The following is a 70,719-nucleotide window of genomic DNA, read 5'->3' as shown; positions in this document are numbered from 1 at the left end:
ATGGGCCCAGGGGCTGCTGTCGGTGATACAGGAACCAGGGGTCCCCGAGTCCCGAGGCCAGATCAGCAGGTTGCCACGTGGCGCCCTCCCGCGGGGATTATCTCCCCGAGGTGCTAAAGGACTAAGTCCCAAGAGAGGATGCTCGGAGCCATGAACAGTTGCCCCCGAGTACCCAAGTTTCCCCGATGACCCAAGAAGACCAAGTGCCAGGAAGAGAGTGCTCGGGGCTGCGAACTGTGGCCCCCGAGCACTCAAGTCCCTCGACGGCCAAAAAAGCTAAGTACCGGGAAAGGGGTGCTCGGGGCCGCGAACAGTGGCCCCCGAGCACCCAAGGACCAAAAGCAAAGTCAGTTTCGGGAGAGAGTGCTCGGGGCCATGAATAGTGGCCTCCGAGTACTCGGTTCCCCGAGGACCAAGAAAGGGCATATCCGGGAGAGAGTGCTCGGGGCTATGAACAGTGGCCCCGAGCACTCGGTTCCCCAAGGACTTAAGAATTCCTTCACCAGTGGCCCCCACAGAGGTCCAACGATGAGGTGTCAATCAGTGAAAGGCCCGATGCTGCATTTAAGAGGGCGCGTGGCCCGTCACTTCCAGCTGCTCCCCCACGCTTTCTGTCAGTCCCTGCCACGGCCTGGCAGGGAGGCGTGGGGGCATTTAATGCATGGGTCCCATCACGGAACATCCGGCGCACCTCGGGATAACATCGCAAAGCCCAAGACGCCCCACCTGCCGTCCTGCAGTGTCAGACTCGCTCTGACCGGGCGGGCACACCGGGCCGCTCGGTGGCTGCCCGGTGGGCCCTCCCCGTGGTGCCCGTTGAAAAAAGGCATGATGACCTACAATACCGGACGGGGGCACGTTTTCAACCCTCTCCGTCACCTCGCGCAGCAGCCCATGATGGTTGCTTTCCATTTATGGCGCCTTGGAACTCGCGCCCTCCCTTTCTGGGCACACTACTACCCCAGCGGGTATTTAAGCCAGGCGGGCACCCCAGAGAGAGGAGGAGATCATAGGATTCAGAAAGGGATCAGTTAACACGGAACAATAGACAAAAGCTCAGTACAAGTGCAGAAGCCCAGATCACCAAAGAATAAGGAGCCCGAAGCTCTAGACTAGACAAACATTCTTATAACCCAGCAACACCTGTAAGAGTAATGCTCAGAGCATTTATAGCAGACACACAGGAGTAGGGTGTTACGCTCAGTGTGGCCCGAACCTGTCTAAAAACCTCCTGAGCATTTACTGCTTTCTGCATCCGATCCTTCCATTCCACCTGCATCGCATTTACGCCCATTTATTTCACCCGCAAAACAGATTCAGAATCATCCCCCCGACCGAATCTCAAAGGGGGTCCCTCCGGATCCCTGCTAGAGGAGTTCACCCTCCGACAATCACCATTTTCTTCAAACGATGAGAACATACTCTTCTCTCCGGTCATATGATTTGTATATCCACTATCGATCACCCAACTTGATCTACTGGAGGAGTATGCCTACAAAACAAGTTTTAAGCCTTTGTTTTAGGTACCCAAATTTGTTTGGGTCCTTTCATGTTAGTCACAAGCATTTTTTGTACCCACACACTCTTTTTCAAAATTCTATCCTTTGTGCAGGCACCAACATATAGAGCAACCACTTTACCATGGTGGTTCCTCTTGAGCATGTAAGAAGCATAAAAGATGGATTGAGGCGCTTGAGCCTTTTGTTGCTACACTTGAGAATTGTGATCGGCTTCCTTACCTCCCTTGTGGAATTTTAGGCACTCCTTGCCCTTGATCACAACACGCTTATTTGTCTTGCTTGTATGCGTGTCAAATCTGATGCCTCTCTTTAGCTAGTTGACTTTGGCCTCAATGGTCTTGTATAGTGCATCCTTTGATTTATAAGTTTTAATGCACCCATACTTCCCCAAGGCATTTAGCCTCTCATTCTCTATTTGTAATGCTTGCAGGGATTCAATGTTAGTAGCACAAGCATTTATATCAATGTTATAGCAACGAGAACAACCATTGCTTATGGAAACACTAAAGAGCAAAGTTGCATCATTAGAGTGGGATGAGCTATTTTGAGGATATTAATTTGTGCTTCAAGAGTTTTATGGCTTTCATCTAAACTTGATAATTTCTCTTGAAGCGTAGAATTATTATTCTCAAGACTAGCAATTGAGCTATTGGCCAAATTTAGCTCTTTGGTCAATTTCTCAACCTTCTCCTTTTCTTTAGCAAGAAGTTTCTCGAGTTCAAGGTTTCTCTCCTTTTCAAGGATGAGCAAGTCTTCTTGCTTCTCGTGGATCTCCTCTTGACCCTCTATTATTTCCATAAGTTCTTTCAATTTAGACATGGTATGTTTGCGAAGACCTTTAAACATGCTTTCATTACAACTATCACTATCACTAACTAGAAGCTTGGGATGTGATTTTACCTTTCGCCCTTTTGCCATGAAGCATGTGGGGGTGTTGTCATCACTCATTTCGCCAAAGAGTGATTTTGTTGGTGTAGGGGCGCGAATGGTGATGGTGGTGACTCCTTCATCATCGGAGTCGGAGTTTGAATCCCACTACTCGCCAATATGAGCGTGACTGGAATACTTCTCCTTGTATGCCTTGTTCTTGTCTTTCTTGAATGGCTTGCTCTTCTTTTCATCTTTGTCTTTGCCCTTGTCCTTGTTAGGACAATCGGCTATGAAATGGCCAACTTCGCCACACTCATAGCACGCCCTCTTGGAAGTTCATCTTTTGGGCATGTCTCTTTATACTTGCTATATTCTCCTTTCCTCATGAATTTCTTAAATTTCCTCACAAATAAAGCTATCTCTTCATCATCAGAGCTTTCATCTTCACTTGAACAAGATTCTTCAACTTGTTTGCTCTTGCTTGCCTTGAAAGCTATTTTTTTGTTTTTGGAAGTGGAGCTTTGCTTGGATAAGTTCTTCACTTCATTTGCTTCCTCTTCCGTGAGCTCATGAGCAAGTATTCTCCCAAGAACATCACTTGGGGTAAGACTTTTGTAATCTCTTCTTTTCCGGATGAGGGTGACCAAAGTTGGTTTTCTTGGTGCGAAGGCTCTAAGCAACCTCCTCACCACCTTGTGATCATCAAGTTCTTCACTACCAAGTCATCTAATCTTGTTGACAAGCACCATTATCCGATCATATATGACTTGTGGAGTCTCATCATCCTCCATGACAAACCTTCCTAATTTGCCTTCAAGTAATTCTATCTTGGATTCCCTCACACAAGTTGTACCTACATGGGACACTTGAAGTGTATCCCAAATTGATTTGGCCTCCTCAAGCCCATCCACCTTGTTGAACTCTTCGGGGCTTAAGGCACTAAGTAGAACACTTGTTGCATGGGCACTTCTATGTATGGCTTGTTCTTGTTCGGGGGTAAGCTCCATGTCTTCGGCCGGAAAATCAAGACCTACACACATAATTTTTCAAATGCTCGGATGGAGCGATATTAAATGCATCTTCATCTTGTGCCTCCAAGCGACGTAGTGAGTACCATCAAAAAATGGTGCATGCTCGGAAGGCACAGAGATGAAGTTGTTAAAAGGGGAATTTAATTTGCTATAATCAAAATTAATTTCAACTCCCTTTCTATCTTTGGAGCCACCGGCTGTTGAAGCATCTCTCGTATCCATTTGTCTTCTCGAACCACCACCCGAAGTTTCACCTTTAGGACTTCTCAGGCTTTTCTCTCTCGATGCCGACATTTTTAATTCCTCCAAGCGGTTAAGCCTTGTAGGAGGTTAGGCACTGATACCAATTGAAATTTCTTGATGTTGACTAGAGGGGGGGTGAATAGTAATTTCTGAAATTTAAAACTCTGCAGCAGATCAGACAGTGTCCGGAGACTCTGGCTCAATCTGGATACTCTGGGTTCCGGAGTATCCGAGTTCACCCAGATTATCTAGACTATACAGGAACTAGAAATCAAAGTAAATTTAAGTAAGTCTAATGTACTCTACGAGTTACCACTGTCTCTATAAGATGGATAAGCTCCTTTCAACAATAACCTGCACTCAAATACTTGCAAGTAACAATATTGAGGCAAATCATCAAATAACAATTTGAATGAGTAAATTGTAAGAAATTAAATGGAGACAAGATTTGTTCCCAAAGTTTGGCCACCTCACAAAGAAGTGCCTACATCTCCGTTGAGGAGCTCATAAAGAGCCGGGTCTTTTTCAACCCTATCCTCACCCAAGCGACCACAAAGATCGAGCTAGGGTTCTTACTCAATTCGCAGGTAATACAAACTTTCCGTAGCACTCCACAATGATTGGGTACTCTACGCGTGACCTCTTGCCGTCTAGAAGCACAAAGCTTCAAGAGAAAAGAACTTAAATCGCAGCTTGGCAAGAACTCAAAATGCTCAAAGATTTTCTTGTTGCTCTCTTGCTCCAAATCTCACTCCCCAAACCTAACTCCCAAATCTTTGCAAAGATCAAGCACTAGAGGGGTTTGGGAGGGCTATTGAATGCTCTAGAGAGAATTTGTTCACTGGTAGTTCAGCAGCAATAAATGGAGGGGGTGAAGAGGTATTTATACTCTTCCCCCAAAAACTAGCTGTTACTGTGCTATTCAAACAGACTCGGAGTATCTGGGTTCACCCGGAATCTCCGGGTAGCACAGAAACTCACGCAACTTACCTGTTAGAACTAGCCGTTACAATGACTCAAAGTATCCAGGCTCACCCGGAGACTCCGGATAACACTTGAGAAAAAACCAGCTAGAACACTAGTTTGGAGGATGCCCGGAAGGTCCGGAAGCATCAGGACCCGAAGACTTCGGACCAACTCGGAGACTTAGGCTAAAGCGCCATGGCAAACTGAGACTCTTTCTCGGTGTCTTACGCGGAAACTCCGGAACACTAATAGCATCCAGAGTATTCGGGCTAACCAGGAGACTCCAAGCTCAGGCCTTAAAGCGAGACCGAGACTCTCTCACGGAGTCTCACTCGGAGACTCTGAAACACTTACACAGTCCAGAGTATCCGGGCTAACCCGGAGACTCCGGGCTCAGAATTAAAGCCAAACTGAGAGCTTTTCTTGGAGTCTCACTTGGAGACTCCGGGGCACCTAACCAAATCCGAAGTTTTCGGACCAACCCGTAGACTACAGGCTCAGACAACTCTGCCCTTTTCCCGGTGTCCGTGAGTGATGGTGTCTCTCAAATTTTGGTTTTCACAAGATACTTTGAGCACTGAAACACTAGCAAGACTACAAAAAGCATCCCTCTTTATAGTACAACATTCCTAAACTCAAATTCAAAATTAAAATGAATTGAACTCTATGAGTTTCTTCATGCCGCTTCTCTTTTCTTTCTGAGGGATATCGACTTCTTTTAACCTTTTTCTATGGGACTAAAACCTGTTCATAAACTCAATAAACCCATTAGTCCCTTAATCGTTTGTCATCAATTAGCCAAAACCCACAAGGGGCATAGATGCACTTTCAGTAATACGATGCTGGAGATTATTGGGACTTAGGAGCCTACTCATAGTTCAAAGTCCGTACTATTAGAACCACTGTCAGGACGATATTGTAATTTGTGTATAGTTTCATTAATGTTCACCGTTTTACATTCCTTAAGGCATGTTAGGCGAAACTCTGGTACACTACTAGGGTATCGTATATGCCATTGTACGTTAGGTTAATGTGTTTATTATGATTGCTATGGAATGCTCGTGGTACGACTCTATGGTCCAAATAGAATCACAAAATAAAAACACAGTACATGAAAGATATTATAACACTAACAATAATATGGTAGCATGAAGAAAGTACCATTACAATGACATTAACATGCTACCATAACACCGATAATAATATAACACCATGAAACTAACAATAACATAGTAGTCTATAGGTTACGTCCCCTCTTGTGGACGACCCACCTAGTCACATTCGCCCTCGAGACCCTGCTCCTCTACGTTCTCATGGTTAGCTAAGTACATCAGTAGGTCTGGTGGAACGATCGTCTGCGTAGGCCGTGCAGTGGGCGGTGGAGTGGCATAGTCGTCCTAGGAGGGTTGTGTCCCCGTAAGTAGTGCGCTAGGTAGCTACCACTGACCGAGCTCGTCACTCTGTCCGAAGATGTACAAGTACCTAGGGACCTGACTACCGTCCTTGGTGAGCAACTCCATGTAGCTACCATGTGCCTCTATGTCCCCGAGATCATCGATCTCTGCACATGGAACAACAAAGAAAACATATTAGGACCAATAATTCGTGACATACATAACAATTATGGTTATTCATGAAAAGAGTGTCGTACCTGAGTTGGGGACGCGAGAACACGAAGGACCCGGGTCCATGTAGAAGTGGTCACCAGCACCGATGAAGGCTGGCCTGGATGCTGTGACATTGTAGCGGGGATCACTGGCGCTGGAGAAAGAATGCCTAGCCAAGGCACCACTGTAGTGCGGGTCACTAGCCCTAGAGAAGGACTGCCTCACTAAGGCGCCATCGTAGTAGGGGTCAGAAGTTAGGGTGGAAGATGGCCTTGACGGCTTGGCGACAAAGGTCGGACATACCAGTGGGTGTGGCGGATCAGTGAATGTGGTCAACGGGTGTATCGGGAGAGGAGCCAACACTCGTGCTCCCATCGCAAAGTCAAGGACGACATGCAGCTGAGCGACCTGAAGACCTTATTCACCTACCGTATAATCTACCCTAATGTCATGCTCACCTCGGGCCTGGGGACCTCGTGGCCACTATCGATTCGCACCTTGGTCACCCATGCCTCGACATCAACCTGATGCAGAATGTCCCTCTGCAAAGAAAAGTTTCATTTCATTACACATTTTTTTGTACAATAAGTGTAATAAATCAGGAGTTGCGTACTACTATACATACCTCAAGAAAATGCGCTTAGTCCCTGTGCGTCGGGTATGTGTCATGAACGTTCAGATGTGTCGTGAAAGCTCGGTTGTTGTGTACGTGATCCGGATGTGTGTTCGAGCCATGAACCAAGACTAGGACTCCGCGTACACCTCCTCAGAGTGCGACCGATCCTCATTCACGATGTTCTCGACAACTTAGTCTCATTCGTCAACCCACGTGTGCATACGGGTCGCAAGCGTGCTCATTCTATGAGCCCCCTTGCGTGTCAACCTGCAAAAAAAATAAGCAAATGAAAAAACATGTAGCAGCGTCGACAAGAAAAAGCTAATTACAATGTTATGGATATATGTATGTTGCTAGGCACCATCTTCCATGCACGCTCCTGTGTTTGCTTCTTATATCAGCTCATCCAGTGTCTTCTAAAGAGTATCAAACTTCTATTGTTGCTACTAACCACACATCATTTTGAACATGTTTATGAGATTCTTGTTCTTGTATTAGTGGAAGAAGTTTGCACCTAAATGCCTAATGCACCACCTACTCTATAGATCTAGCCACATAGATTCCATCATGCATGTTCGTTCCATTCTACGGATCCTAAATAGCCTTGATCATCCCGATATGTCATTCATGTATAAGGTGCAAGCTCGGCCGAGCACCCACAATTTTCATCTTGACATGATACATGAACCAATACCAACTTCTGGTGTTCTCACTCTCCATAAACACAAAGGTCAACGGTAGCACTTGGTTGTTCCCATCAACCCCAATAGCAGTCAGGATCTATCCCTTGTACATGCCGGTAAGAAAAGTACCGTCGATGCAGAGAATAGGCCGATAATACTCGAAAGCTTTGATACATGGTCCAAATGCGAAGAAGCATCGCTTCAGGACATACTTGCCAGGTTTAGACAACAACGGGTACTTATCAATGTCGTTATACGTCCCCAAGTTCCTTCGAGCATTGGTCTACAGTAAGTATGGAAAATTATCATATGACGCTTTGAAGGTCCCGAACCTCATCTCAATTGCCATCATCTTCACCCTCTATGCCTTATTGTAGTTGATAGTATACTTATGCTCCTCCTTAATTGATCTAATTATGGACTTTGGTTCGTAGTTCTGGTTGTTCACAATCTGTGCATACATCACTTTAGCGACAAAAGCTGAGGTAATGTTCCTGTGGCTGGGCTCAAGTTCATCCATCGTGCAAGTGTGGTCCACCACAATTGATACCTCCCACTACTCAACTCACTTCTCCTTGAAGTTGTGCACCCGCAACGGGCAACCCTCCTTCGCGCACTTGATATTGTATTTCTTCTTGCTTGACTTGACAATATAAAACTATCATCGAAGCGATATCGTCTACTGAGTCACAGCATCCTTCATGGCCTGACTAGTAGGATACCTAACACTCTCGGTCACCTCATTCCGCATATACTACTAGGGCACCTGATTCCCCTCATTTACCACAAGGTTGTTATGTTAGGATTGTTCCAGTCCGCAGGAATAGGAGCATCGTCCTCATCATCTGACATGTCATAAATAGGAGATTCGTCAGCCTCTAGATCATCCTGCTCCATCTGTTCAATTAGAGAAGAGATTCATTCTCCATCGTCTGCTTCACTGGTTGATTCAATCGAATAATCCGATGAGTGTGCAATATTCAGATCGACATCCTCATTACCCTCATCCTCATCATACTCTTCCTCATCACCCTCCTCCTTCACGTACCCGCACCATGCATCTCCCCAAGTGCCTCCTTATTCTTCCATTGCACAAGCAATATATGAGACCAACCTCTTTGCACAATATCCTGTAGGTACATCCTCCAGACTTGATCTTCCCTGAGCGGTACACCTCCCAGTACACACCATCTCTCAGACAGTTGCTCATAATTCTAATGGTCATCTCTTGAACCTCAGGGTCTATATTGAAACCCCACATCAACCAGGTATACAAGTGTCCGACACTTTTGTTCATAGGTCTGGAGATACCCATATCTATTGACTAAAATACGGACAATACTACCCCTTTCGAATCATATAATATTTCACTCTCTCCATAAAAAATCCTAAACTACTACTGATCCGACATACCTAGCAACCATCGATAAAAAACCTAACATTATTGCGACAGAACATAAAAAATTACATAAAACTACATTTACAATAATGCAAACTTCATTAAAAATATGACCCAACATGTAATCTATATTGCAATAAAATATCACCGGGTCACTACATCAAACATCTCTAAATCCTACATCTACTACCTCAGTTATGCCTACACTATGTCTAAATCTTGCATCTAATACTACATTTATCTAAATATTACATCTAATTGCTAAAATATTCCTACAAACATGATCTAAAATCTAAACTATATCTAACTCTAATTCTAAACCTAGATCAATATTCTAACCTATATCTAGTGGCTATCATACTGGGTTTATAAAAAACTCCTAGATATAACCTCTTACCTATGTCAAAATCTAGCACTAGTGGTTATCCTAACGAATTTGTAAAAAAACAGATCAAAAAACATACCTCTTTCCTCTGACAGGGCTTCCCCTCCAATTTCTCCTCCCTCCCTCCCTCCCTCCCCCCCCCCCCCTCTCTCTCTCTCTCTCTCTCTCTCTCTCCCTCGGTTGGATTGGAATCAAATGGCGCGCCAACTTGGAGGGCCGGCACGGCTGATTTAAATACCCAAGAGGTCTCACCCGAATAGTTGGTGACACCTTTTAGGTGGGCCCGCCCGGCGTCCCAGTGAGGAAGATCTTGCCCATTCAACGGGCGAGACCCCACGTCACCGGATTATTTATGACCTAATAGGCAGGGCACACAAGGTGACGCCAATTCGTGTGGGCAAGACTTTGCTCTCGCCCAATGAACGGATGGTATAGCCTATTGTTTCAATTTTCTAAAACGATCATTTAATTTTGAATATATATATATATATATATATATATATATATTCTTTGTTTTTCTTTCTTTTATCTTTTTACCAAATCCGGAGCACGAACTAAAAGCCTCTCCCGCAAATCAAAAAAAAAAAGGAGGAAACTCAAAAATACCGAGTCGACGTCTAGGGCATTACATCCAGCGTTAGCCAGATCTCACCTCCCAAATCCACCACCTCGATGCCCTTCCTCCTCCACCCTCCCCTCCCTGACGTGACGCGACATTGCCTTGTCCGGCCATCCCCATGCGACACGAAGCCATGCATGTGACGTGGCATGACGCTGCTGTCGACGCCACGAGCTCGCGAAGCAACAGAGACAAACTTACCTATAAAACAGCTAGGGTTGAATATCACAATTTATCTTTTGTGGTTTGTTATTATCTGAAATCTTCGGATCCATTCTCTTCCATTGTCATATCCAAAGTTCTTGCAATCCTGAAAAAATTTAGTTACTGTAATGAAGCTCGAGGTTCGATGCTTTTGAGTTTGAATTATCGATTCTCGGTCGATACCAGCTTGTTTCTGTCATGACAACACCGTTTCCAGTTTTCTTGTATTATCGACGGGTAGGAAGGGAAACACACACTTGTTCAATTGAATAATAAAGAGGTTTTGACTTACAAGAACAATGTACACTTTCATAAATTATGGTTGTCTTGTAAAATATATGATACCTGAACCAATCAAAATATTTACCACAATAAGTCAAACAGTATATGATACCCCTCCAGCCACGACTAAATCTCGTTTTAGACACGGCTCCAAGAGACATCTTTGACCACTACTTTTAATATAATATATTTATAAAATATAGTAAAATTATACTATTATAAAAATATTTTTCCAGACAAATCTACTTATATTATTATCAAATATCTAAACTCAATACCTAAAGAGTAATTTATATCCAAAGTTTAAAAATGTTGATTGCACGAAAAAACCTGACACTTATTCGTGATTGAAGGGAGTAAAATATAATTTCATCTTCGGTTCTCTCATTAGGCCAACAGTTTGGAAACATCATTATCATCAACACGCATCATTATCTTCAACACATCATTATCTTTGAAACACAACATAGATGGTACAATCATAATATCATTTCTGCATCCACAGTACAGGCACAAACCTGAGTACTAGTTTGATTAACGTGCAGCTCTTGCGAACACCGGTGCCTCCAACCAGTTTAAATGGTCATACAGCTCTTCACTAAAAACATGAACAAAGGTGTAATATGATATGCTTCTTTCTATAATTGAAAAACAATGGCCTGCATCCTTAACTAAATTACGGAGATGATCCCCTTGGCATTAGAAGAAGATAGTGGATATTCCCATAGCGAAGCACCCGAATGATACCCAAGGGCTCAATCGCTCGCCTGACAAAAATATAACAGATATTGAATTTCAAATGCTTAAGAAACAAAGGGATGCATGAATAACTAACACCAAATAATTTCGCAGCATATGATACTAACAGACAATATCAGCTATGAATAATGAATACTCCTGAATCATTCCGCAAAACAACACCAATCCATCCAAGCACATAACTTTGGTAATTGCTTTTCCACATTTAAGCAAAACTTTTGAAAAACATAAAGAAATACAAGTGTATTAAAATATATGATTAGGAACTTTAAAAAATAATATTCATCGAATAAAACTAAAAACTTTTACATATATCAATGGTTAAAAAGTTTGAAAGGATCATAAGAGATCCAATCATCCAATCAACCAGTGACAAGAAAACAATCAAAAAAAAGAAATCAACTGCTAATTTCTGAATATTGAGTTTGTCATCTGAACCATTAAGGGTCCATGATGCACACAATGGGACTGCAACGATCACCTTGATCATGTGATTTTAGTTGTTTCAGATAAGATGCCTAGCCATCTATTTCCTATTTTTAATGTACACATCTTATCTATTTTATTGTACTAGAGATAACTTTATTTCAGATTCGAGATTGCAAGGTGTTCAGTCAAGTAAATAGCTACAAAATGGGTAGCATTAGATCTTGCCTCGAGTCTCTCAATTCCATGTCCTCTCTCCTTGGCCAATAAGTGATTCTATGTAAAATATGTGCTTTCTGACCTAACGGATATTTACACCACTAATATACTAGCCTACATGAAATCTGGAATCTACGACCAAAATATCAAATAAGTGAGCGTCAGCATCACCCACTAGCTGGCAATGCAGGCAAAGATATCAGCAACATTTGTCAAAATAGGCAACAGGCACCACATGCCAGTGCTGTAATCGTGGCAGTGCCGCAACTTGGATAAATGCCAATGCAATTGCTACCCTACATGTGGATTAGAGCCCTAGTTATCTATTTTGTATTATCATGTTTCCTAGTTGTCTATTTCCTTGTATTAAATACGTGTTTTCTTAAATTTAGAGGTTGTTGCTCAATCAACTATATAGAAGTCCTTGCAAAAAAAGGAAAGTCACTGTATTGAGTTCTAGCTATCTATTTTGTATTCATATTTATATGTTTACTTGCATTAGATATACAATTCCTTAAATTTAGAGATTGTTTATCAAGTCATCCATGCAAAGGTCCTAGCTGTTTTGATTATCTTTGTTTTTTACACAACCTCTGAGAAGCAGATACAAGTAAGAGTAGAGTAATTAAACTTGACACGTATAATAGTACAACAGAGACCATATCATGAGTCACCCATGACAATGAAATTAATAGGAAACGCAACATTGCAGTCTAAGGTGATAGACAACTACCATTGCACTGTAATTTCGTGTGTTCAGCAAGAACCTGACAATTTTACTAAAGAAATTCCATCTACCATCCAGTCAAAGCTTCTTATTTTCTGTTGAAATTTGCAGTGCCAGAAACAAATTTAATTTTCAGCAGGACAACAAATATGAAAAGAAAAAATCAGCTCACCACCATTTCTTTCTAAACATAAACAAAAACTAATGAGATAAAAATGCAAGGAATATAATAGCATTCCTCCATAGATAACAAAGATAGAATTGTCTAAGAATAAGAACTGCTACTGAGCAATAGAATCAAGCAGCAAAGCACCGAAGATGCACTATTAGCACCTTGAACATAAGTCAACCTTTCAAAATACAAGTTGATGGATTGAAGCATGTGTATACCCACTGACAAGAAAACAAACAGTACTGAGTGCTCCAAATGGAAAATGAACGGGGCTAATGAAAAGAAACTGTTTAGTTTACATCTGAGCCAGCAGGAAAAGAAGCATACCTATCCTGGCAGCTTTCCAAAAGAAACCACGGAATCTGTGATGAGACATTTGTAGAAAAGGAAGAATATCAGAAAATCTGATAATATTTTGCAATCAACATTGTAGGCATAGTATTGATCCCTTCAAAGTCCTTATCAAGGTTCATATGATTTTTAAATATAATGAACCACAAGAGCTAATAATGTATACGTACAGCACTAAAGGTTTCATAAAAAACAGGCAGACAGCATTCAGTACTTTTCTCCTTATCAAGGTATGCATAAAAATCTTGAAGTAAAAGCTTTCATCAACTTCATCAAAGCGAAGTGCAATTCAACTGATTGACACAATCGTTGCGCAGAACTTGGTTCCAAAATAAGAATCCTTGCGCAGAACAACTCCGTTTAACTCATGGTGAGTTACCAAAAGTTTGCCATTCCAAAGTGCAAAATAGTGGAATCAAGGGCTGCAGCTTTTGAAATCATGTGTGCTCAGCAGTTGCAAATACCACTGCATGTAAAATCTATGACCATGAATAAAGTTTTTGCATACTCCCTAGGACTATTATGAACCTCAGAACGCAATACATCGCTGGTATCATGGAGGTATCAAAACTAAATTAGTTTCACAATTCTTCTACGGGAAGCTTCATCCGTATGAGAGGTTAGAACATATTCTGAATCAGCGCGTGGTTGGGCATCGACAGCGTTAGCAGTTTGAAACTAAAATACATAGACCCAATTTCCACTGAAACGAAACAGCTACATTCTTCGCACTGATCTTGACCCTTCAATTGTTTGCCTTTACAACAACAAAAAAAACTACAAAATGGGCAGAACAGAGCGCGCATTAAGGAATCCCCCTCACCCCCCCCCCCCCCCCCCCAAAAAAAATACTTTGTGATCCGGTAAGCGAGCAAACAAAAACGAAAAGCAAAATTACCCGGTGCGGTCGTTGAGGATGGCTGGGAACTGCATCTTGACGTAGGTGCAGGTGCAGATCACCAGCAGCACCACGGTCAGGAAGGAGTTAAAATTGAACAGCGCCGACTTGCAAAATCACACAAGGGAACACGGATTAGATTGCGGGAGATCCATCGAACCATGTGGTTCACTGAGCGGGGAGGAAAGAAAGGTGGTTCGGAGGGAGAAGGGGATGGATCTTACCATGGCGGCTTGCCGTCTCCTTCCCTGTCGCGGGGTTTCTTGATTTGGTCCCTTCTACTGTCAGCGAAGCGAGAGTGCGAGACGAGAAGGTGGAGGAAGCACGAATCTGGATCTGTGGGCGAGAGGTGGAAACGGACGCCGTCGTCATCGTTTGGGCTTGTGCCTGCTCCCGGAGTTTTTTAATAATAATTATTCCCGAAATATGCTACGGCAATTGTGGGTCAATGATCAGCCGTCCAAGTCCATCCAAGAACGGCTGTGTATCTTCAGTTTGAAGCTATTTTCTGAACCAGTAACTGCACATGTATTTTAGAATATAGCAATTTAAAATATTCATGTATTTTTTAAGAAAACAATAGTAAATTAAATTTATTTTTTAAAATATATTGAAGATAAATATTGAACGTCTATATATGAAAGACAAATAATAAGATATCGAATATATTTTTGAAATATATGAAAGGTAAATATTAAAAGTTTACATATGAAAGATAAATAATATAAGATTAAATTTATTTTATGAAAGATAAATAATATGAGATTAAATTTATTTTTTGAAAGGAAGAACGGAATCCAATTTGTATGGTGACCATTTAATCAAATCAGATGGACAATAGATATCGATCGGATCTACCGTAACTCGTGTATTTTATAGGAGTATACATATAGATTATTATAGCTTCTTTATTAAACGCAATTAGTATGGCTCCGCAATAATAAATACTTATAATGAGTTGAAAATCTTAGGATATCAAATCTAAAATAAAATAATTAAATAATCACAATTTTAATTTAGATCTAAGCCTCAAGGTTTGTAATTATATATCAATTTAACACAATGTTGTTATGAAAATCAGATAGTCATGGATCAATCTATGATTTTTATTCTGTTTGGAAGGCTAGGGAACCGAATTGTTTTTTCTTCTCTTTGATTTGTACTAGGTAGACACAAGGGCCAAATGGGTATTTCATGTCCTATTTGGTGGTTGATTTGTCGTGGACACGCGGAGCTTCAAGTCATCCTAGGGATCAACTTAGACTGAAAAAGAGAGTTCAAGAACTTGAATGGCCAAATCAAAACTTCAGTACCACATTGAGCCTGTGGTGAAACTTCATGACCCAAAAAGCTATTCTTATATCTTTATTCCAAGTGGAAGGTAAAATAGGAAAACGTGAGAGAAAAAATAAAACCGCTAGATAGGTGTAAGCTGTAAAATACTTTTTTTTATTCAACGTCGGATCCTTTTCCGGAGTTCTCAGAGGCTTTTGACGGGTATAAAACTGGGGGCTCGAGCCCCCAACCAATCTCCTCTATCATGGAGGTTTACCACGAGGCTAAAATATATTTGACATATGACAAGTCAACTAGTTCACTCTACACTTGATTACGAGGAAATTTTTTACAGAACTCTCTAGTCAATTAAAGTGTCGAATCCAACCATTAATTTCTTGGGACAAATCCATGTATGCTATAAAAAATTACCAAAATCCTCAAACTGCCACAGAAAAGATTCTCATCAAAATCCTCGATCCATCAAAAAAAGTTCTCATTCCTCATATGAAACTATTTTAAATTTTGCTTCCCTCTGTGACACTACCGTCATAATGATGTGCGAAATCATGAATGTTGAAAAATAATTTAATTGTGAAATTTGCAGAAACGAAGATTTTAGTATATTGATTATTGTGATGATATTGTGTAAATTGATATGAGATAAGTTTAGAAAACTCGTGCTCAAATTTGGTTGTTGGTTTTGTTTATATACAGGTGTGTCCTGAGCGTGAACGTGCTCGGTGATACAGACCGGGACTAGGTTCAGGAAGGAATCAAAGTCAAGATGATCAAGAGGTCACACAAGATATTCAGGCTAGAAAATGGTGCACGTGAAGATGGATTGCACTATAAAATGTACACGATAATTGTATAGTCTATGGTGTGAAGCATTGCATCACGTGGTGTATGACGCGGAAGTATTATTTTATAGATATGCACATTCTATTCTACGATTCCACTTCGACAAAAGGAAAGAGCATACCCAAGTTCGATAGCTTTACGTCCGTTATTCCGATCATGATTTTCCTACCCTCAGGGAGAAAGTAAAGGCCCTTCCCCCTTTGGAAGGCTGTGGGTGAGGAGGGATTCGAACCCCCGACACCGTGGTTCATAGCCACGTGCTCTAATCCTCTGAGCTACAGGCCCACCCCGTCTCCACTGGATCTCTTCCCGGGGGTACCCCCAAAAGGAACCTTCTTCTCCTCAGCCATTTCATTTCGGGTTAAGAAGATGGGAAAGCGCCTTTCTCTCTATAAGAACAGTGTGTTCTGAGGTGTGAAGTGGGAGAGAGGGGATGTGATGATTGAGGTTTTCAATAAGACGACCTTTGCGTTTTGGATTTGGATCTTTTTCGTATTTCAAAATAGTGAAAAAGTCAAATAAGAGGTGTGTGTGCTATAAAATAAATGAATAAAAAAGAAAATTGGATGCGGCTACTATTGTGCACAAAAGCGCTTTAGTCTAGTGGCGAGCCTTTGGTTCGGTCGGAGCTTGGCTCGGGCGCGGGAGTTTCGGGCCATGGTTGGCGAACGGTTCAAGCGTGCCTAGCTGCCCTGGTGGCCTTGGCGTGCAGTGGCCCAAGTGGGCGCGAGGCAGGCGAACCGTGAGCTGGCCCAGCAGGGGCGCATCAGAGGCGGTGGCCCACTCAGGTTTCGTTTCGGAAGGCCGGGATCAGCCGAGATTGTAGCCTGATCTCGAGTTTTTTTATTTTTTTAATTAAAAATTTAAATAAATAGATTCCTCATCACAAAAATTAAAAAATAGACACCTACAGTCTCCTCAGGGCGGTTAGGCCTCCTTACCGCCTCCTAAGAGGGCAGGTGGCCTAACCAAACTCTCAGAGGGCGGGTACAGCCTTCCCACCTGTGCCTTACACCTTACCGCCCCTTGAGAGGGCGGTTAGGGCCCTTACCGCCCTCTTAGGGGACGGTAAGGAGGCTGCCCGCCCACCCCCCACCTCCTCCCTTCTCTATAAAAAGCTAAAAATTGAGGAGAAATCATCATTTTAATTCAAAAAAGAGAAAGCTCTGAAGAGGGAGGAGAGTAGAAGAGAGAAGAGGAGAAGAAGAGAGCGCAGCGAAGCCCTGCTGCATTTAATCCGCGGATTTGAAGAGCACTTTCCGGTAATTTCTTGTATATTTTTATTGTTGTTAATAAGTATAGTAGCACTGTATGACATAGGGTTTAGACATGTATGACTTAGAGTTTAGAAAATACGGTATTTAGTAGAATATTGTCAATATTAATTATGACATGGTAGGATAGCAATTAAATGTAGTATGGTAGTTTTGAATATGTAGATTGTACAGAGTAATAATTGTATGGTAGCATTGTGTGGTATAGGAATTAAGCAATGTATGATCTAGGGTTTAACGGTATGACCTAGGATTTAGGGTTTATGGTTTAGAAAATGCTAGTATACTGTCAATATTAATTCCGACATGGTAGGATAGCTATTAAATGTAGATTGTATAGAGTAATATTTGTAGGTTAGTTTGGTTAGGGGTATTATTGAAGAATCTATTGAAGAACCTATTATTAGACATGAATCGGTGTCGGTAAATATTTTTAGTTCCGATACTAAGAAATATAGTTCGTCGGTCTTAACATTGGTTATATTTGTGGATGTTTCCAAGGATGGTAGATAAATTAATTTTTCAGATACATTATGGTGAGAGTGAAATTAGGTATGGTCCTAACGGTGTAGATCTGTCTGGATTTCGTCATGTCATGAAGGGTCTTAGTAAAGCTAATGAGATGACCTCAACATGGACCATATGAGTATCCATCAGTATAACAACAAATATCAGCCACATCTTTGCCGATTTCACACCCTGTTTTACTAACCTCATCTTGTTCTATTTGTTTAGTCCCCTCCACCGATCTGTGATTTTATTCAATGGCTCAACATTAAGCAAAATGAGGACCAGAAGCAGTGGGTCAACATGACCATGAGGTGGAGAAGGGAAGCTTACGCACGTCGGGAGTATGAGCAACAGCAAGAGGAATTATGCCTGAAGCGGCAGGAAAAAGAGCACATGAGGAAAGAAATGCAGGACCATACCGCGGCTCAGGATCGGGAGGCTGAGAGGGCAAGGAAGCGGGAGAGGGCCCGTCGTGCTAAGACGGCAGGTCCCCATGCCTTGCGAAAGGGAAAATATCCTAGGTGCACTCAGTAGAGAGTATCTGATGTAACCTGACATGTTTCCACTCCCTAAGGCATGTTATGATTAGAAGCAACGCACTAATAAGTAGGTCTTAGTGTGAACCGTACATGCCACCTTTTTTCTCTCGTCCTATCGTCGTGGTTACAGTCTCATGTAATGTTTTCCACCATATGTTTAATCTTATGTTTGTCACCGTTCGCAACCTTATTCCCTTGTAATATGCTGCGAGTGCTTCACATATACAATTTGTTCACAAATATTGATTTTTTATCCTCCGAATAATACGTAAACTACTCCAAATTCTCGCTTCCCTAATATACCTTTATCAGTACTCTTCAACCATTTTAATTCCAAATTTTACAAAATACCTATTTCAAATTTTGAGCAACATTATACACTAAATTTTGCAACTTTTAAAAACTAAAATATCATAACCGCCCCCGGGAGGGCGGCAAGGCCACTAACCGCCCTCCCACTGGGCGACAAGCCCTACCCGCCCCCTCAGAGGGCGGTTAGCAGCCTTGCCGCCTTCTGAGAGGGTGGTTAGGCCACCTGCCCTCTCAGGGGCGGCAAGGCTTCCCAACCGCCCTCTCATAGGGCTGCAGCCCTCTCAAGGGGTTGCAGTCACCTATTTGTACCATTATTACGATGAGGAATCTATTTATTTAAATTTTTAATCGAAAATATATATAAAAAAACTCGCCAGATCCCTGCCACCCATGGATCAGATCCACACTAGGGACGAAATCCACGTAGTGGGTAGATATTGCATTTAACATGGACCGGGGTTGGAACATCCCAACCCAAACCCTGTCAAACCACGGGGAAAAAATTATCCCTCATCCAGCCCCGGGAATGAGAGCTGTGAAAGATGCTGCAAGTTAAGGTGCCCTAGAGAAGAAAGCAAAGTTGTAAGATTTGGTATTATTGATTTCAAGACCGACAAAGATGACTGCTATTTTTGTAAAAATGTGCTATTAGTTTTTTTCAAAATATTTCATGTATTGCCATGTGTAAGTATGTGCTTGAATGTTGCTTTTTTTTTTGCTTATTTTCCGTTATTTCTGTTTTTCTTTGATTTTTTCGTGATTTCTTTAATTTTCTATTATGGTACTTTAAGATTTTCGGAATATTCTTTAATACTATTGAAGGCACTTAACGGTATGCACATAGTGAATATGTGTTAAGTAGTGCTTTGATTTCAATTTGAGTGAGTTCATACACACATGTATCTATTCTGTAGTATAGAAGGAAATCCATGCCAATCGAAGTAAATTCAAGCACATTCAAAATGATGCTCAGGAGATAAGGGATTAAACCACCTGTGTGGAAGGGGATTGGGTGGTGGATGAGGATCAACCAAATCCCCCCTTGGTTCATTTCTTCAATAGTTTGTGTTCCCTTTTTGCCAAACAAGGCGTTAGGCGGGTGATGGGCCAGACTAGGCACGCCAGCCCAAGTGGAATCTAGAGATTTTTTTATATATTTTTTTTTCCAAATTTTTCAAGATTACATGCTCGTTTAAAAAAAAAAGAAGTCTACCGTACTGTCGCCCATTCAATAGGCGACACCAAGGTCTTGCCCATTGAACGGGCAACACCTTGTGGGCCCCAGCTGGCAGCACATTTAATAATCGGGGAGATGAAGGTCTCTTCCGTTCAGCGGGCAAGACCTTGTTCTCACTTGCGGAACTAGCGAGACCTTCGTGGCTGCGACGCCACGCAGGTCCACCCAAAAGGTCTCGCCCGCTCATCGGACAAGGCCTTTTGAGTATTTAGCCCGGCCGCACCGGCCCTGCTGACGTCAGTGCCTCATTTGACACATTCAGCCGAGAGAGGAGAGAGGAGGGAGGAGAGGGGAGGGAGATTTGTGCGGCGAAGCCCTGCTAGAAAAGGTGGTAATTTTTTTTTCTTTTTTAACATACCCGGTAGGATAGCAACTAGTACTAGGTTTTGATATAGGTTAGATGTTAGATCTAGATTTTGTTTTACATACCTGGTAGTATAGCCACTAGAAGTAGGATAAAATGTAGATCTAGATTTAGAATTAGGGTTAGATGTAGTTTAGCAATTAGATCATATTTATACGTATATTTTAGAAATTAGAAGTAGTATTTAGATATATTTTAGGTATTAGATGTAGGATTTAGACATAGTGTAGTCATAATTGATATGATAGATGTAGGATCTAGATGTGTTTGATGTAGCGAATCAGGTGATGATATCTGGTGATGTATCATCCTGCATTATCTCTATTTGCTTGAACTGATCATCCAGAAAACCCTAGATCATCAGCAAAATGAAAAATCGAACATCAGATAATTATTGGATTATAGCCAAGTGAACTTAGAAATTATGCAACGTACTCTAAATTCTTTCAACTAGAAAATGAATGGGAGATAGAAAAAAAAAAGAGATATACTGATGGCTTACCTCGGAAAACATTTCGGACATTAGACTATTGAGCTCACTCCTAAGCGCATCTGCCATGGTTGGACCTGAAAGCAGCATGATCAGGATCTACCTAAGAGACGAGCGCGGTGATGATGGATTGAGTTGTGATTAGGTGATTTGGTTGCCATGGATAGAATTCTATTGCAGGTCGTATCATTCTTATATATTTTATTATTAAGATAGATAATTCTGGACGGATCCCTTTCCATTGTTCGATCATAGGTAAGTAGGTTGTCTTGTATTCCTTAGTTGGGACCGGACAAAGAAAACTACCATAGAAGCACCCACATATGCAGACCAACGACTTTCTCCTTTTATTAATCTTCCTCTTGTCCATCTATTGACCCAAGGCAATTAAGAGATGCATGAAAAATTTTGTGACAAATCAATCAATGGATGCTTTAGCATTGTATATGTACAGATCTACCAAAATTTCAAAAAAAGCAACACATGTAACTGTCTGATCTACCAAAAACAAACACAAATCCACCTCCAATACAACATTACAAATCCACCTTGGTCAGGAAGAGAAGGAAGCCAAAGACGAAAAGAGGAAGGAAGAAGTTTGGGTCCCCTGTGCCGATGTCGTCCTACCACTCACCTGTTGCACCCATTGTTCTCCTTTGCCACTCCAATAGAGAAATATCAGATCTAGGGTTTCAGGTGCCATACTTTGCAAAGAAGGGATGGAGGCAATGGACTTACCTATTGTCTAGTTGTTGCCAGTGAAGAACCCCGACGAAGATCTGCCAAAGGTGGCGAGGCACCTTTAGAAATTCGCCTAGCCATCGCTTCTAGGAGAGATGGCTATAAGAGATAGGGAAAAAAAAAGGAAGTGGAAGGGCGCAATGAGTAACATGTTCTGTCTTGTGCACCGGATGGTTTAGCATCTTTAGATTATATTCTCATGTCTTTATCCCTCTTTCCAACTCAAGTTGGTTCCGTCCACCCAACCAAATATAATGATGGCGTCCATCCCATATATGTACCCCTTGAAAGACATTACCTAAGCTGCTAATACTAGTTGATTGTGTATTGCTGACATGAATAAATAGCAAGAAGTATTTAATGGTTTGGCCGATGACTCATAGATTCAAGTAGTGATCCAGTGATTGAGGCTTCAAACGGTTTGTTGGTGAAAGAAAATATATCTTCCATGAAATAAAGTGTGGCGAGAGTCCCTCCCCATAAGGGAGGCTCAGACTTGGAGAAGAACAGTGAGCCAAAAATAGAGAGAGAAACTGAGTCAGTGTAATGGGTGAAAAGTCGGCCTCCTCTCCCCTACCCCTTGAGGGCTTATTTTATAGAGAGAATGTGTAGGGGAAATTACTAGCCTGCTCTTAAGATATTATGTTACAATCATGTATCTAGGAGAGTATTTTGAGCGTTTCACCCCTTTACATATGATGTGGTAATTGCGATATTATGATCACTATAGTAATGCCACCATACATCATCGAAATATCTCAGAGCTAGGGCATTTTCCTAACAGCACCCCCTCATTCACCAGTTCCGAGATCCCAAGGGGTGAGCGGATGTACAGAGAACTAGCTCCAGCCTTTTTGAAGTTAGGCTTTCCGGGATCGTTCCCTAGCATGGACATCTTTGGAAAGGAGTGAAGGCCACAAAACTCACCAAGGTCGCACGCCGAGGGTCCTAGGGGTGGAGCTTGGAGCCAGTGGATGAAGTGATGATGATGAGGTACCGGCCCCCTCTCTAGGTAGCCACGGTGTGGCTTGACAGAGGCGGGGGTCGTTCGGAACATCACGGCGAGGGTCGGAGGCGAAGTCGATGGCGAGGCAGTTAGCCATCCCCTTAGTGGGTGCCGCAGTGAGGCGCAACGAAGGTAGGGCTATTCGGAGCACCTCGACAGGTAGCCACAGTGATGCTCGACAGAGGCGTGGCTGTCCGGAGTGCCGGGGCGGGGGCCAGAGGTGAAGTCGACAGTGAGGCTAAGGGAGGCAGTACGCAACCTCCTCATCGGGTAGCCACAATGATGCTTGACGGAGGCGGGACCATCCAGAGCACCGCAGCGAGGGCCAAAGGGGAAGTCGACAGAGAGGATGAGGGAGGCAGTCCGTAACCCCCTCAGCGGGTAGCCGTCGTGATGCTCGACGGAGGCAGGGCCATTTGGAGCATCTCATCGGGTAGCCACGACTATGCTCGACGGAGGTGTGGTTGTCCGAAGCGTCGTGACAAGGGCCGTAGAAGAAGTCGACGACTAGGCTGAGGGAGGCAGTATGTGAACCTTCCATAGGTAGCCATAGTGATGCTTGATGGAGGCAAGACCATCCAGAGCACCTCAGTAGTAGCTGTGGCGATGCTCGATGGAGTCGGGGCGAGGGCCAGAGGTGAAGTCGATGACGAGGCTAATGGAGGCAGTCCACGACCTCCTCAGCGAGTAGGCACAATGATGCTTGACAGAGGTGTGGACGTCTCGAGCACCATGGCAAGGGCCGGAGGCGAAGTCAACGGCGAGGCTGAGGGAGACAGTTTGGGACCCCCTCAGCAGGTACTCCTTTCGCGCAAGTCAATAGAAACTCGGAAGGGACCAAAACACCTATTTTTCTACCATGCTCATTTATCAATGCCCTATTTTGTTGCTGACATTACGCCACCCCCCCCCACGGCCCCCTCGCGCTCAGTGTTCTCAAGTGAGCGGCGGTCTCATCTAAGGTGACATACCTCACTGAACAAAAAGAATGTGTTGCAGTGTTCCCCGGCCCCATTGTAGTTAGCGCTTTCGAGTGAGCGGCTTGTGGGATCTTTAGACCAAGGCTTATTGTTTTAGAGGCCAAGTCTTATGCCGCAGAAGCTCATGACGTCCCTTGTGACTTTGAATTTTTAGGCCGAAGCTTATAAGCTACTTGCTCATGCCACGGAGGGGTAGGATCGAGGCATGTGGCCTTCGAGGTCTCATCACAACGCGGCCGAGGCAAGCTACCTTCGTGGCATGGAGGGGTAGGACCGAGGGGTCTCATATCGACACAGCCGAGGCTTGTAGCCTTCGTGGTGCGAAGGGGTATGCTCGAGGGGTCTCATCTCGACACAGCTGAGGCTTGTAGCCTCTATAGTGTGGAGGGGTAGGACCAAGGGCTCTCATCTCGACACAGCCAAGGCTTATAGCCTTCAAGTTGCGGAGCTAGTGCCACTGTGATGGGCTTATATCATCATCATGGGATTTTGCCAAGGCACGTGGCCGTTGAGGCAGTGTGTCGTGCGACCAAGGCCTATGGCCTACGAGGTGCGGAGGTAGAGCCACTGTGATGGGCTTATGCCATCATCATGGGCTTTTGCCGAGGCACATGGCTATCGAGGCAGTGTGTCACATGATCGACGCCTATGGCCTAAGAGGTGCGGAGGTAGGGCCACTGTGATGAGCTTATGCCATCATCATGGGCTTTTGCTGAGGCACGTCCTCATCAGCCGTCTACGAAGGCAACTAGCCACACAAACAAGGTGATCACAGGTAAGCCACAAAGGCATCAGCCGCATGGGCACTATATTCTCTGCAATAAGCATTATCGAACGACAACACAGGTAGGGGAAATCACCAGTGCATCAAGCCATAAATGCATTAGCATCACCTTGGCCAACAGAGGGCAAGTAGTAGCAAGCCATATCAGTACTGCTCCAACGGAGGAAACAACAAGGGCATCAAGCCAGCATGAATACCATAGAGGTAGCAATAAGCACCTGGCTACCATCCCTGCTAGGGGGAGATAGCAAAGATACCAAGCCACCAGAGAAAATAGCCCTGGGCATTCAACAAAAGAAAACCCTCTGATTGCCATCTAAGAAAGAATACACAGACCTGATAACAAAAGTCCATCCGACAATAAAGGGGGCGGCCAAGCGCCAACCCTCAATCAACCACGCACACTGGCTGGGCACCGACATAGAACCGGCAGCCAAGAACTATAGCTATGTAAGGCTATCATGACACGCAGCTGGAGTCCGAGCTTCAACAACATATGACCGAATTACAAGACTTCAACAGTGCATGACAACAACCCGACGCTTCAATAGCATGCAGTCCGAGCACAAGCATATATGGTGTGCAACAGAGAGAGAGTTGGTCGAACTTGAGCGGCATGATAGCGCGCATTAGACAGGAGCACAACAACTCTACGTTAGCTAACCCATACAAGCTACAGTGACTCTACGAGGGCAAGAATAGCACAATCATATCAGCGATAGGGCTAACAAGAGCACAATGGCACACGAACTGCAGACATAGACGTGTGGTGGTCGGGCCTGAGTGGGCACCATGGGACATGAACATCAGAGGCAGCGAACACGATGACACAAACAGTGGCATGCAACAACACCACAACTCGATGGCCGGGGGCAAGTATCAGTGCAGTAGCGATCAGGCCAAAGTACGGCGCAACGGCACAAAGGCTAGGCTCTGCTCAGGGTCGGGCTTGAGTGGGGGAGTGCGGAGGGGCTCCGGTAGCGCAGCACGGAGAGGCCTCCAGCCGTGGAGCACGGAGGGAGCTCCAATCGTGGAGTGGTCCTTCGGCCGCAGATTGATCCTTCGCGTGTGGAGTGGAGCCCATAGCTGGTCCTGCGATGTTTTGTGCGTATGCATCAAGCGGCGGCTCGTTCTTTCACCCGAGTCGGTCATGCCCCTGAACTTCGAAGTAAGTTGCTGCACAAAAGGTTGCAGCAAGATGGCAACGCGTACAAAGCAGCTAGCACTGATATGCCTTTCATATAGTTACCTCTCATGTCAATGCATGATAGTCCAAGTGCGCCTTTATGGGAGCACATGTTAGGATCACCTGATATGGTAGGGCCTTCAAAGAGGAATTTAGTGCCATGTCTTTCATGTGTCCGTGTATGTCTGTCTGACCATATTGTCCTGACCTAGCTATTGTTTTTCTATCCTAGGGGTAGGGAGGGTTAGCTATAGTCTTTTGTCCTAATTCTTTAATTGGATCTACTCTCCCAAAGCTTGCAGCAATGCCAACGCCGGTACGATAAGCTTCAAGTCAACATGTCTATCTATTATCTAGCACTGTAGTGTATTTAAAGGGGCCACTGTGGTCATGATGCGCAGTACTAGCCACCAAACCAGATTGAGTCCATGCGTACACAGTACTCAACTTGTTATTCGTTATCCATCTGTGATGTGCATGATGTGATAGGAACCCGCTGCCACTTGAATAAGGCATGAAATAAAGCCACCTAACCTAAGGCCAACTCCAGCAGGTGATACAGTACTTTACGGAGTACTGTAGCGCTGGAAATTGCACTCTGACAGTTACCTTATCCAGTGATACAGTGCCAAATAGTGACGCTAGCAGTACTGTATCAACACTATTTATAGAGGCTGATAGCGGGCCCGGAGAGAAAAAAAAAGAGTAGAAGGTAGGAAATGGGGTAGCTGCTGAAGATGAAAAAATTAAGGGATGCTGTAATTGTGTTTTTGAGGATGAAAATTTGAGGTAGCTGCTGGAGATGGCCTAACACGCTGGACTCTACCGCATAGCAACACAAAAATAATAATGATAAATAGAGGCCTTGAGGGTACAAAGTAAAAGGTTTTGGAGCCATTCACAACAGATTATGCTAACGAAGGTGCCATAGCGCAGTAACATGAGAGCTTTAGATTTCCTTTTGGGTAGAATCGCATTCCATTAGACCGTCTCAGTCAAAACGCTGGCCACACATGAGCTAGTACAAAATCTAGGAAATGAGAGCTCATGACTAATTGTGCTAAGACTAGCACCATACTTGATAAGTTAGTTGGGATAATTTGTAAGGTATTTCAGATAACAATTTAAGGTTAGTACAGTTTCAAAATCAAACTAAATATAAAAGGAAGTTTGTGCTCAAGTGGAAGCAGCACTACTGATTACACGAGACTCCGCTTGCCCCAATGCTGCTCCTCCGCCTCCCGCATTTCATATGTGGCTGCGCCTCCTCGTCCCGCGCCAAACCTTCTCGTCTCACCTCTCCATCGCCATCGCCACCGCGGCCCCTCACCCAGCCAATGGAGCTCGACTCCTCCGACGGCGGAGACACCTGGCTGCTCGAAGCCATGGCCACGTCGCTCCTCTTCTCCTCCGCGTCCCTGCCGCTGCCGCCGCCGTGGTCGTGCGCCGACCAGCAGCATCCCTCCACGCCGCTGGACACGATTGCCCTGCTGGACGGCGCCCCGGACGCGCGCGCCGGTGAGGTTTCTCCGATCCGACCATTGCTTTTGCCGTCCCTTTCTTTAGTGTGCGTACAATAGGGAGCGATTCGCTCGAGGGTCTTGTTGATCGCGACCGCGATTCTGATTTTTCTTGGGGTTCGATTGCTCGTACGACATGGGGGCGATTAGCGCAGGAATCTTGCGGCAGCGACGCTGCCTTCTTGCGATGTTAATTGCTATAATTTAGCCCTGTTAATTGGTTGGTCGGTGCCAAGAAGGCAGCATTTGTCGTCGACTTGCGTGGTGGGGTGTGATGCGGTTGGCTTTCGAAGTTTTCTATGCGGTTGTAGACAAATTGGTTGGTTGCTGCTAACTGGATTCCACTACGAGGCGTCGACGCCTTAGTTTACAACGCGATCTTGGCAAATTGCTAGAAGATTTGTATGTTGGGTTCTGACGGCATCTTCTTGTGTGCGCGGGATCGTGCCTATCTTGTGCAGTTACCAACTCCACATTGCTTGTGCGCATTACAGTATTGAACTATTGATGTGTGCAATTTTATGAACCTATCTTCATACATTGACCAAATGAGAAATTCAGTTAACCCATGTATTGAGAAAGAAAATAAAAAGTGATGATATTTCTGTTGGCTTTTTGTTTGCTTGAATTGGTACGAATCGATTGGGTGGACGTCATTATTTTCCATATGCAACAGGCTGGTTCCGCCACAAGACAAGCTATTGTCTGCAAGTTGTTTGCCTCATATGACTATTGAAAAGCTCACATTTACTCTCTTCATTCACAAATAAGTGTCGTTTTAGACATCAGTATGGTTCTTAAAACACATATTTGACTACTTCTATTTGGTGTAATATATTCATAAAATATAGCAAATTATACTATTATAAAACTAATTTTCAAGACAAATCTACATGTATCATTTTGAAATATCCAAACTCAATATAGAAAAAGTAATTTGTAGCCAAAATTTTAAAATATTGACTACAAGCAACTCAAAACAACACTTATTTGTGACTAGAGGAAATATGTAATTAGTTGTAGCTACTATTCCTAAGCAATTGCTAATATTTTATATTGATAATACTGAATTATCTTCCCCTATGTTGGGAAATCTGAAACAACTGAGAAAGGTAAGCATAGGACTGGTAAATGTCAGGTTCATCTTTCCCTGGTTGATGAACGATGATTATTGTGATAGCTTTTATTTCTTGAAGGAAAGGCTCACACTAGCCCTCAGGTAGTTCGAGGAGTTTACCAATCAGCATTTGTGCAAATGAGGTTGATAAAATCTGCAAAGCTCTTGAGGTTAGGTCACTCTTCCCTCTACTAGAACAAACTGATAATCTGTACGCATTCAGCATATAATGGACATTCAATAAACTATCACTACCGGAATCTGAAGGTTTGCCGAGTGTCCTATTCTTTGCCGAGTGCATTTTGTCGCACACTCGGCAAACGACCCCCTACGCCGAGTGCCGCACGAAAGCACTCGGTAAATAATTAGGCACTCGGCAAATTAAAGAATATACACTCGGCAAAGAATAGCACTCGGCAAACTCAAGAAAATACACTCGGCAAAGTCGGGCACTCGGCAAACATCACGCCATGTGTCCCTCTGGTCGTAATCTGACGGCGCGTCCCTCCTTTGCCGAGTGTCGTCTAACGGACACTCGGCAAATATTTCTTATTTTATTTTTTTAGACACGAAAATGTTTTTCTCTTTTATTTTCTTTTTGTTTTCTTTTGTTCTCTTTTCTTTTCTTTCCTCCTCTCTTTCCATGTTAAAAATTGGTATTTTTCTGGATCCGTTTGCAATTTTTATGTCATTAAGTGCATTTTTAGGTTTTTAATGAATATAAGTCAAATTTGTACTGCAAGTACATGAAATAATGGGAAAAAATAGGTAGAAAAATCATATTTATGTTGTTGAGTCTATTTTTAGGCCTTACCCAAGAAATGGAAAGAAATTTGAAACATCTGAGTGGCAACACTTGACCACCAACATGTAGCTTATTGGTTTTTTAATTCTAAAAAAAGCAAACGAAATCTGAAAAATATAAGACTTGCCATGGTGTCATGATATGATACGTAGAGGCTATGGTAAAAATTTGAGAAGGTTTCGCAAAAGTTGTCACGTACGATGCTTAGAAACCGAAGCATCTCCGAGGAAGGATAGTGGTTTCGAGACGGAACGGATCAGGTTTGAAGCCGAAGTGATGATTGAATCATCGTTTGACCTTGAAACTTTTTCTACACTCAACATACAACATAGCATATTCCATATTAAAATTTGGTATTTTTCTGGGTCTGTTTGCAATTTTTAATTCATTAAGTGCATTTCTAGGCTTTTAATGGATATAAGTCAAATTTGTATTGCAAGTGCATGAAGTAATGGAAAAAAAATGGGTAGAAAAATTATATTCATGTTGTTACGTCTATTTTTAGACCTTACTCAAGAGATGGAAAGAAATTTGAAACATCTGGGTGGCAACACTCGACCACCAACATATAGCTTACCATGGTGTCAAAAAAATAAATAGATGAAAAGAAAAAAACATAAAACAAATAAAATAAAGAAAGAAAAAACATAGAAGTAAAGAAAAACTAAACAACACTTTTGAAAAAAAAACATTCTTAAAAAAAATCAGTTTTTTACCGAGTGTCCGTGTTTTAACACTCGGCAAACAATGAAATAATTTTTTTCCTGTGACCGCGCCTTTTTTTTCGTCGGCCGCGCCTTTTTTTTTCCCGGCTGCGCGTTATTCATTCGTTCCCCTCCCAATCTCGGACGCGCCTTTCTTTCTCTTCCGACCAGGTGGTGCAGACAGCGGCGACGAGGTGCCGCTCCTTAGCCGGCGCGGCGCAGAGCCCCGGAGGACGGAGGCGGTGCTCCAGCAGGGGTGCGGCCGTCGAGCGAGGTGGCGAGCGGGCGGAGCTGCGGCCGAGCGCGGCGGTCCAGCGGATGGTGTCGCTGCATCCGGCAGCCCGCAATGTCGCACCCCTGCCTCACCTCACGCCCCGTGCTCTCAGGTCTCAGCTTTGCATCTCCGCCGCTGCTGTCTACCGAGGAGGCGAGGGGCCAACTCGCCGTCGCCTGGTTCTGGATCCAGGAGGCACCGAGGCAAGAGCCCCATCCGCTGAGTGGCCGCCGCGCTTCGCTTCTCCACTTCTCCAGTAAACGCCTGCCCGTGAGGCCGTGACCGTCCGTGACTCCGTGAGCTCATGAGGCGTGAGGTGAGGCCATGACCCCAGCCCCCAAGAGTCCCTAAGATATCAAGTTATCAACAAGCAGATAAATCAAAGCTCAATAGCTCATCATATGAACTCCGAACTCGGCCCTAAGCCCCTAATTTTATATCATGTTCATAGTATAAGTAGAGATTTAGAGTTACTCAAAGTCTCAACTCTCAATCCCACCCTTTGTTGCAGGAAAATATATTGCAAGCTCTAGTATAACTGACGAAGATAGAAGAATTGCAACTCTTAGATTATTTGTATCATGCTCTCAGAGTCTCAGGTCTCAGCTATTTGCCTATTTGCGGAATTGATGCAATGACTGAATGGCGTTGACAGAGGTATCTTAAATTCTGAAACTGTCCGTTGAGACCTGAAACTGTTTGCAGAACAAGAAGGATGTGTGATTGACTTGGCCAGGAAAAGGGGTAAGTCAGTAAATCAATGGCCAATTTGCTCGTACCTTCTTCAAGAACATTACAGACTAAGAGCTTGTTCTGAGCTTGTGATGTCTCAGTGTTTTTTACAGGCGATGTGCGTGACGATGAGTTGTTGGTGATGACCCTTACTCTATTGTGGGCATCCAGAAGCTTCATGCTTAGCTAAGTTAGTTTCGTTGGAGAAAGAGCACCAGCCTGCAGGAACCTCAGAGCTGTAAGTCATTCTCCATGAAAGCTCTAACTTGTAAGATATTGCAATTCAAAGTGGTAACTATTGCAAAAAACCTTGGCAAATATGTTAGACAATATTTAATTTACCCCAAAGGGCATCTTCATTCAGTAGAAGTAGGAGATGTCAGCCATTGTTGAAATTTAGTGGAAGGGGTACTGCTTTTTCTCAGCCAGGAAGAGTGTAAAAGAAAATGCTGCAAAAATAGTGAAATCATCACCTTCACCATGCAAAATGCCAGGATGTACTATAATCGGCACCAAATTCTTCAGAATTAATACTCTAGCTAGGTGAATGCTAAATGGGTGACTGAATGTGATTTATAAAATTTTCAGAGATGAGGAGATTCCTTGTTCAATCTATGAGAAACAATGGTGGCGCTAGCGGAAGCAGTGAAAATCAGATAACTCAAGGAAGCACAAATATACCACAAGGTGAAAATCGAAATTTTAATATTTGAATGTTACTTTATTAATTAGAGCATATTTTTATTAATAAAATATTGCTCTAAAAGTCCGCCCAGGCTGTCTGAAAGCCCGGGGTCCGCCACTGGCTGCAGGTGCTCATGGATCGATCTTCATCTCTGTGTTTGTGTGTTTCTTTATCCGGTTATGTCTTTAGGCATAGGCTCCACATTTGATTCCTTGTCTGTTTTGTAGGGAACATGAGTCCCCGTCTGCCTCAAGGAATCGCTGAAATGGATAGAGAATTTGAGGAGTTGGCCGCCGATGCAACCATGGCTGGAAGGGAGCAACTGACCATTGCGACAAGTACTATTCTTTCCGAATCCTATTGTCTTGACTAAGTTCATTAAATATTGCAAGCTGATGACTGCAATGTGTGGCATCTAAGGAAATTAGGATAATACCATGCAGTTCAAATACTGATAATCTTACTTAATCTGATTCTGATTGATTACATAATTCTGTTAAATCCTGTAATTATGGTTCTGTTTCTTCTAGATGCAATATCAATTTCTGCAGATGCATGTTGTCAATGTAATTATGGTTGTTGACTTCCATTTTTCTCCGTTCCCAAACATATATATATGCTGTTGGCTGTTCCTTTGTTTCTACACAATCAGATTGCATTGCAATAAGTTTTCTGATGTTAATTAACTATAAGCTTGTGGTAACCTGACTTTTCATTCTGCTGTCTGTTCCTTTGTTTTTACACAATCAGAAAAGTTGGTTGCAATCACATGGAAAGGGCATCACAAAAAAGCCCAAACATTTTTGGCAAAGGTAATCCAAGTTCTTTTTTCAAAACTTGGGCACTGAACAATAGGAAATTATGTCTCCTTGTCAATCTGTAGTTTACTGCATTTTCCTTATGCTATTTTACACAGGTTTCGTTGCTTGAAGTTGTACACGTTTCAACAATTTTTACTCAGTTGAGTTTCCTTTCTTTTGAGGTTTACATGTATGGAAGATCTCCTTGTAGCAGTTGTTAATGTCTAGAATGTACTGTATATGATCCTTTTCTAGTGCTCAAATGTGATACCCATCATGTCCTATGTAAGCTATGTAAACATGAATGTGCTATGTAAACATGAATGTGAAGTTGTATTTGTCAAAGTTGAATCTGGATGTGATGTATCTGCCTTGTCTAGTGAATTTCGAATTTATTATGTGATGGTATGAAATGCAGTGATATATATATATATATAACCCTTTGCCAAGTGTAAACACTCGGCAAAGAGTAAGGGTTTGCCGAGTGTATTACTTAGACACTCGGCAAACCGGCCGTTATGGCCCTGCTGCCGTTTAGTCACTTTTTTTTGCCGAGTATCGGATTCGACTCTCGACAAAGAGTTTGCCGAGTGCGCGATAGAAAACACTCGGCAAACAGCTGTTTGTTTGCCAGCACTGTGTATGCCGACAGCTGTTTGCCGAGTGTTTTTAAGCCTTCGCCGTGTGCCCTAGGCACACGGCAAAGTACCGAAATCCGGTAGTGTATATGGAGTGAAGGCCGTACTATAGCATAAATATTTTTTGGAAACACATTTTCCCTGCTGCATTTGGGTAATAGAATTTCTTCTATCTGCAGGCCGTGAATCTTAAGAGCACTGAAGTTGTCGGACATCCCTATGTCCCTGTATGTACCGATTGCTAAAGTTTATCTTGTATTTTCTCATGTGCTTTCTATAAATTACTTAAAAACAATTATTAAATATAAGTTACTATTTTTCTTTTAGATGTCACAAACTCGTCCAGATCTAGCTGCACTCTCTCTCCCGTCCCCCCTAAACGGAATCATCTAACATACTACATGGCTATTGACATATGGGACCCGGATCCACATGTCAGTAGACATGTAGTCAGAGGATCCGTGTCCCACCTCTCCACGTCATCACTCTCCTCCCTAAGCCGTTGGCTTCCCCCCACCCATCCACGTGCTGTGGGCCTCCCTCGTGCTACCCCTCCACGCCGTCCTGCCACGCTGCCCATCATGCCATTCCGATTCCCCATCGCGTCCACCCGATTCCCCATCACGCCGATCAATTCACTACTTGCTGTGCTGGTTCACCCGCTGCCATCGTCTAGATCTAGTCCACTCGTCGCTGCCGTCGCCCGGCTTGGCTCTTCCGCATGCCTCCCTCGGCTACGCCTCCTCCCGCCGTCTCTCGCGGCCTCCCTCGGCCCTTTGCCCGGCGTTCCAACCCGTCGGATCTGCCGCCTCTTCAAGATCAGGGTAGTGCCACCAATCCGCTCCGCCTGACCGCTCGTCTTGTCGCTAGACCCGGATTCACCTGTCGGCTGAAGTTGCACGCCCGCCGTTTGCCTCCTGGTCTTCTTCGGCGTGCGCGTGCGGCCTATGGTGGTGGATGCCTAGTACCACATGATGGGGTGGCTGGTGTCGACCATGACGAAGGCCTTGCTGAAAGGGCAGCTCGTGACTCTCTCTTTCTCTTCATCGGGATAGAGTTGCACCATGGGCCGATGAATCCTCTATTCATTGTGTGTTGTAGGCTTGCTAGTCTTCTTGTGTATGTGCTGGAGGATGGCTGTGTTGGGTAGTTGGCCTTCTTGGCTTCTGCACTGCCTAGCTTTTGCCTCTGTAGCTAGTCTTTTGTGTCTCGGTGCTACTGTCGGTAGCATTAGCCTATGCTGCTAGATTTTTTTTAGTCCAATTTCTTTTGCAATTCTAATGTATTCATATTCAAGTCTTAGTCTATCTTTGAATTTTTCTGTGCCGAAAAGAAGATGTTTTTCATGAACAAAATACAACGGAAGTCTCTTCTAAAGAGGAGACTTAAGCTTAGAGAGGAAGTGGGAAGAAATGAGAATAAAAATGTGTTGATAGTAAAAAGATTGAGTCCCCTAGTCTAGTAGCCAATGGTCTATTTATAGTGTTATTTATGGTGTAAATATATAGGTCTATCCTTATAGAGATAGTGATACAAGCTATTTCTACACCGCAGAGATCTAGGGCTGGTCGAATCTCACAGTTTGGTCCTAGGTATAATACTTTTACCCTACTCAGAAGACATTATTTACCATGACAAATATAGTAGTGTAAGTGGTTATAGAGACGCGGTACCTAGCCCGTCGTTAATTGCAGCGTCGCACTATCCTGAGTGTCAGAGTAGCCTCCACTTGCATTAGGAGGTCAAGGTGGCCATCACTTGCATCAGTATTAACTGTCTATCACTTCGTGTTAGGCCAATTGACTTCGGTGTTCTCCTTTTGCTGATATTATCTCCAGAGCTGCTTCCCCTATCTCGAGAGGCCGTGGCCTAAGAGGTTCACGGCCTCCGAAAACCTTAGATTATGTAGGGAGTCTGGAGCCCGAGAGCTCCGGAGAAACTCTTGATGGTGTCCCCTTAGTATTATCTATAGGTTAGGATATTTCCCCAATAAGTGTGAGTTCATATATTCTTTCATTAATTAGTCGATTTCTTTCTCGTTATTATTGATGCAGCTTAGCTATCTAGATCTTTTCGTAGCTTTAGTGACAACTTCATTTGTTGTCTTGTCATTATTGTGTTTGCAATTCTTGGTCTAGGACATCCTTTTGTCATCTTGATTTTTCTGTAGCTCTAGTGACATTTTCGTTTATCGTCTTGCTACTCCTCATCGCTTTGTTGTGTTTCTTGACTAAGGACGCTCATTTTTGTCATCGTCACTACTCTATTACTGTGCTTTGTTTTGCACTTCTTTGACTTGATTCAATAAGATTAACAAGGCTCCACTCTACGACGGATTTGAAAAGACACAATTTGGATATATTTGTTTTATTATTTTAAGTTTATTACTTAATGTCACCTCTTTAAAGTGCAATGTTATTACATACATCTTGTATTTAAGGGGTGTTAGGAATATAGAGTTCTTATCTTTTACGTATAGGTTACTAGAGTCTTTATCATGTACTCGCTCATATGCTCTCTATATATTATCTCCAAGAACTACTATTGAATACAAGTTGCTATTCTTTAACAACTATAACATTTCCCTACTTTATTACAATTGCTAAATTTCTCTTTTTTTCCTTTTATTCAGATATTTGGTATGGAGCTGAAAATCTTAACAGTAATTTGGTATGGAGCTGAAACTGCCCGTAGTTCAAACTTTGGTGGCTTGCAAATACAAAAACTTACTGATACATGCTGGTGTGTGAAGAAGGGTTGCTTTAACGTTCGTGTAAGTTGTCCAAGAATGATGCCTGTCAACCAGTGATGTTGCTTTTCACGTTATCGATGTTCATAGTGGGGCTTCCGTGATGCCTGTGTAGAGCACCACCTACAGAAAGGACAAGGAGTTTCCGGAAAGGCATTCATCTTACGTAGAACATGCTTTTCGAAAGATGTCACTAGATTCTCTAAAATCGAGTATCCCCTTGTGCATTATGCTCGTATGTTTGGATTAGCTAGCTGTCAATATGCTTGCAAAGTGCTTATACTGGAAATGATGATTATATGTTAGAGTTTTTCCTGTCACCTGATTGCAGAAAAAATGAGGAGCAAAAGGTTCTTTTGGAATCCATCTTAGCTCTTCTGAGACAGCATCTTCATAGTTTACAGGTAGCCACTGATGAAGGCTCAAACGAAGTTGATGTTATTACTGTAATTGGTAACAAAGAAATTAATAACGTACATGTACAACATCTAAATTTCGAAGGTGGCAGTTATGCATCCCATGAGCGTGATATGCACGGAATCCATGAGTCTGACAGCAGGAAAATCATAGCTTCAACAGAACATGAAAGGCATCTGTTACCCGACAATAACTCCAGATACAACGGAATTTTTTTGCCGGACCAAACAGTGGCTGTACCTCAGATTCTTTATTGCTTGATTAAAAAAAGAAACATCATGAAAAGAGACGAGGAAAAGCAGAAAAAACAATCAGTTTAGAGGTTATTCAACAATATTTTTCTGGAAGCTTGAAAAGTGCAGCAAAAAGTCTTGGGAGGTATGCATAGTTTCAAGTACTGCACTCTTCTGAGAGATATTCTACTACTGAATCTAGAATGTTATTAGAAGCTTGTGGTGCATGATCATCACCTGATAATGTGCTCCATCCATGCACTGAAAATTATAAATTTTCCGATTGTTTGTCCACTCTGTAGCTCATGCATGAAAATTGTAGATACAAGCATCTGCTCTGTCGTTGCTGCTGCTATTCTGAAAATAGCACTCTTGGGAGGTTAACCTAGCATGTAGAGTAGCTATATTTTCAACGTTTTGGTGTAAGTACACGTGTTTGATGGATTTATTGTGACAGAAGTAAATAGACTGATCAATCGATTCTCCTAAACTCATTAGATTTTATTGTCTTTTTTTGCTCATTATTATGACTTATCATCTTTTGTTTCATGAAACTTATCTTTTACCAATTCATATATTTGATCTATTTGATGTGAGTGTCCATTCATCATTATGAACTACAATATGGAAACTCTTGGATAGACCTAGCGAAAACTACTTTCATTTTTCTTTTTGACAGTATGTCCTACAATGCTGAAACGCATCTGCAGCCAACGTGGGATTTCTCGCTGGCCATCATGACAAATCAGCAAGGTTAACCATTCCATTTCAAAATTAAAGAAAGTAATTGAGCCTGAGGGTGCATTTACTCTCACATCTATCACAGGTCCTCTTCCTGTTCCTTCCAGTCAATCCAATCCTATCAATATAGAGAATGAAAGGAGAAATAAAGTTACTGGATGTTCCATCCCTTCTGCTCAAGAGAACAAAGGTTCATCCTCAAAGAATAAGCCACTACAAAATGGTGGCCGCCGCCTAGGCAGTAGGCACGCTCATTCCCCAGCAAAGATTTCTAGCTAATATCAGCAGCCAGATTGAAGTAGAGAAAGCTTCTAACTCGAGAGGTTCATCTGGAGGATGTAGCACACATTCAGGGACATCAGAACGATCCTGCCATGGAAGCCCTGCAAACAGGACATTTGTTTCAACACTCAGAGAGCCACAACAAAGCATGTGCAAACCAGATGGCTTCACAAAAGAGCTATTTCAAGAACAGGACCTGCTACTTCCAGGGCTGATTGTTGATGAATCTGGTAGCCCCAAAGATTTGAAGAATCACATGACTTCTGCAGCTATAGACCCTCCAGGCAGTCTGATGTCGGTACAGACATTTCAGGGATCATAACAGTAAAAGCACGCTACAAGCAAGACATTTTAAGGTTTCGCTTCCCATGTACTTGAAGCGTTATCGCTTTGAAAGATGTGGTGGCCAAAAGGATACAAATGGATGTTGTTATTGATATCAAGTATCTTGATGATGATCATGAGTGAGTGAAGCTGATTTGTGATGTAGACTTAGAAGAGTGTATGGGAAAGCAAATTCTATAGGATCAGGTCTTACGAAAGACACCTTTCCTGTGATAACACGTGTCCCTTCTCTCTTCTCTTCGACGTAGCCGTTGGATCAAAGGATGTATGGCTGAATCAAAATCTTATGTAGATTTTTTGTACGAAGGTCTTATAGAATTTATTTCCTATGCATAGAGATCTCCCGGCTATCTAGTAGCAACGTTGTGAGGCTATTGGTTGCTGACGTTTCTGTGATCCTTGGTAGTTCCTTGGGAGCACTGGTTGAACTTTTGGGTTTAATTAGCGTAAATAATTATGCAGTGGGCTGTTAATATGGTGCTAATTCTATATTTAGTCTATCTGCTTCAGTTCTTGGCTACATCACTATTTTCTTTTTTTTTCTTTCATTTTATAGGTATTTCTCCTGCTATGTAGGGAATCGAGGATACAAATCGTTTTCCTTGAAATAATATGTATGGTTGGTGTAGCATACTGCATAAATCTAACTGATGTATAACCTTGAAATTAACTTTGTTGATGTACTTCCAGCGTGCCTCTATGACTGATCCCTAGTCAAACCAAATACTGAAATTCTCATTTCTGGAATTTTTATTTAAATTAAAATTATTGCATCGTGCTATTGAAAGATACTTATTTTGTCCTCATTGTACAAGTTTGGTTTAAAAAAATTTAGCTCAATGTTCAGCTTTTTTTTTCTTAAAGAAACAAAGTACAGAACGAAATGCAATTTTGTTTCAGTTCCATCTGGAAATCTAATATTTAGGAGCTTACAAATAAGTCTATATTTTTTGTGTTTTTTTCATCTTAAGAATAGAACGGGTAGCCAACTAATATTGAATATCGGACCGAGGTAGGAAGGTTTTCATCAAGTGGCGCAAGCAAAAATCAGCTATAGCCATACACAAGGCTAAAATTTGACAGCTTGGACACCGCTGATCAGGGCACATACAGAGTAGCAGCAAAATGGAGAAGTTTCACATTGTAGTGCTAGAAGAGATAACAGATGTTTTTTCAGTGGCGAGAAGAAGACTTTCTGGATTTACCTCTGTTTGCCCAACAGAAAACCAGTAGCTCGGTAGTCCTTTTCCTACGACAGAAACATAACATCACAGGAGAATTTTGTATCATCGATCACCAGTGCCGACGAAACAAGTCCTGGAATTTTCTCACGCTGTCCAACTGTCGTGGTACCAAAGACGTTGACGTTCCAGACAAGAAGGTACTAAGGTAGCATGAGCACAAGGTAAGGTAAAGTCGCTTACCGGCCAGCAAACCTGCTCCCAATTGCACAGGTTTCTTCTCATCCTGTCTTCCAAAACATAGCTGAACCACCGAAACTACTACACGCAACCGGGCAGCACTGCAGCTATTTAACGTCACCCCCCAAAAAAACTTCCGAGAGCTCCCTTGTTATTAGCTCTCACTGAGGAAGCTAGACAGCTATCTAACACCCTCTAGTGTAATCAGAGAGGAACGAAAATGGCCAAGGTGTACAGGCTCATCTCTGCCGCGCTTAGGCTCGCCGCGGCTGCCGCGGCGGCGGCGGCAGCGATAATCATGGTGACCAGCCATGAGACCACCATCTTCTTTGGCATAGAGATGGATGCAAAGTACTCCTACACCCCATCATTTGTGTAAGTAATCTAACTCTTCTTATTCAGGAGATGTTGATTCTACATGCTATACCGGTTCCCTTATAGTGCTGTTGAAGCGTTACGTTGTGTTACAGTACACAGAGATCGATCATTAGTTCATACATTAATTTCGCACAGCTTCTTCGTGGTGGCATTCGCCGTGGCGTGCGCATACAGCCTGATCGTCCTCTTCGTACGGCCCGGGAGCTCCGCCTCGAGATTGGCGCTCATGAGTGATGTGGTAGGCTTCTCTTGCAAACACGCGAACCTAAATGCTAGTGTACATGACGTTGTTCCTCCAACAGTTGCATTGTCATTTGACCAATGTTTGTTCGGTCGGGCTGTGCATGCATGGTTGAAATGCAGATAGTAGGGATGCTGCTCACGGGCGCTGTCGCGGCCACCGGCGCGATATCGGAGGTCGGGAAGAACGGCAACACGCACGCCGGGTGGCTGCCCATCTGCGGCCAGGTCCACGCCTACTGCAACCACGTGATGGGGGCGCTGATCGCCGGCTTTGTCGCGCTCGTCGTCTACTTCCTCATCATCATGTACTCCCTCCACGTTGTGGCTGAACCCCTGTGCCCATGCCATTAGAAGTCAAGCGGCCGCTTTTCACGTGATGACCAATAATGGCCGCTGTCTCTCGCGGCCATTGTTCTTCGTTTATAAACTTAGTATTTTTGTTTAGGCATTGTCTCAGTAAGATATGTTTTCGTCATATTAATTTTGCACATGATCGTGCCTCGGTTTATCATGTACTTGCATTGAAAATTTGAAAGAGAAGATGTTCCAAGATGTTCCCGAGGACAATTCCGCTGTTGTTTTGAGTTTTGACCTTGTTAGTGTTGGGATTTTGGACAGTAGAATTTTTTATTTTTTTTGTAAGGTCAGGTATGCTAGTTCATGGGGGTTTTCGTTCTTCCTTGTTGGAAGATTGCCGTACGTACTCTGTCGAATCAATGATTTGATACAACAGTGTCTGCTTAATATCGTACTTGTCAAGGATTTGGTACAACACTGTCCTTGTCATTGTCAGTAGCAGTCTTGGAGGCAGTTTGTTGAGCTAATTTAGATCTACTTTCACCAAACCAATCTCTTAAAATAGTCTCTGGTATATTAAAACTTTGGTTCGCGGCTCGTTGTAAAATGAAACTATTTTTTGTTTGATGATCAACTGGCTGTGACGACTTACTTATACTATGTCACGAGCTGATGTAGAATAATACTTAAAAGTCCAAACGCAAAAGTGTAAAACAAGATGAGCTGCGCGGACCATGATCTCCACAACTACTTTTGATGTACACCATCTAACCAAATATTACGCATGTAGTACGTAACTGTGTAACGCATAGCATTGCCGTGCAAAAGACATTGTGAAACTGTTGGGGAATTGTTCTGGTTTCAGGTGTTTCGTTGGTTGGGAATCTAGAACCTCACTCCGCATATATAGACGATGTTCTTACTGGTTAGTGGTTGTCTGCTATCAATCAGGTTCGTTCAGAGTGAGTCAAGGTTTGCAACTCCATCGTCATTGCTGACCATTCGATCGGTTTGGTCGAATCGAAATGGTAGAATATTCAGATATGCATGTAAGTGTTCTAGCTCATGAGATCAACAAAGAGGGCCTGATTTTGTGGCGTTCATCTGTTACATACTTGTCAAGCTTAGTCTGTTGTAAGTTGGTTTAGCTTTTGTTTGTTCTTTCGTTTCCTCGGGTTGTATGTTGTTTCCTCGTTTTATGTGTATATTGGGTTGTAAACAGTGCGATTGAGATTTAAGAGGCAGTAATAATTTCTCTGGTTATATTTTGTTTTTGTCTGAGTACTCACTTTTCTTCTTAATATAATGATGTGTAGATCTCTCGCGGCTTCTCGGAAAAAGCTTGTCCGAATTAACCTAGATAGGTGTAAAATTACATAGTTATTTTCTTAAAATATTACTTTAATAAAAATACGTGAAAGTAACGTCCCTTATTCATTACATCAAGATAGGATTCTTGTTTCCCACCTTTATGGATGATAAGAGCATTGTGCTAGCTATTGCTTGCACATCTTAACCTTAGAGCTCTTGGATTGAAGTAAAACATTGAGGGCTTATTTGGATGAGATCTCCATTATAGCCCTGATTCAGAGGGCGGCATATGCCCATTGTAATCAACCAAATGTGCCATCATTTTTTTCTTTATACATATCCTTGCACACTGGAAGTATGTTTACACCATTGTGTTTTATTTTGACAGCTTGAAAAAAAAAGAATAAAATTAGCACTTTGAACAATGTTTTACAAATAAACTTAAACATTTCAACCTAACACTCTTAACAATCAACGAATCAACCCATTTCTCATATCAATTTAGTTTAAATACATGAAACAATTCTCAAATAGAACAACATCGTTCGTTTAAGGCTTGTGCAACGAAAATGGTCCTATTAGGTTATAATTGTGATTTTTATGATTAATGACAATATAGTTAATGTGACTAACATGTTTGTAAGAATATATGTTAGTAGGTCTCATCGATGCAATACATAAAGAAGTCACCAAAGCCCGGACAAAGTTTTATTGAATTAAAGAAGTCCCACGGAAAATAACTACACCGGATAATCCGACAATAACAAAGATATACACACCGGAGCATTTTCTAGAAAGGTGAAAAACTGAGATGAAATCAGTTTGTTCTCACCGGAAGGTTTGGTGCTCAGGAGTTTGAACACACCAGAGTGTTTTCACTCAGAGGAGGAAAGAAATGACTTCACTGGATAGTCTGGTGATCTGTGTACTCCACACACCAGAGCATTTGTTCAAGAGAAGACTGCAATTGTCGAAGGCTGAAGATCAATACACCAAAAAGTCCAATGACTAAATGACAGTGCACACCTGAGTGTTTTCCAGAGAGTTGCAAAGAGATAAAAATCAACACATCGGAAGGTCTGGTGATCAAAAGATATACACACGAGATAGTTGAACAATGAAGAAGTTTGCTCGGTCAGGCTCAAGTATACACACCGGATAGTCCGGTAATGGAGATGAAATATACACCGGTCAATCTGGTGTTCAGAATGTATTTGAGTGGGGTTCAAACGGCTAGTATCCACTGATGTACACACCGGATGGTCTGGTGCTTGTTACTACTGTTATCTTCGGATCATCCAGTGTTCACAGTAAAGTTGAGTCGTTGGAGCAACAGCTAGTTGGCAAGTTTGAGGCTATAAATACCCAACTACTTGGCCATTTGAAGGGGTTGGAGTCCAGAGAATCTCATATATACTTGAGAAGACATCCAAACCACCAAAGTGCTTAAAGTGTTCATCCAATGTAATTAAGCACACCATTAGAGAGTGATTAGTGCTTATAGTCCTAGATAGAAGTGTTACTAGGTGCTGCGACCTAGAGAGTGGATCAAGGAGTGATCCAACCGTGTACCGAGAGGTACGCCGGCGCCTTGGAGTCTTGGTGACTCGTCGGTAACTTGTTGACCCTCCAACTTGATGTGGAGTAGCGGCAAGAAGATTATGCAGAGACACGGATGCCATTATCTTTATGACTAAAGCTTCGAAGTGAAGACAACGCACAAGTTACTGAAAGAGAGGTTAGTGGTAAGACCTCGCCTTGGTGGCTTGGTGGCTCATCGTGCTTGAGGTCTTGTCTTGGTGACTTGGTATCTCAAGAGTTGTGACCGAAAGAGTCTTGAAAGGGAGCATATCCTTTATGGAGCTTCAACGTGGACTAGAGATGGCTTATGTGCCACCGATACCACGAAATAAAAATCCCTTGTAACGAGTTTATTTCTCTATCTTATTTATGTTTTCACATTTACATACTTGCAATTTACCTTACTAGAGTAGGTTACAATCCTCTTGAGTGGTAGAGTAGACACACTAGATAAACCTAGAGCACATTTAAATAGAAATTGAGATAGGTTTATCTTGTAAACGTAAGTGTCTTTATTCACCCCCATCTTAGAATATTACCGTTTCTCACAGCATGAAACAACTCAACATCAAACCAAATATTCCTAGCTAACCGCTAGTTTTATTTTGTTCAACGTAATTCTTCAATTTAGTTTAGTAATAACATTTCTGGAGATTACATGTTGCTATAGGAACTAAAAATTATTCAACATTGGTCTTTCCATGTAGATTTCATCATGAATAAGATATTTGGTTTATAAGATATACAATCTTTTTTTTTGTAAATATTCAATATTGCCACAAGCGTATCAAAACTTCTTGCAATGGATCCAAGATTTTTGCAATGTGATTTCTCAGACCCAAAATGTCTTTTGCCCAAATTTTCTCATTGGGTGTGTATGTGAAAATAGGTAGTTTTGTATATATGGATAGTGATCCATCAGGATGGTCAAGATCTGATCCCCTGATCTCCGTATTTGTTGTATATGGAAATTGTGATTGCAATCACATGCTGATCGATTAAGATCTCATGCTACCCGTGAGGCTTCTAAAAGAAAGAGACGGACACCCATGTAGAGGTGTGCAAGCCAACAAAACGCAACTATCAACAATGATTTTTCACATGGTACAAGATCCTATGTGATCCTAGCCACATGTCTTCCACCAGCACCAACAATGCCAACATCCCTGATACCAATGCCGACACCATACTCTTAGCCACATCGATGAGGATCGGCTCCACATCGTCACTCATGTTCGGACACCTCATCACCATAAAACTCTCTCAGGAGAATTATCTTCTATGGAGGGCTTAGGTGGATCCTCTCCTAAGGAGTTTCCACCTTCTAGGCTATGTCGATGGCACCATGTAGTGCCCAGCATAGTTCATCACCACGACCATGGAGACCAGTGCTACCCAGATGTTGAACCCAAAGTATCAGATGTGGTACCAGCAAGAATAGACGATCTTGTCACTCCGACTCTCGAGCCCCACAGCAGCAACAGCAGAAGCCTCAGACTAGCTACACAAACAACAAGTTCGGGGGTTCCAACTCCAACAACATTGGTGGTAGAACATCTGTCACCAGTAGCGGAACTCATTTGATTTGTCCACTCTATGACAAGGTCATACACGTTGCATCCCAATGCTACAAAAGCTTCAAATGAGACTTCCCTAGAGTTGGCAATGACGGATGTGTAGCTCAGCTGCTCACCAGAGTGCACACTATGACACTCCATCATATTCCATTGACCCCTCATAGTATGCGGATAGAAGCGCAACTGATCATCTCACAAGTGAACTTGATCGACTCGTTGTGAAGGAGCCCTACCATGACAAGCATCAAGTTCATGCTTCAAATGGTTCAACTATGCGCATTATGCATGTTGGTCATTCTACCATTCACACACCATCATCTAAACCACTTCATTTAAATAATATACTTCATGTTCCTTCAGTTACTGTAATCTTCTTTCCGTTAGAAAGTTTACACGTCACAATAATGTTCTCAGTAAGTTTCATCTTGATTACTTGCTTGTCAAGGACTAGGATTCGAGGGCAACAATCCTTAGTGGTCATTGTCATGACGGCCTCTACTCCATTGATACACCATGTTCACAACATGCATTCAACAGTACCAAGCTTTCGAAGGAGTAGTGGCATTGTCACCTAGGACACCCAGCATCTCCAATTGTCCACCATATTTTGCATACCAATAATCTTTCATTTGAGCTAGGTAAAAATAATAGGGTGTGTGATGCTTGCCAGCAAGGAAAAAGTCACCAGCTTCCCTTTTCCCATTCAAATAATGTAGTCAAAGCTCATCTTTTCTGATGTATGGGTTCCTGCCCAAACTTCGGTGAGTGGACATCGTTTTTATGTAAGCTTTATTGATGCCTATAGTCATTTTACTTGGCTTTATTTGCTTAAACACAAGTCAGACATGTTCAAAGTTTTTATTCTATTTCAACAACATGTTGAGCACCTCCTCAATCATAAAAGTATACACATGCAAACCGATTGGGGTGGAGAGTATCAAAGTTGATCATGTTCTTTCAAAAACTTGACATCACACATGGTGTATCCTGTCCACATATTCATCAACAAAATGGATCAACTGAACATAAACATCGTCATGTTGTTGACATAGGGCTTACCTTGCTAGCTCATGCCTCCATGCCACTTCATTTCTGGAGCAATGCCTTTGCCACTGCATGCTTTCTTATTAATCGCATTTCTAGTCGAATCTTTGGCATGCAAACTCCTCTTGAGCATCTACTAGGAGAGAAACCCGACTACACATTCTTGAAAGTCTTTGGGTATACTTGTTGGCCACATCTTCGTCCCTGTAGCTCACATAAACTGAACTTCCATTCAAAACAATGCATGTTCTTAGGGTATAACCCCTTCATAATGGTTACAAATGCTTGAATGTTCCAAGAAATTGAGTATATATTTGTCGCGATGTTATCTTTGATGAACAAGTGTTTCCTTTTGCTGATGCATCCCACAACTCATCTCCACCACCTTGGATTCTTGCCTTGTTTCTCATGATAACTTGCAGATGTCGCATATGCACCTTTGTTGCTTCCTAACCATGGTGCGGGTTTTGTATGTTGTACACATCTTGAGGATCTCTCAGCAGTTGAAGTATCTGATGTTGCTGCATCGCCTACACCTACTAGTGGACTGTTGTTGTCATCACCAAGCACATGAGCAGCTTTAGGCACATATACTAGTGACCCAGGCGCTAGCACACATTCAAGCATAGATTTAACAGGCATAGCTTCTACTTATGTACCCACGGGTGCAGACCTTGTTGCCATAGTGATTAGACTAATGTCGTGCAGGATGCTTCTCCTCTAGGCCATCACATGTGTATACGTCTCAAGGACAATATTCGCAAGCCACTAAGGAGGACAGATGGTATGGTTACATATGCCATGTCTAAAGATCCACAAAGTGAGCCTATAAGTCATACTGCTACATTAGAGGTACCACATTGTAGAGATGCTATGAACACTGAATGTAATGCTCTCATGCACAACAAGACTTGGCGGCTTGTCTCGGCCAAGTGTTAACGTCATCAATTGCAAATGGGTATTCAAAAATAAGAAGAAAGCGGATGGTTCAATAGAGAGATATAAAGCCAGATTGATTGCAAAAGGGTTCAAGCAAAGGTACGAACATGATTATGAAGATACATTCAGTCCTATAGTAAAACTGACCACAATTAGACTTCTTCCTTCCATGTCTATATCAAATGGTTGGCATCTTCGTCAATTTGACATATAAATGGCATTCTTGCACGGATATCTTGAAGAAGTATTTATGCATCACCCCTAGGCTTTGAAGATCGACAATGACCATCACACCTATGTTACCTTGATATGTCTCTATATGGACTAAAACAGGCACCAAGGACATGGCATGCCTGGCTAAGTACAACCCTACATGAACTAGGGTTCAAGGTATCCAAAGATACCTTTCTGTTTTTTCTATCAAAGTAAGAACGTCACAATCTTCCTACTTGTGTATGTAGATGATATCATTGTGGCCAGTTCTTCTACACAAGCAACCCATGATGTGATTCAAAAATTGGGTGAAGCGTTTGCATTGAAGACCTTGGAGTGCTTCACTATTTTCTGGGAGTTGAAGTTCACAAGCAACCGAATGGACTTGCTCTTACACAGTGGAAATATGCTGAAGAATTACTCCATCGTACACAAATGAAGAAGAGCAGACCCACATCTACTCCCATGGCTACCACGGACAAATTTTCCAAGAATGATGGCGCGTTGCTTAACCAAGTTGAAGCCATACAATATCGCAGTGTTGTAGGAGGGTTACAATATCTCACAATCACAAGGCCGGTTCTCTCCTTTCTAGTGAATAAAGTTTGCCAATTTCTGCATGAACCTTGATCGTCCCATTAGATGGATGTCAAACGTATTTTGAGATATGTCCGTCTCACAGTCTCTCATGGCCTTCTGCTTGGCAGCTCATCCTCCATGCTACTGTCAGTATTTTCAGATGCCAATTAGGCAGGCAATATTGATCACCGCAGATCAATCGATAGGTACACTAATTTCTTTGGTGCAAATCTGATAGCCTGGAGCACTCGCAAGCAAGCAACTATATCACGGTCGAGCACTGAATCAGAATATAAATCTTTAGCAAAGGCCACAGCTGAACTCGTTTGGGTTCAATCACTTCTCTCGGAGCTTGGTGTTTCTCAAGATCGGCCCCTAGTTCTCTGGTGTGATAACTTAGGTGCAACATACCTATATACTAATCCAGTCTTTCATGCCCGCACCAAACACATTGAAGTTGATTTTTATTTTGTTCGAGAAAAGATAGCTCAAAAGCTTCTTCAGATCAAGTTCATCTCCTCAAAAGATCAAATCGTTGACATCTTCACCAAGCCATTGCCCACACAATTGTTTACAAATTGTTGAAACAATCTCAACCTTGGTCCATCCATTGAGATTAAGGGACGATGTGAAAATATATAGTTTTGTAGTTGTATATGAAAAATATGATTATAATTGCATGCGGATCAATTAAGATTTCACGATACCCTTGAAGCTTATATATACTCATATCCTATAAAATGCATAAATTGCGGTAGAATCAAACGATCTCCACCATCCATCTGAGTTGATCAAATGATCACCGTATAAAGATTCTTTCCGGTCCTCCTTTCAAAAATATATTTAATATCTTATTATTTTTCTTTCATACCTAGACGTTCAATATTTGTCTTTCATACATTCAAAAATACATTCAATCTCTAATTATTTATCTTCCATATCTAGATTTTTAATATTTATCTTCCATACATTCACTGTCGGGTTTCTTTAAAGAGTGTGTAGCCTCTCGTATTTCGCTTACAACGTCGGTTTTATCTATATTTTATTATGCTATATTCTTTTACTTCTTCAGATACTATATAATAAATTGATTTTATATATGTAAAATACATTTGAAGTTGCTAGTAAAAGAAAGAGACGGCCGCACATGTAGACGTCTGCAAGTCATCAAAACCGAACTATAGACATCTATTTTTTTCACGGCGTAAACAAAACAACCATCTGTCCTCCGTACGCAGCGGACACCAGTTCGGTCACTGTCACTGCATCGCTTCTTCAGAATACTAAAAAACTTTCGCCGTCAATTCCCGGCGGCGTTCAGCGGCGGGGGCCTGCATCTTGTTTGTGCTCTCCGTCGGATGAACTCTGCCGCCCTTCCTCTCTCTGCCGCTGCGTCTCGCCGACCCCTGGCTTTTGACTCTGATGAGAGCCTACAAAACCAAAGACAGACCCCGTGCTCTGTTTCTCTGTCAGCCGCCGCTCCTCCATATCAGTCAATCTTGCCTCAGTGATGGACAGGATGAAAGGTTCGCATCTGCGGATTATAGCTTACTTACGAGAATCGGATGCTATATCAGTCAATTTAGGTTTGTGTTGTTGTTGGTTTCAGGGGAGGATCACCAGGTACCGGTGTACGCGTCAGGGTCCCAGGTGAATGAATCTGATCGCCTGACCTTCTCGTTTGTTTATATTTGTCTCTGATTTGTACGTGTATTTGTGAAATTCCGTGCCTCAAATTGAGAGAAAGAGCAAGAGAGAGAGAGAGAGAGAGAGAGAGAGAGAGAGAGAGAGAGAGAGAGAGAGAGAGAGGATTAATTTACATCATCTGAAGTGAATTATATAAGTTTTGCAGACATTATTTGGATTCGTGGGAGGTCCCTCTAATTCATAATTAGGAAAGATGCCTGGACTACCATAACATGTTACATCCTCAATTATATGATTCTAAATACTTCCAGGTGCTCCAAAAGCTTCAAGAGAAATGGGAATTCACCAAACAATGGTACCCAGCAATGTACTCGAGTGTCATTGGCGGTATCATACTCGACCAATCTATGATGGCGATCCCGATTGACGATCACATGGTTCACAGAGGACACGGCGTCTTCGACACTTCCACGATTTCTGATGGGTTGAGTATTCTCTCATCCATTTGACCGTACTTCTTCCTGACAATTTTCTTGGCACTTCTGATTTTGGTAATAGTATGATATGATACACTGTCCGAATATCACGTTTTGGTTCTCTGAACAGATACTTGTATGAACTTGATTCGCATTTGGATCGGATCCTAACATCTGCATCCAAAGCAAAGATCGATTCTCCGTTCCCACGCGAGACGCTGCGCGACATACTGATCCAGATGACTGCAGCCTCCAAGTGCAAGAACGGCTCGATCAAGTACTGGCTGAGCGCCGGCCCCGGCGATTTCCTGCTCTCACCAAAGGGCTGCACGGGTCCTGCATTCTACGCCATCGTCATCGCCGCCGCCACCTCCCGCCGCTCTCAACGCAAGGAGGGCGTCAAGGCGATCACAACCACTGTGCCCATGAAACACCCATTCTTCGCGGGCATGAAGAGCGTGAATTACCTCCCGAACGCGTTGGCCATGATGGAAGCCGAAGAGCGAGGAGCGTACGCGTCGGTCTGGGTCGACGAGGAGGGGTACGTCGCCGAGGGACCCATGATGAACGTCGCGTTCGTCACGGTGAGCGGCGAGCTGGTGCTGCCGGCTTTCGACAAGATCCTCAGTGGATGCACGGCGAAGCGGCTCCTCGCGTTGGCGCCCAAGTTGGTTGAAGCCGGCCTTCTGAAGAGTGTCAAAGCTGCAAGTGTTTCTGACGATGAGGCCAGGCAGTGCGCGGAGATGATGTTTCTGGGGAGTGGGCTTCCATTGCTGCCGATCGTTGAATGGGACGGCAAGCCAGTGGGTGATGGTAAAGTTGCACTTCAGAATTGCAGTATTTGCTAGGATGAATTTGCAGTTTGACATTGGTAGATTAATGATGCGATTGTGCAATTTTCGTGATGCAGGACAAGCTGGGAAAATAAGTCTTGCCCTCTCTGGTCTGCTCTGGGATGACCTCGAGTCCGGTCCGGACAGGATTCCTGTTCCTTACGGTTAAGGACAGATGATTGCTACTGGATCATAGAAGAATGAACATCAGCGCTTTCTGTGATATGCTTCAGCAAGTAGAAATAAGCTTATATTATTATTATTTCTTTTGAGAAAAGGTTATGTACTTATGTTATACTGTGATTTGTGAGATCTATGATTTCTTGAATAACAAAATTGCAGCTTTTTTCTTTTTTATTTCATTGTGCAAATGTTAGACTTCCTATCTGTTCACACAAGCATCTCTTTGACTTCGCTCTTTTATATCTTCTCATGCATGCATGAATGCATGCACGACGTGTTCACACTTTTTTACATGATAGCTTGAGTGCTATATATTTATAAGTTGTAACCTTAAATATTCAATTAACAAAGATCGTGTAATTCATTCTACTATCATAGTATCAGATAGGTTCGCTTCTGCGACTTTACTTCCACCCCTCTAAACATTCGCTGGCAACATTCATTCGTCGGTCCTCTTCCCCATCTCGTTACTCTCCTGCACGAGACGTCCACTTTTCACTCTGACTTGCCCTCTCTGCATGCTTTCTTGCCCCTTCCGTTGTCTTTCTTCCACTCGCTGCCATGGTTTTGACCAAAGCTGAGCGCGCTGAAGCTGCGCGCACCGAGGCCAAGCGCCGCGCTGAGGCCGCACGCACTGAGGTCGCGTGCCTGGAGGAACAATGTCGCCTCGATGCTGAGGCCACGGCCGCCCGTGCCCTCGCGCTCGCCAACTCCACGATGGCCCTGCACGCACAGCATGTCACCGTGCAAAACTCCCGTTCAATGGTCCCCATTGTCCTCGACACCAGCTCCACCAACTATAGCCGTTGGCGCGGACTCATCATCAACACCCTCAGAAAGTACGCTCTTGCTAACCATGTCCTCTCCGATGACGTTCTGGATGACAAGGAGTGGAGCCGCATGGACTGTACCGTGAACTCGTGGATCTACGCCACGGTTTTCTCCTGAACTTCTTGAGATCATAATGGTCCTCAATGCCACTGCTAGAGAGGTGTGGCTTCGTCTTGAGTAGCAGTTTCTCGGCAACCAGGAGACACGTTCTCTCATCCTCAATGCCGAGTTCCGAAACTTTGTCCAAGAGGACCTCTCTGTGACAGACTACTACTGTCGGCTCAAAGCAATGGCCGACGCTCTTGTTGATTTGGGTGAACCGGTCGCCGATCGAACACTCGTGCTCTCCGTTCTTCGCAGCTTAAATGAGAGGTTCTCTCATCTGGTCTCAATCCTCAAGCGCCAGCGGCCCATTCCCACCTTCATTAACGTGCGCTCGGATCTTGTTCTCAAAGAAATCACCATGTAGAGCAAGCCTGGCACGCCTTCTATAGCTTCTGTTGCCGGCACCGGTTCGGGCTCCAAGCTCGGCCAACCTGGAGCCAACCACCAGGGCTCCTCATTCAACCACAGCACAGGCGTTTGTTCGCCCGGCAACCCCGGCGCCCAGTCCAACTCCACCAACAACGGCCAGTACATCTTCGGTGGTGGCGGCTCAAATTCTCGTCGTAACCACCGGCATGATCGACGTCGTGACAAAGGGGTCGCTGGTTCCAATTCCACCCCTGGCAACTCCTGTTTGGGAGGCTCTCCTCCTGGAGGCCCAGCCAGTCTTGGCCTTCTCTATATAATCCATAGACCGTAAGCATCCAAATGTAGCCCGATCCGATGCTGCCCTCCGCTGGTCTGCTTGGGCCCCACCCGCGAGGCCAAGCTAGGTCGTATCCGCCCACCGGACAGCAGCAGGCTTTATTCACCGGCTTTTTCCAACAGTCGGTACCGTTCCCAGGCCCTCTTCAGTAAAAATTGGGCAGGCCCATGGTGCCTGGCCCCAACATTGGCACCTATAGCTTCTGGGACCAGCATAAGCTCGCCAACTCGTTCAATACCATGACCGTCACCCCACCTCCGAGTGGTGCATGGTACATGGATTCGGGAGCATTCGCGCACATGTTTTTCACCAACGGTAATCTTCAAGTTTCCTCCCTACTCACCCCCTCTACTCCAACCAACATCATCGTTGGCAACGGGTCTCTCCTTCCTGTCACGTCTATTGGTTCTACTTCTTTTTCTACCTCTCAACGTCCTCTTCGTTTACGTCACGTTCTTGTCTCTCCGCATATTATTAAAAATCTAGTTTCTGTCTGTCAATTCACTACTGACAATAATTGTTTTGTTGAATTTGACCCCAATGGCCTCTCTGTGAAGGATCTAAAAACCAAGAACGTGATCATCAGGTGTAATAGCTCGGGCCCGCTTTACCCCCTGTTTGCATCGTTGCCTCCTTTACACGTACTCCTCGCAAGCACTCCTTCCTCTACTGTTTGACATCGGCATTTGGGTCATCTTAGTCATGAGGCCCTCTCCAAGCTCGCCCTGGTTGCAGGCATCTCAAGTCCTAAATTAGAATCCCTTTGTCATGCATGTCAACTTGGTCACCATGTGTGTCTTCCATTTTCTAGCTCCAAATCTAGAGCCATCCGGAATTTTAATTTAATACATTGTGATCTTTGGACTTCTCCCGTTTCCAGTATCTCCAGTTATAAGCATTACTTAGTCATTATTGACGATTGCTCTTATTTTCTTTGGACGTTTCCTTTGCGACTAAAATCTAACACTTTCTCTACTTTGTTGCATTTTTTCTCCTATGTCGCTATGCAATTTGGTTGCACCATTAAGAGTGTCCAATGTAACAATGGCCGGGAATTCGATAACTCCTCCGCTTGTTCCTTCTGCCTCACTAATGGAGTCCAACTGCGTCTCTCATGCCCCTACACCTCCCCACAAAATGGTAAGGCTGAGCGCATCATTAGTTTTATCAACAATATTGTTTGCTCCCTTCTCTTTCAATCTAGCATGCCTCCCTCCTATTAGGTAGAAGCACTAAACACTGCCACCTATCTCATCAATCGCCACCCCACAAAGACACTCCATTTTTCTACACCCTATTTCGCTTTACATGGTGTCCAACCCACATACTCTTATTTACGTGTCTTTGGGTGCGAGTGTTACCCCAACCTCTCCACCACTACTCCTCATAAACTGTCACCTCGGTCCACCCTCTGTGTTTTTCTCGGCTATCCCTCAGATCACAAAGGATACAGATGTCTCGACCTTTCTTCCAATCGCATCAACATCTCACGTCATGTCGTGTTTGATGAGTCCTCTTTTCCCTTCTCCGAGGTGTCTTCTCCACCTTCATCCGACTTTGATTTCTTGACCGAGCTCAACACTATTTTGCCTCCCTTCTATACTAACCGTGCAGGTACTCTCGGAGGTCCCTCCCATAGTGCTGCTGCCCCTGCTGGTTTCCCACCATAGGCTGCTGCCAGTAGCACTAGCGCTACACCAGGGGGCACTTCTACTACTGTATCAGGCGAGATGGGCCTTTCTCCTGCTACCCCTGCTGGCCTCTGGCCATAGGTTATTGCCAGCAGGTCATCACATGGCCGCCCACCTGGTTTTCCCCCCTGGCTAGCCAAACTCACATTCCTCCAACCCATCCAATGGACGCTTGTGCCAACCTAGCTCGGGTTGGGCCGATCGTTGCCACGCCCTAGGATGTCAGCCTAGTTGGTGGCACTGATCCACCCCGGCTCCTGTGTTGAACGAGCTATAGGTGCCCGCGCCTGCTCAGGTGGTCGTGCCTGTTTCCCATCAGGCGCCAGGTCCCGCGGCCCCTCTTTCTGGTTTGGCTGCCCCCGTGACTCGGGTTGCTACCAATCGAACCGGAAAGGAAGTTGCTATCTCCATTTCACCGGTGGCCAACCGGTGGTCACTTGCGGCAAGACCGGGTTTCATTTCCTGATTAATCACATGAACCTTCATGCCTCCACCCTCTCACCGATTCCTAAAATGTATCGTGGCGCTCTGTCGGATCCTAATTGGCACGCTGCTATGACTGAAGAATTTGAGGCTCTCCAGGCAAACAACACTTGGAATCTCATTCCTCGACCTCCAGGCGCAAATATTGTCACTGGCAAATGGGTCTTTCATCACAAGTTTTGGCCGGATGGTTCTCTTGATCACTACAAGGCTCGTTGGGTTCTTTGTGGTTTGACCCAACGTCCCTCCATTGACTTTGATGAAACTTTTAGTCCTAGCGCCAAGCCCGCTACTGTTCGCATGTTCTCACATTGGCTCTCTCCCATGCCTGGCCAATTCATCAGCTCAACGTGAAGAATGCCTTCCTACATGGAACGATTTCTGAGACAATCTACTATGTGCAGCCCTTTGGTTTTGTTGACCCTACTCGGCCTGATGATGTGTGTTGATTGAACAAGTCACTCTATGGACTCAAGCAGGCACCTTGAGCATGGTATAGTCGATTTGCCTCCCACATCTTGTCTTTTGGTTTTGTGGAGACCAAGTTGGACACATCCTTATTCATTTTTCGGCATGGTTCGCATACTATCTACCTGCTCCTATATGTCGACGATATTGTCTTGAAAGCTTCATCTCTAAGTCTTCTTCGTCACACTATTGAGGCTCGTAGGAATTTGCGATGAAGGATCTCAGACCTCTTCATCATTTTTTGGGGATTACAGTTAATCATTTTGACGGTGCTCTTTTTCTCTCATAGTGACATTATATCCTAGATATCTTGGAGCGGGTAGGGATGTCAGCATATAAGCCCTATAGCACCCCAGGCAACACACATGCCAAGCTCTTCAGTGATGGTGCTCCTGTGGATGACCCGACTCACTACCGCAGTCTGGCAGGTGTTCTACAATATTTGACCTTTACTCGTCCGGATATCGCTTATACCATACAGCAGATCTGCTTATTCATGCACGACCCTCGTGAGCCTCATCTTAATTTGGTGAAACGCATTTTGAGATACCTTCAGAGGACTCTTAGTTATGGTCTTGCTCTTCACCGCACCTCCACCACTATTTTGACTGTCTACACCGATGCTGATTGGGCTGGTTGCCTTGACACTTGGAAGTCCACCTCTGGCTATGCGGTCTTCATCGGAGACAATCTTATCTCTTAGTCATCCAAATGATAGAATACAATATCTCGGTCTAGCGCTGAGGCTGAGTACCGCGCTGTCGCTAATGGTGTTGCGGAGGCTTGTTGGCTACGCTAGTTGCTCATGGAGCTCCATAGTCCACTTCAACGTGCCACTATTGTTTATTGTGACAATGTCATCACGATCTATCTCTCCAGCAACCCAGTCCAGCATCAGCGTACCAAGCATGTGGAGATTAACATGCACTTTGTTCGTGAATGCGTTAGCCTCGGTGACATCCATGTTATGCATGTCCTGACGTCCTCTCCGTACGCTAACATCTTCACCAAAGGGCTATCCACTTCGGTCTTCCAAGAGTTTCGCTCCAGTCTCAACGTTCGGCAAGCTCCCGTCTCAAATGCGGGGGAGTGTTAAACTTCCTGGCCGTTCACAGGAGCATCTCTTTGACTTCCCTATTTTACATCTTTACATACATGCATGAATACATGCACGGCATGTTCACACTCTTCCTTCCCGTTTACGCGACCATCTCTTTGACTTCCCTCTTTTATATCTTCCTATACATACATGAATGCATGCACGGTGTGTTCACACTATTTTGTGTGATAGCTTAAGTGCTATATATTTGTAAGTTGTAACTCTAAATATTCAATCAATAAAGATCGTGTGATTTATTCCACTATCACAGAAGAGCAAAATATTTGTTAGTTGGTAATCTGTATGTAATCACTATTTCCTATTGCATTGTGATCTCCTGAGTTACCACGCCCCTTAAAAAGTTCTAGCTCCCCGCTGAAAACAAATGTTCTAGTTGAAAAGTAGATGAAGAAACACAATAAAATTTATGAAACGTAGTATAAAATAAGAAAAAAAAAAGCATAACAAGACTTAGAAATTAAAAATTTTGAGTAGTGATTTCAAAGTCTGGTTTTAAATTTTCTAAAATTTGTTAGAGCATATGGAGGTCTTCAACGGACTTAACAACCACAGAGCTGTTACAACTAATCAAGCTCATCTTCTCCGATCTCTCGGTGATCGCCAAGCCAAACCCCTTTGCGGCCCATAACAACCACAATCCTGATTCGCTCCCATCTGACACGCACTCTTTGCTGCGGCCATGGCGACAGGCAGCGAGAAACCGGCTCTGAGGAAGCTGATCTTCACCAAGGTGGACCAGCTCAAGCCCTACACCAGCGGCTAAACACTCACCGTCAAGGTCATCAGCTCCGCCCGAGGTCGGGGCGGGGGAGGCCCCACTGCTACCGTCAGATCCCGGCCTACCCACTTGTGGAGTGCCTCGTCGGGGACGAGATCGGCGCCATCCTCTTCACCGCCCGCAACAAGCTAGGTGATGGTATTCAGCGCATGCGACATTCTGTTTATCATGCCATCCTCGCTGCCCTTAAACTTCACGTTTGGATCTGTTTGCTTTGCTACATTCGAGTCTTCATATATGAGAAATTTATATTTACTTACATAGGTCTGTTTAGTTGTCTGTATGGTGAATGCAACCTACATGAGTTATCATGCTTATACGATACGTCTAAATTGAGCTTCACTCGCATTCAGGCTGAGCGGATATAGGCTGCATGAGCTACAACATTAATATGACCTGTTCGTCAGTCTCAAATCACATAATTATTGCATCCATTCGTACAGATAACTAAATATCTTCATAAGTTCACTACATCAGTTATTGTATCTGTTCATACAATCAACAAAACATTCTTAAGAGTTATATGGCTCCCCAACCTACCTCCACTCAGCCACCCTATACCATACAACTCTCTTTTGCAATCAAATATATATGGGGTTTTTGTTAGGGCTGCTCTTTATTTCGATAAGATTTCTTAACACATGAACATTGATTTTTTTATGACAATTCTGTGATCTACCAAATCACACATGGACATCTATCTGCACATGTCGCAGAGTCAATGAACATGATTGATACCAAATATAGCTTTTCAGTGGCAGCCTGCCAGGCACAGTTGTTCAAACCCCCTCCCTGCTCAAATATGTCATGGGGTGGAATACTACATCTTCACGTGAAAGCAAGCGCCGACAAATGGGCCGCGTCACCGTTGGAGCTAACTCGTGAACTACTGTAGAATGGGTACACGAAAAATTTTTAAAACTTTTTTTAGAAAACTTTTCTCATTATTTTTTTCAAAACTTTTGAAGTAAAACTTTTCGTATGTAAATTTTTTCTTAAAACTTTTGGTATGTAAATTTTTTCTTAAAACTTTTCTCGCTAAAATTTTCTCGTGCAAATTTTTTCAAAAAAATACATGGAAGGAAAAAGATTCTGAAAATAAAAAGGTGGAGGCTGTCGAGGAATTAGGTGTGTCCACCTCTTCCGCATCCTCCACTGATGGCGTCGTCACCCCCGACCTTAGCATAGCAGCAGTCAAGGGGCATTAGGCATCCTAGCAAGGCTGCATCTGCGTTGTTCAGCAGGTTGTGGCATGGATTTCGGCATATTGGGTTGACATTATTCAGCTAGTACTTTATATGCAATTCAATCTCTATGCAAATTGAGAAGAAATTTGTTATGCATCTAAAGTAATTTACTTTCATGTTTTGATTTTTAATATTTAGAAATCATTTATGTGAAATCCAGCACCTCGGCTAGTTGATACATACTTACCCAGATCTCACTCCGGACAAATCTGCAGGTCGGGCCTGTACAGCAGCCGTTCTCAGCTGCGACACAGTCCGTGGCAGACACGGACGCGCCAACGCTACCTTCTTTTACTCACGAGCGCACCGGTATCCATCGAAGCATCCAAGAGCACAGTGCTTTCTTCACGCTACGGCCAAGCACTCGCGCCATCCCCGCCAGCAGGACAGTACCTGCTACTGCGCATGGAGGCCGGAGTCGTCGTATGTACCTTGGATCAATAGTGACCGTACGATCTACACCATTGCTAGGCTGTAAAGGTCTGAAGGACTAAAGGTTCGTAGGACCGTGGTCATAGTGTTTACCTTGGAGATCATACAGAGAAGAAGTACCGCTGCAAAGAAGTCTGTACACTTTTAGATCTTTCCCTTCTCTTACTGAAACACGTTCTAAGAAACATATACCAAACAGTTTCTTCCGATATTTGCTTCCCAATGAAATATAGAACCAACTGAATGCATCAATCACGTAACTGTAGATCAGTCCACCAGTAGTGCAAGCATGCTAGCGTGTTGCTGGAAGCGCCGCCGGTCGCCATCCGACAAGTGCAGCCTCCCGTTCTCATCTTCAGGCATCGCTACCACACTACAGCTATCCAATTTAAGCGAGAGCTAGCACGCCGAGCTTCAGAGCAGCCGCACAGCACCAAGCAGTTTCGGTACGGTGCATCGCATTGCATTGCGCTGCGACGCAGTGCATGCTGTGACGCCATTGTGCTCCAGCTACTCCAAAGGGACCTAGCAGCCAGCAGCCAATGGGTTGCCGCGATGGCGTCGGGCTCGTCGAGCGCCTCTGTTTCCTCCTCCTGTGCGCCTCGTGCCTCTGCTCGCTCTCCCATGCCAAGCGGACGACGACGACGACGCGGCCAGTGAAAGTGAAACCCTCCGCGAGCCCGAGCCCGGCCTCGTATCCTACTCTCCCTGTCCGGGCGGCGTGTCTCGGCGGCTGGCTCGTCACCGAGGGCTGGATCCTGCCGTCCCTCTTCGACGGCATCCCGAACAAAGATCTCCTGGTACCTTCTTCATGCTCTCCGCATGCCGCCGTCTCCTTCTTCATTCTCAATGTGACGTGCTCTGCTTCTTGACTTGTTCTGACTGATGTTTCTCTTTGGAACCACACGTACCGTGCAGGATGGCACGCAGCTGCAGTTCAAGTCGGCGCTGCGGAAGACGTACCTCACCGCTGAGCAGGGCGGTGGCGGCGCGGTGGTGGCGAACCGGACGCAGGCCTCTGACTGGGAGACTTTCAAGGTTGTACGACGAACGCTGGCTTGCCTGATCCACGGCTGATCAGTCATTCAGTCTATCAATTATCCTAGTTAGTGATTGCACCTGCTGTTTTTGTTTGTCTCGCTGTTGATCCTGTCTGTGAAAACGAATGAGTGCAGCTGTGGAGGATCAACGAGACGACGTTCAACTTCAGGACGTCCGGCAACCAGTTCGTCGGCATCGGTGCCAGCGATGGCATCATCGTCGCGACGGCGACCACGCCGGGCCTGCCGGAGACCTTCCAGATAGTGCGCAGTCCCGGCGACAAGAACAGGGTCCGGATTAAGGCGGCAAATGGCTACTTTGTACAGGTAATAAGATTTGAGCGACCGCACTGGCATAGTGGCGTGTAGTGGGCCGGCACCGGGAAAAGTGACCATTGGAATTTCCATTGGCCTCTAGTGGTGGCATGCCGATTATATCCAACATCACACTAGTGGAAAATCTAGAACATACTGGTTGGCTCGTAAATGGTATAGATAAGATTCTCGTCTAATTCGGTTCCTGTTTCTGGATCTTGTTAGTTGCATATCCCTCTCTTTAGTAAACGAACGTCAAAGCTCCGGACAAAATTTGTAGAAAAAGCACTAGTGAAAAAAACTATACGCGATCATATAAATAATGAAATATATATATTATATGGCGGAAATATGAATTAATATGTGCCATTTATTTGTCCAATGTAAAAGATGGCTTCGACAAAAATCTACACTCTCAGCTAGGAGAACATTGAATTAGTTCACGTGTTTTGACATAAACCGCCAAATTGTACACATTTACAACTTTTTTCTGCCATGCTCATAGCTTGCCCTTTCTGAGAAAATGGAATTCTCTTTTAGTAAACTTAGCTTGAACTCTTTTAGGTTTATTTGAACCTAAGTTACTGTCCATACCCATGGATAACACTACTAGCTGTTTCGGTTATTGTAGGCGATAGCAACCGGTGAAGTGATAGCAGACTACGGTGAACCGACACGCTGGTCCGACTTTGACGCGTCGGTGTTCCTCATGACCAAAGACGGTGAGCTGCAAGGGGAGTACCAGCTCTGCAACGGCTATGGCACGGCAAAGGCCACGCCCGTGCTCCAGGTAAGATATATCAAACTTACTTCAGGGCCTACTTGTCAGCAAAGACAGTGATCTGTTGCTCACAGGTAGGATCCACTTGCTGATTGCGACTAGTATTTCGATATGAAGACATCGATCAATGCAGAGTTGCTGTTTCCATGAATTATGCACCATATAAGTTTTGTTGCATTTTGAAAAGATCCATGTCGTCGATAATGTGCCTCTTTTGTTTCGTAAGGATGCAAGTGTCTATCCGATGAGTAATTACAAATCATTACTAATTTATTTATTTTAACTTAAGTAGGTGGAAGTACATATTTAGTTCAAGTGAACGAGTTTTGGGTTGATCGAATAACCCAAAAAATACATAACTTGCATTCCTACCTAATGTCCATGTCTATTAGGAGACGGGAACAAAAAAACATTTCGGCAATTATTGAACTGACTAGTCAGTTTGGCTTAAGGTATGGATGCAATTGCAAGCAACATCCAACATGTGACTGAGGTGTGCAATCACATGTTTTTGCCATGTACCTCTGCGTCCCCCTTGATAGTACCATGTTGGTGCATTAGATGTTCCGGACCATAAACCTGTGGAGTCAAAACAGGACAGTTGGCGATCATAGATGTTGTCAAAATCCATCTGACATCTTTAACGTATTGCATAGATTCTTGAGATCTGAATTGTAAAAGTATAATCTGATACTCAGTGCTGATGACTGAGAAGAGAATTAGGTGTTGTTTGTCATTTTTGACTTTGTGTATTTGTGTCCGTCAGTTTGAATGCGTTGTTTGAAAGTTTTGCTGCCTTCGACTTCTTATTCGCGATACTTTTCTACTGTCTCCAATGCAAACACCTCTTTCAATATATGGTTAGCGTTCCCATGGACTCACAATGAAAACTATTTATAAGCACTTCCCACCTTGGAGCATTTCCCTTTGATATGGAGTTTCGGACCCAGTAGCCTCATCTATTTACTAAAAATATGGAAGGGAAGACAGCCTTCTCCTTCTCCTTCTGCTGAAGAAACAAATTGCTTGCACGGGTTATATTCATGTTGCTTTTGGAATGTTACATGTCACGAGCTGATTATTAGTAGTTGGAGCCTCATGAAAGGAAATGATTCATGTACGCTAGGAGTCACGGAGTAGCATGTTTTGTTTTCTGAAAGCCACTTTTCGACCCAATAAAATCTTAATTCTAAGTTATATAGTCGCTGTCGATGTGATACATTTCATTTAGCTAGGCCCTAAAAAAATCTTAATTTATATAGTTGTGGTAGTTCAAGTTTTGATTTTTTTAAACTTCAATTTACTTATTTGGCAGGGCCATTGGAGCACATACATAGTTGAGGATGATTTTAAGTTCATCTCATCAAGCGGGCTGACGGCAGTGAGAATCCCAGTTGGCTGGTGGATCGCCAGTGACCCCAATCCTCCAGCTCCATATGTTGGAGGTTCTCTCCAAGCTTTGGACAACGCCTTCAAATGGGCAGAGTAATCCTTCAGAAACTATAGCAAATCTCTATGGCACTCAGTCTTCAGTTGATGCGTTGTTCAATGTTCATCGAGTCAGATTAAGATAAAAAAAAAATAGTTCAGCTTATGATTTATTACTCTGTGCATGGACAGGAAGTACAAGCTTGGAGTCATCATTGACTTGCACGCAGCTCCGGGGTCACAGAACCCCTGGGAGCACAGCTCCTCCAGAGATGGAACGCAGGAGTGGGGAACAACGGGCGCCAACATTGCACAAACGGTGCAAGTCATTGATTTCCTTGCATCCAGGTCAGACCATAACATCTGGATTCACTGAATAACTCAATGCAAGCACACAGCTAGGAACTAAGTTCCCGCTGGACCACAGTGGATTTTCCCAGTTCTTGCTGAATTTTCTGTCAAATTCTTGGGTTACAATCGTTTTCACTACGATTTACAGATATGCTAAGAGCCCTAGCCTGTTTGCGGTAGAGCTGATGAACGAGCCCTTGGCGCCTCGCGCCACGTTAGACAGCCTGACCAAGTACTACCGCGATGGCTACAACACCGTCAGGAAGTACTCGTCGTCAGCCTACGTGGTGATGTCGAACCGGCTGTCGGGGAACTCGACCGAGCTTCTCCAGTTCGCTAGTGGGCTCCAAGGGGCAGTCATCGACGTGCATTACTACACCGTGTTCAACAACAAGTTCGATAACTTCACCGTGCAGCAGAACATCGACTTCATCAAGACCAACTTCTCGGGCGAACTCACCACCGTCACCACACAAAATGGCCCGCTCAGCTTTGTAGGTAAGCGTGCACCTGTGCACTCCGCGACATTCACACAGAGCCAAAAAGACCTCATGAATATATATATGTGTTCACAACTTACAGGAGAGTGGGTGGCGGAGTGGAAGGTGCCGAATGCAACTAAAGAAGAGTACCAGAAGTACGCAACGGCGCAGATGAATGTGTATGGACAAGCCACCTTTGGATGGTCCTATTGGACCATCAAGAATGCCAACAACCATTGGGATCTCGAGTGGATGATTAAAAATGGATACATCTCGTTGAAAGGCTAGGACTGGAATCAATATGTTTCTAGTCTATGTGATTTATAAGTAAGTTCGCAGTAAAATTGGAGCACATATCTCCATTGAGATCCTGATCACTGTAAGGGAAAGTTTACTGGTCGACCATGGCTATTTCAAAATGATCCTACGATATGACTTTTACTATTAATGGTTCTAATTCTTGTGCACCGGAATCTTCCGCGGTGATGTTCAACTGTCTCACATAAATCATATTTCCGTTCATTAGAAACATCATGTTCAAGAACTCCCATATCAACAAGATACATCTTGCATTTTCATTAAGGAGGAAAATTTAGGGGTGTGATGCACAACAAAATTGGGCTATGATCTGCTTAAAAGTGGCAGTACCTCCGAGTACGTCATTCACTAGAGCATGATATGTATAGTACATGGAGGGCACATCTGAATATCTGATGCAGAAGATAAAAGAAGCGCAGTAGGAGTTTTGAGTTCCAAAACCAGCAGGGGCTCATCCGCAAACCACAATCAGGTGGTAAAAGTACAGTCAATTCAAATTCACGTTAGTTTCTCACGGCCACCCATAAGGTACAACATGGGCCACTTGGGTGCCAAGAAGATGGTACTGCATATAGAAAATGCAAAATACATAATTTTTACTAATATCAAGCAAAACATTAACGACTGAAGTATATATTCATAACAACTCCGTAAAACTTATTTTCTGCCTGGGGACAAGCCTAGTCCTTGCCTTATGGGGGTAAAATTTTGAATATTTAAAAATTTTCAAACAAGAAATCCAGCTTTCAACTCGGTGACTTGGAATTTGAAGTCAAATGGACCTTTCACTCGAGGATACTGAACTTTTGATTCAGATTTTTTTCTCTGAAAACTTCCTGTTTAGATACGGGAAACCTTTTAGTTTGGAGGCTTTTATCTGCGAATTCATCAACCATTTTACTGAAAAATACGATTCAACTAAGAAATGTTAGCTTCCAAAACCAGTTGATTTAAAATTTCAACTCCAAGATCAAACTTCCAAATTGTACATTTGAACCATCAATTTCTGGAAATAATTTTTTACCTTTGACATGGAAGAACTATGGCGAAAACTTTTACAAGGGCATCCCAAACTTTCACTTAGACGTTTGAGCAATTCGCAATGGCACTAGTTGCCAACATGGCAAATCGCTCGACTGGGGCCAATGTTGTTGCTCAAGACACCATCGCATTATCTGGGATAGTGGCTGCACATGCACAGGTGGCACAGAGAAGCAGAGGCATCTCCTGCACATTAGATGGCAAGTGTGGTGGCGGGGCGCATGGATTGGTGGTAGTGCTCCTGGGGAGCCCCTTATTGCGCAGTGAAAAAGGAGAAACAACATTTCACAAGAAAATGATCTTGGCTTTTAAAAAAAAGGTCTTGGAAGTGAAATGGTAAAAGTACATAGCACAGTGGAAAAAGGATAGAAAAGTCACAAAAAATAAATAGCCATGCGCTCAAGGAGGACAGCATGTCAAGATGCAGTCTCTTAGGCAACACCTATATAAATACGGGATACTGTCGGTAGATGAACAATGCGAGTAGGGATCTTAGAGACCCCCTTTGAGATTCGACCGGAGGCTGATCCTGGAACTACCTCGTACGTGAGATTAATGTGAGTGAGATTTAGGCAGGATGGATCGTCAGCGAGTAGAAATGAATGCACCAAGAATTTAGACAGGTTCAGGCTACGCGGAGGCGTAATACCCTACTCCTGTGTGTCCAGTATGTTGTCAATGCTCCTCTCCTTTCGTCTCTCTCTTTCTTCTTTCTTCTTACAAAGTGCTCCCTCCCTTTATCTACCGGAGGGGAGGCCCTTCAGGGAGTGCCCAGAACGAGGGTACAAGTTCTCGTAAACAATAAATATAAAGTGACCATCATTGGTCTACAGTTGATGTTACAGAGGGTTGAAAATACATCCCTCGGACGGTTCCATCAGTCTTCACGTTCCAGCTTTAGCAGGCGCAGGGGCGCCTACCGGCTAGCTTCTCAGTACTCTCTCATGCCCGTTTGGTCAAAGTAGGTCTGACGCGATCTGATGTAACAGGGCGATAAGCCTCGAGCCCATCAAAGATATCTTCAAGCCGTCTTTCTTCATGGGCTCCACGAGGGGACATGCGATGGGACCTGCCGTATTAATTGTGCCCATGCCTTTCTGCCAGGCGACGGCAGGGACTGACGTATTCAGAATGGTAGGCGTAGGGGAGAGTGGTTGGATGTGACCGTCCACGCTCCCCATTACATGCAGCATCGGGCCTCCCACCGACCGATACCTCATCGTGGAGTCCCTGCGGGATCCACCGGCATGGGGCTTGCCGGGTGCTCGGGGCTCTCTGGGTGCTCGAGGACCAACTGTTCTTGACCCCGAGCACCCATTCCTGGACCGTGCTTCCCTCAGGTCCTTGGGGAGGTGGTCCCCGACAGAGGGTGTCGTGTGGTACCACGCTGTCCTGACCTCAGGACTCGGGAATCCCCAGATCCTATATCACCGAAAGTAGCCCCCGGGCCCATCAGCAGGCGATGGACTAGTGACTGAGGGTGGGGCCCTATTTCTTCGAAGCCGATCACAGCATTGGTGCTACGTGGCTTTCTGTTACCCAGTGCTGAAATCGTTGCGGGCCTTGCAATTTTTGGGCCCAAGCTCTTGGTATAACCCAAGGAGGAGCCGAAAGGGCGCGCGCCATTTCGACTTTCGAGGAAGGCGATGATGAGGCTGGAGACGCCCAGGCTTCCGCGCAGACCGAGGAAAATGTGCCTCGCCTACTGCGCTGAGGAATAAGGCGTTTGAACTCCCAGCGATAAAAAGGGGAGAGGCAACGGACCGTCGCCTTCCTTCATCGCCATTCTTGCCTTCGCCATTCTTGAGCACTGGGAGCCCCTCTCAGCCTTCAGTGCACCTTGACTCCAGCCACTTCCAGCGCATTTCCCACCCCTGAAAATGCCAAGGGTAGGAGGCAGCCGTCAGGGAGCGTCGAATGACGACGCCATTATGCCAAAATCCCGCCAAGATCACCACCGAGTTCAGGCTCAGGTGGCCCAACTGGACGCCGTAGGTGTCCAGCACCTGCATGAAGAATGCCGAAAACGGTGGTACTAGACACAAACTCTTTTGCTCAGGAAGTGAGTCCACATGGCATGGTACCCGCCGTGACTCGTGAACGCTTTTTGTCTCGTGACCTCTCAAACATATAGTCCGGAGACGCGCACAGGCGGAAATGCAACCAAGAGTCCCCATGGCTCGGTGGTGTCCGGGGTAGGACTGACCAGGCTGAGCACCGACAGCCCGACCCCGGGGACTAGGTGGTCCCGACCACTCATGCTCGAGCGGTAGGACTACCCGAGAACCCTAGAGACTCGGTAGTGCTTGGGGTACTGCCATGCCAGCCGAGCACCATAGCCTACCATTAAGGACTTAGGTTAGCGATCGCCGCTTGTATGGTACACCGACTACCGTTCATCTTTGTCATTCCGGAAAAGCGAATACGAGGGCGGAGTTTTGCGTGCGAGCAGATCGCCTCGCCGAGCAGATTAGCACAAGAGGGTTCCTAGAATAACTCGGGAACAATAGTTATTACGTATGTGTCAACGGAAATTCACATGACTTTTTTATGAAGATACCCCAAGTAGTAACTTACCGAGTTGGTGTCAGCCTCTCGTCCGACCAGGCCAGGAAAGGGTGGATGCCCCGGTGCTCAGGGCACCCAGGAACGTGGATTCCCTTATGCAGAGCGCTTTAGCCCCCAGGTCGTCCTTTTAGCACCTGAGCATTTCCCAGGGGCTAGTGGTCCCGACCACTCATACCCGAGCGGTAGGATTACCTGAGAACCCCAGAGGCTTGGCAGTGCCCTGGGTATTAATGCCCTGGTACTCGGCTCACTTGGTTCTCGAGCATTTCCCTACAAGCTCAAATGGGCAAGGTTTCTTTGCTTGGTGCGGTACTCATTATAGCTACTCTCGTTTTTGACCCGCGACCTCACGAATGCCCAGACCGGTGAAGTTCACAGACGGAGATACGACCAAGAGGTCCCATGATTCGATGGTGTACGGGGCAGGACTAACAAGGCTGAGCACCGACAGCCCGCCCCCGGGGACTAGGTGGTCCCGACCACTCATGCTCGAGCGGTAGAACTACCCGAGAACCCCAGAGGCTCGGTAGTGCTCGGGGTATTGCCACAGCAGCCGGGCACCACAGCCTACCACAAAGGACTTGGGTTAGCAATCGCCGCCTGTGCCGCATACCGACTAGCATCCATTTTTAGTCAGTGGGAAAACGAGAGAGAGCGTGTTTTTCGGGTGCGAGTCGAACATCTCATCAAGCAGATTAACACATGGATTCCAGAGGAAAAACTTGGAACAAGAGCAATATAGGCGTATATTAATGATTCGTACAGATGTGACGAATTTAAATAGCAAGTGAGAACTTACGTGGTTGGTATCAGCCCTCGGCCAACTTGGGCAGAGGAAAGACCCCTGGCCTAGTTGGCGCGAGCACAGACACGCTTACCTATGGATAAAATTTGCGAAGGTGCTTGATGTTCCATGCATTCGGGAGAGGCTGCCCATCCGCTGTGGCCAATCGAAACGAGCCTTGCCGTGGGGTACTGGTCACGACGAAGGGGCCTTCCCACATGGGGGAGAGCTTGTTCTTTCCTTCGCGTGTCTGAGCGCGTCAGAGAACCAAATCCCCAGCCTCGAGCGACCAGGCCTAGACATAGCGCTGAGGTTAGCACCTCAAGCACTGCTGATATCTGGCGGCTCGGACGATAGCTCGTCACCGACGCTCATCCAAGTACTCGACGTTGTCACGTCTTCACTGTTCTTGTTCACCCTCCGAGTATGCATTCACCCGAGGCGAGCCGAGCGTAAGCTCGGAGGGGAGGACAGCTTCGGCGTCATAGATGAGGAAGAAAGGCATCTCCCGGTGGCTCGGCTTGGCGTGGTCCAGTTGGCCCATAACACAGCGGGTAACTCATCGATCCACCCTTTCCCATGCTTTGCAAGCACATCGTAGGTCCGGGTCTTGAGCCCCTTCAGTATCTCGGCATTCGCGTGCTCCACTTGTCCGTTGCTACGGGGATGAGCAACAGAGGCAAAGCAAAGCTTGATCCCGAGGTCCTCGTAGTATTCCCTGAACAGGGCACTTGTGAACTAGGTGCCATTGTCGGTGATGATCCTGTTCGGGATGCCGAATCGACTTGTGATGCCGTGGATGAATTGGACCACCGTGTTTTTGTTGACCTTGATTACTGGGACCGCATCCGACCACTTGGTGAACTTGTTGATAGCAACGTACAGGTACTCATAGCCCCCGACTGCTCGGGGGAATGGACCCAAGATGTCGAGCCCCCAGACCACGAAGAGCTTGAGCTAGCTAGTGAATCTGTTTTGCATGGAACTAGCACGCCCTGCAACGCCCAACCAGCTCAGAAGCGTCCAGGAGGGCTATTGGCCAGTAGAAACCTTGCCAAAAGGCGTTCCCGACCAGCGTGCAGAATGATGCATGGCCACCGCACTCGCCCTCGTGGATCTCAGTGAGGAGCTCATTGCATTCTTCCCGGGTGATGCATTTCAGGAGGACACCGTCCGTGCCGCGCCGGTAGAGATCCCCATCTACTAAGGCATAGCGTTTGGACTGTCGTGCAATCCTCTCTGCAGAGGCATCGTCCTTGGGAAGGATGTTTTCTTTCAAGTACCCTCGGATCTTGTCGATACATGAGGGTTCTTGAGGACTACCGGCAAGTGAAACGCACTCGCCGGGCGGTGGCACCTTGACGGGACCTCCCACTGAAGGTGTGAACTGGGTCCCCTCGGCTGAGCTCGAGGGTTCCCCTTCATCCTGGTCGGCAGACAGGATGGATGGCCGTGTGAGCCTTTCTTCAAAGGTTCTGCCTGGGACGAGCGCTCGGGCGGAAGCTAGGCGGGAAGAGGTCATCGACCACGGTGTTGTCGCGGTGGGGTATATGCCGCAGCTCCAGGCCGTCGAAGTGCCGCTCCAGCCTCCTGACTTCTGCCACGTATCCCGCCATCTGCGGGTCCACGCACTGGTATTCTTTTGATGCTTGGTTGACTACCAGTTGGGAGTCACCTTTGAAAAGCAGCTGCCAGATCCCGAGACCCACCGCTGCTCGGAGTCCAGTGATGAGGCCTTCATATTCTCCCATGTTGTTTGTTGCTCGGAAATGCAGCTGCACGACATACTGGAGTACTTCACCTGTCGGGGAGGTGAGCACCACTCCAGCCCCCGCGCCCTTCAGCGTGAGGGAGCCGTCAAAGTGCATGACCTAATACTCGCATCCGTCTTGCCGGGGGTACGCGGACAATTCTTCGTTGTAGATCTCAGGGACCGGCGTCCACTCCACCACGAAGTCGGACAGTGCCTGGCTTTTGATCACGTGGCGACTGATGAAGTGCAGATCGAATTCCGTGAGCTCGACCACCCACTTGACGATATGCCCGGTAGCTTCTCGGTTCCGGAGGATCGGTCCTAGTGGGTACGTGGTCACCACCGAGACTTTGTGCGCCTGGAAGTAGTGTCGTAGCTTCCTGTAAGCGATAAACATTGTGTAGAGAATCTTCTGTGCTTGAGGGTATCTCGTCTTGGCATCCCGGAGGACTTCACTGATGAAGTACACCGGTCGCTCTATCCAGCGGCCCCCGACCGCGGCCTTGCCTGAGGCCTTGCCACAGCCCCCGAGCTCAAAGCAAAGTTCAGAGCCTGCCGAGGTCTCAAGCTCAACTCCCTGGTCGGGACCGGTCCCACGTCCTGGAGGCTGCTCGGGGGCGGCCGGGAGCTCGGACCCAGCACCTTGCCCCGGGCACTCATCACGCTCCACCACCAGCACCATGCTCACGACCTGAGGAGTGGCCGATATGTAGAGCAATAGAGGTTCGCCCTCGCTGGGGGCCACCAGTACGGGCGGCGAGGTGAGGTACTTTTTTGAGTCTTGGAAGGTCTGTTTGGCCTCCAGCGGCTAGTCGAAACGACTGGTCTTCTTCAGCAATTTGAAGAGTAGGAGCCCCCGCTCCCCGAGCTTGGAGATGAAGTGCCCCAAGGCTGCCATGCATCCAGCGAGACGCTGTACTCCTTTGAGCCAAGCTGGGGAACGCATCTGCTCGATAGCTCGGATCTTCTCAGGATTGGCCTCGATTCTACGACTGGAGACCAAGAAGCCGAGGAGTTTGCCCGTGGGTACCCTGAATACGCACTTCTCGGGATTGAGCTTCAGGCACGTGCTGCGGAGACTGTTGAATGTCTCGGCCAAGTCTTCTAGCAGGGTGGCCCGTTCCCGGGACTTGACCACGATGTTGTCGATATACGCTTTGACGTTGTGACCAACCTGCGTGTTAAGGGTAATGCGGACGGCTCGCTGGAATGAAGATCCAGCGTTGCGCAAGCCAAAGGGCATAGACACATAGCAATAAGTCCCCAGAGGGGAAATAAAAGAAGTTTTTTCTTCATCTTGCTTAGCCATGCGAATTTGGTGATAGCCCGAGTTTGCATCAAGAAAACTCAAAAGATCGCACCCCGCAGTGGAGTCGACAATCTAGTCTATGCGAGGCAGAGGGAAAGGGTCTTTTGGGCATGCCTTATTAAGGTCGGTGTAGTCGATGCACATTCTCAGCCTGCCGTTGGCCTTTGGGATGACGACGGGGTTTGCCAGCCACTCTGGATGAAGGACTTCTCGGACGAAGCTGGCTTCAAAGAGCTTGTTGACTTTCTCCCGAATGAACTCCTGGCGCTCAGGTGCCTGTCGGCGAACCTTCTTCCTCATGGGTCGTGCGTCTTGGGGCACAGCAAGGTGGTGCTCGATCACCTCCCTAGGGATCCCGGGCATATCCGACGGCTGCCATGCAAAC

The 70,719-nt window shown here is 44.6% G+C and overlaps 4 protein-coding genes, 1 long non-coding RNA gene, 1 other non-coding gene and 1 pseudogene across 8 annotated transcripts; 4 read left to right on the top strand and 3 right to left on the bottom strand.

The window, feature by feature from the left end:
• Positions 1-10,856: 10,856 nt before the first annotated feature.
• On the bottom strand, positions 10,857-14,383 carry LOC133885674 (uncharacterized). Of its 2 annotated transcripts, XM_062325412.1 has the most exons (5): positions 14,202-14,383; positions 13,978-14,084; positions 13,056-13,090; positions 12,890-12,949; positions 10,857-11,192 (listed from the first exon to the last, which is right to left on the bottom strand). In XM_062325412.1, exons 1-5 carry the CDS (start codon positions 14,202-14,204, stop codon positions 11,125-11,127), a joined length of 273 nt encoding a protein of 90 aa, XP_062181396.1. In that variant the 5' UTR covers positions 14,205-14,383; the 3' UTR covers positions 10,857-11,124. The 2 variants fall into 2 exon arrangements, with proteins under 2 accessions (XP_062181396.1, XP_062181397.1); XM_062325413.1 differs by lacking the exon at positions 12,890-12,949 and having other exon boundaries at positions 14,202-14,368.
• Positions 14,384-16,327: 1,944 nt separating this feature from the next.
• TRNAH-AUG (transfer RNA histidin (anticodon AUG)) lies at positions 16,328-16,405 on the bottom strand. Its single transcript has one exon. It is a non-coding gene; the product is annotated as a tRNA-His (tRNA).
• Positions 16,406-20,635: 4,230 nt separating this feature from the next.
• LOC133885584 (uncharacterized) lies at positions 20,636-21,691 on the bottom strand. The gene is made up of 3 exons (XR_009903240.1): positions 21,581-21,691; positions 20,855-20,919; positions 20,636-20,704 (listed from the first exon to the last, which is right to left on the bottom strand). It is a non-coding gene; the product is annotated as an uncharacterized LOC133885584 (long non-coding RNA).
• A 5,263-nt stretch (positions 21,692-26,954) lies between these two features.
• LOC133884002 (protein NLP3-like) lies at positions 26,955-37,761 on the top strand (annotated as a pseudogene).
• Positions 37,762-39,128: 1,367 nt separating this feature from the next.
• LOC133885257 (CASP-like protein 1C1) lies at positions 39,129-40,367 on the top strand. Its single transcript, XM_062324943.1, has 3 exons — positions 39,129-39,377; positions 39,516-39,618; positions 39,744-40,367. Exons 1-3 carry the CDS (start codon positions 39,223-39,225, stop codon positions 39,972-39,974), a joined length of 489 nt encoding a protein of 162 aa, XP_062180927.1. The 5' UTR covers positions 39,129-39,222; the 3' UTR covers positions 39,975-40,367.
• Positions 40,368-48,429: 8,062 nt separating this feature from the next.
• LOC133885193 (D-amino-acid transaminase, chloroplastic-like) lies at positions 48,430-50,489 on the top strand. 2 transcript variants are annotated; one of them, XM_062324868.1, is made up of 5 exons: positions 48,430-48,690; positions 48,774-48,814; positions 49,123-49,295; positions 49,418-50,090; positions 50,198-50,489. In XM_062324868.1, exons 1-5 carry the CDS (start codon positions 48,675-48,677, stop codon positions 50,213-50,215), a joined length of 921 nt encoding a protein of 306 aa, XP_062180852.1. In that variant the 5' UTR covers positions 48,430-48,674; the 3' UTR covers positions 50,216-50,489. The 2 variants fall into 2 exon arrangements, with proteins under 2 accessions (XP_062180852.1, XP_062180851.1); XM_062324867.1 differs by having other exon boundaries at positions 49,418-50,100; positions 50,198-50,486.
• A 7,796-nt stretch (positions 50,490-58,285) lies between these two features.
• Positions 58,286-63,050, top strand: LOC133885879 (probable glucan 1,3-beta-glucosidase A). The gene is made up of 8 exons (XM_062325646.1): positions 58,286-58,964; positions 59,083-59,202; positions 59,340-59,531; positions 60,151-60,309; positions 61,616-61,785; positions 61,921-62,076; positions 62,228-62,577; positions 62,662-63,050. Exons 1-8 carry the CDS (start codon positions 58,707-58,709, stop codon positions 62,847-62,849), a joined length of 1,593 nt encoding a protein of 530 aa, XP_062181630.1. The 5' UTR covers positions 58,286-58,706; the 3' UTR covers positions 62,850-63,050.
• Positions 63,051-70,719: the final 7,669 nt, after the last annotated feature.

This window comes from Phragmites australis, chromosome 11 (assembly GCF_958298935.1).
Source record: "Phragmites australis chromosome 11, lpPhrAust1.1, whole genome shotgun sequence".
Lineage (NCBI taxonomy): Eukaryota > Viridiplantae > Streptophyta > Magnoliopsida > Poales > Poaceae > Phragmites > Phragmites australis.
Note: the sequence above shows the minus strand (reverse complement) of the source record. Positions and strands in the feature narration are given on the sequence as shown.

Excerpts from the sequence above, each read along its gene's own strand:
- LOC133885879 (XM_062325646.1), top strand. The coding sequence starts at position 58,707 with ATGGGTTGCCGCGATGGCGTCGGGCTCGTCGAGCGCCTCTGTTTCCTC. Across the intron at positions 60,310-61,615 it reads AGGCCACGCCCGTGCTCCAG|GGCCATTGGAGCACATACAT; the intron begins GTAAGATATATC and ends CTTATTTGGCAG. Across the intron at positions 62,578-62,661 it reads TGGCCCGCTCAGCTTTGTAG|GAGAGTGGGTGGCGGAGTGG; the intron begins GTAAGCGTGCAC and ends CACAACTTACAG.
- LOC133885193 (XM_062324867.1), top strand. Across the intron at positions 48,815-49,122 it reads TGTACGCGTCAGGGTCCCAG|GTGCTCCAAAAGCTTCAAGA; the intron begins GTGAATGAATCT and ends AAATACTTCCAG. Across the intron at positions 49,296-49,417 it reads ACTTCCACGATTTCTGATGG|ATACTTGTATGAACTTGATT; the intron begins GTTGAGTATTCT and ends TTCTCTGAACAG.
- LOC133885674 (XM_062325412.1), bottom strand. Across the intron at positions 12,950-13,055 it reads TTGGAAAGCTGCCAGGATAG|TGGGTATACACATGCTTCAA; the intron begins GTATGCTTCTTT and ends TTTTCTTGTCAG. Across the intron at positions 11,193-12,889 it reads AAGGTTGACTTATGTTCAAG|GCGAGCGATTGAGCCCTTGG; the intron begins GTGCTAATAGTG and ends TATTTTTGTCAG.
- LOC133885257 (XM_062324943.1), top strand. The coding sequence starts at position 39,223 with ATGGCCAAGGTGTACAGGCTCATCTCTGCCGCGCTTAGGCTCGCCGCG. Across the intron at positions 39,378-39,515 it reads TCCTACACCCCATCATTTGT|CTTCTTCGTGGTGGCATTCG; the intron begins GTAAGTAATCTA and ends AATTTCGCACAG. Across the intron at positions 39,619-39,743 it reads TGGCGCTCATGAGTGATGTG|ATAGTAGGGATGCTGCTCAC; the intron begins GTAGGCTTCTCT and ends GTTGAAATGCAG.